Source organism: Puma concolor, chromosome D1 (assembly GCF_028749965.1).
Source record: "Puma concolor isolate L17-30 chromosome D1, mPumCon1.1.hap2, whole genome shotgun sequence".
Taxonomy (NCBI): domain Eukaryota; kingdom Metazoa; phylum Chordata; class Mammalia; order Carnivora; family Felidae; genus Puma; species Puma concolor.
Genome location: NC_141676.1, coordinates 102,959,602 through 103,025,804, shown reverse-complemented (window position 1 = coordinate 103,025,804; position 66,203 = coordinate 102,959,602). Strand labels below are relative to the sequence as shown.

Sequence of the window (66,203 nt, the reverse complement as noted above, 5' to 3'; positions counted from 1 at the left end):
ACCTTCTCCATTCCTTCTGCTTCCCCTTTCCTTTCCCGGTACCTTTTACATCAGTGCAAACCTCTACCTCCCTCACCTGGTTGGAACCTATATTGCAGCCCCATCAGCATGAGCCAGTCTGGGAAGGTTCCTTCTCTAAAGGAGCTTTGCAAGACTTTGAGTCGGTGCTATTTCTAGTTGCTAGGAGTCCCTTTCCTGGCAGTCTTCTTTGCAGGCTACAGATGCAGGTCTGAATAGGAAGACTGAGGTGCTTTTGTAAACTGGTGTGGGGGCAGTGAGTACAAGCATCTCCAAGGATTCTCTCTGTCGGTTGCCAAAGGACTTCGGTCTCCTGGGATGACGATCTGGCATCGCTCCTCTGGGTTTCAGAATGCAGTTGGTACCACCTCCCACCTGGCAGACGTTTACTCTTGCAGCATTTGGCCCCACGCTCCTGGGTGTCTTAGATTTCCTTGGGAAAGACAGGTAGGGCCTTTCCATTCCTCAGCGATGTCTCTTCAGCCTCACTAACGCCACCAGGATCACTCAGATGCCAAGTAAATAAATAAATAACCTGTGGTTGAGGAGTAATGTATCCCAAAGGGCCCAAATGACTGCGTTTTCCAGGATGGGCAAGTCCATTGAGATTTGAAGATCTAAGTTCAGATTGACCTTTGAATCTTTTAAACACGTATTTATTGCATCTACTAGGGCTCTGGAGCTGCGAGGTGTTGGAGTGGGGTGGGAGCACAGCAGAGATCAAAGAAGCACAAGAAAAGATGCCTGTTCACAGGAGTTAGTGTGTAAGACATAAAGATATATGTACGTGATCCATGAATGGTAGAGGTGAGAGATCAAACAAGGGGGAGAAAGAGAACTGATAAACAGAGGATCGGGGAAGAATTCATGGAGCGGGGAGGTCTTGGATTAAAGAGTCACTGGAAGGTGCTGGTGGGAAGGAGAAGGAAACGTTCGTGTGGAGGTTTAAGGTATCATGGAATTGATACAGGGCTAGGCTAATTGACCAACGGGTCAGAATAGAGGGCTAGCAACATCCCCACTAATATGTAGAAACTCGATAGCTGACAGTGCCCTTGCAGATCATGGGGAAGAGGAAAGGCAACCTAGCATTGGGCTGAGGCGATCACCTATGCTTATGGAAAACACTAGAAGCTGGATGCTAATGCATAAACTATAAAATTAATTTCCTCGTAAACTAAAGACTTAAATGTGAAAGGCCAAACTTTAAAGCTTTGAGAAGTAAATAAAAGAGGCTATATTTACGACTATGAGATGTGGAAGATTTCTTAAACAAAAAGCATTCATAATGAATTAAAGGACTGATAAATTCAACTATATTAAACTTAAGAATGCGTGTTGGCCAAAACAATGGCATAAAGGAAGTAGAAAGACAAACCACAGATGGAAAGAATATATTTGCAATAAATAAATTCAGTAAAGAATTAACACCCAACGTATAAAGAATTTAGAAAAATCATGAAGGAAAAGAACAGTCCAACAGTTCAAGGGGAGAGAAATACATGAAAAAGCATTCCATCGTAAAGAGAATAAAGATTGGCAAAGGGCCGAGAACTGAGTAGAAACTGGGCAGGTTGGGGGAAAGGGATAGGGCCCAAGTTGTAGACAGACCCTTGGCTGGAGATTCTGCATTTTGTTTCCCACTGCTCCCCCAGGGAGGCTCTACTTTTAAGAGAGAGTCTAGGCACAGAGATTAGCAACAACTTCCACTCTTTGAAACTCCCTCCAATAGTCTTGAACTAAATGCATGACTTTAGTCTGTCACGGAAAGGTCATCAAATAAGCATAAAATGAAGAGCTTACAGGTAATATACAAAATTATATGCCCTGGACACCCCCACCCAGCAATCCACATCTTGGGCCCCTTCTATAATAGATCTGCAGACTTGGGTCTCTGTGAAGCAGAAGGGGGCTGGGGTTGGCTGGATATAGTAGTCGCCTCTATTCACCTTCCACTTGATCCCATTGTGCCTGCTGGGGGCCCTACAGCGTGGGGTTCTCTGTTATTTTTCACTGCAAATAGCAGAATGGTGGCTGATAAAACCCTCTCTTTTGGCTCTGGCAGTCAGCGCCACTAGGCAGAGGCCGCTCTTCAAGAAAATCCTTCAAAGGCCCCATTGCCTTGAAATGTTGTGCACTATTTCTGTGGGCTCTTAAACAGAATAATTCATTAGTCAGTGAAGAACAATCAATATCACATTCCGACAATTACACACTGACTCTGTTTACCCAGTGGACCCTCTCTGATAATATTATTTATGATCCTAAATAACTCCATCGGTGTTCAATAGAGCTGGGGGTGCCTCTGGGACCAGGACACAATCAAATTATGAAGACATATGGTTTGCTCGGCCCTGGAAATGTTCACATGCATTTCATTGATGTTAGTCTTGAAGTTGTACTTTCCGCAGTCAGTTCTCCAGCTTCCCGAACGGTGCCTGCAGGGGGGCGTCCCCGTTGAGCAGGTTCTGCGCCATAGGAGGGAGATGTGGCCGCCAAGGGAATTTACTAAGGCTATTTTAGGATTGTCTAAAGTGAAGAGCATGAACAATTCAGTGGATTCTGGACCAGAGCAGCAACTGGGATGTCACTAGGCTTTGCCCATAGGAGATTATGGAACAAATGTGTCCATCTGGGAGAGGTTAGCGGGGCAGCAGAGACAGGTAGATGACACTGTGAGGTGTGTGTGCGCACGCACGTGTGCATGTAGATAGGAGCCCACAGTGGGGGAGGGGTTAGGTGAGAAGAAGAGGATTGTGAGGGCTGAGGGCCCCACACACTGGGGAGACTATTCGCTTAAGAACACATCTCTTTATTATTTGACTTGTTACAATGAGCATGTACATTTACGTAAATAAAAAATATATATAGATGGTAAATCTCCTTCTCCCTTCCTCCTCTTGCTGTCTTCCACTTTCTCCCCCCACCTGCATCCTTCTCTCTCGTTCTCTCTTACACACACGTATACACGGGCACATACACCGACGCACTAGATTCAAGACAAGGGTTGCCACTGGATGCCAATGGCAGGCTGGCGTAACATGAAAATGGGGTGCCTCTCAGTACATGTTCTGAGCCCATTTGATACAAAGTTGTGTGAAGGCAGAAGGTCAAGGAGGGCCAAGAGTGGAACTGTGAAGACGACGCATTGAAATCCTACTTCTCTGTTTCTACTCATTGGATTTTCCCTCCTGAGGAGAGTAGACTGGACGTGGGGAGGGCTGTGGTCATGAGGAGAGGGAGCACACGGTCCAGGATCTCCCAGGCTGTCTGCATTGTGCTCTGATCCCACCTGGTGGGGAAGTCTCCAGAACTGAGAGAAAGAGCCCAGCCTTCTGGGGCTGTGACAGCCTTTCAAAGGGCACTGAAACCTTGCACTGGTGCCAGCACCTGGCATTCACGTTTGAAAACTGCCCTTTCCAAATGCTCTCCGTAACAACCCTGAGAGCTGGATGGAGAAGGCATTGCTACCCCCCACGTACCAAATGAGGTGACTATGAGTTTCAGGCAGGTGTCCATGGGCCTGATGCCAGGAACTCCAGACTCCCCATCCAACAATCTCTACATCAGCCCAGTAGCTTTCCTAGTCATGTGACTTACATGGCTGATGGACAGAGGCAAGTAGCTGTGTGCAGGTCTGGACCAAAGGATTCAAAGACCAGAAAACCTTGCAGAATGTGGGTGAGATGCCCATCAATTCTAGCACCACAGTCCTCTGGTTCCTTTGAAGGCCAATGACCTTTGCTGCACAAAAGTCTCATGGATGCTCAGACCTTTTTTCCTTTCTCCTTCCCCTCTTTCTATATTTCTATCCCTTTCTTCCTTTTATCCTCAAATATTTACTGAGCACCTGCCATGCTCCAGACACTCTGATAGGGGTTTTAAGAGATAGAAAAAGAAGACACTTGTCTGCAAGAGGCTTACAGTCAACCGGCCCAAGAAGAGATGTGCCCATAGTAACCACACTGCAAGTTAGGGAAAATCTATAATGGACGTGCAGATCAAACACTATGGGGCCGTAACCTGTACTTTGAACAAGCTTAACATGTAGTATGAAATCACAAAGCAATTTTGTCTTGGTTCCCACTGCCCATTTACGTTTATTCAGGGGGGATGTCCTTCTATCCCTGGGTATGTACTTGGACAGACCATAACTTTCATAAACACTTTTCAGTGACAGAAAGCTCAATGACACTTTAAATAATGCTCAGACTCAGCTCATATTTAAATGTCCAACCCCAGGTAATTGGCAAAGCTTCCAAGTTCATTTAGGATTAAAGCCACATTCCCTCTGTCTAGCCCGCACCCGTAGCAGGTGTCACCAGCCTGTTGTCATCTGCGAAGGGGGAAAGTGGTGGGTTTCTCTCCTGCTCCCTTCTGACATCACTCCTAGTCCTGTTTATGACCCTGTGGAACTGGGTAGCAGCGGGACAGAAGAGAGGTGAGTGGGGCGGGAATGTCTTCCCTGCTGGGCCCGTCATGGCTCAAGACAGCATCCAGTACTCTACCATCTCAGGTTCTGGGCTCTGTCCTTGGCAGGACAGAGCAGAGAGAGGTTAATTTTGACCAAGGAGGTTTGGGGTTGTGCCCATGTGGAGATGTGCTGACATTCTAGGTGGAGGGACATTTCCGGAAGAGTGCCATAGCCTAGCCCCGTGCATCAGAGGGCTAAGGTCGTGGGCTCTCGGCTGCTGGCACGCACCCATGGGAATCTTGCTGCAGCTGGACAACATTCTCCAGCTATCTTTTTCTCCTCGGGTACCATGACGCCCTACTCTGGGCTTTGGCAGCACTGGCACTGGGGACAGCTGTTCTAAGAACTTCATGTTGTCTTGTTAGCACCTCTGCCTGAGATTGAGCTACGTGAGAAAACGGGAGGACCTCCCTCCATTTCCCTGCACTCGGATTTAACTCGGGTAGCTTGGACTTTCTTTGGACTTTAATTCAGAGAGGCGAAAAACTTTGATTTTGGACTTTAATCTCTGTGGGATTTTAATCTCTAATTTTCCCTAGGAATTTGATAACGGGAAGGGTTTATATCCAAATTTGGGGCATCTTATTTTGGCATTTATTATTGAAGAATCTTTATGCATTTTTCATTAGCTCTTTATGCATTTTATTATTGAAGTATCCTCACGCTGCTATTAAATCTCATTACAGAACCTCTGATGAGTTTATCGGGCCATGTGGCTAGACATAAATTTGGGTCGGAAAGAGAATAAGTTCTGAACTTTCAGCCTTGGGTACAGCAGAGCTTTGAGGTTAATTTAATTAATGTGCTGTTCGGACCCATTTCAGGGCCGCATGGGAAGAAAATCGACACTGTCTTATGGTCCCAGGAAGACCCGTGAAGGGAGCAGGAGTTGGTTAGTACTGGGTGAGCGGCCTCATGTAGCGGGGACAGCTCATTCCCCACTTAGAGCACCACAACCACACCCCTGGTTGACCAGAGGCTTAAAAGTTAAGCCCAGGTGAGGCTCGTGGGTGGCTCAGTCAGGTCATGATCTCATGGTTGGTGAGATCGAGCCCCACGTCGGACTCTGCACTAACAGCACAGAGCCTGCTTGGGATTCTCTCTCTCCCTGTCTCTCTGCCCCTTCCCCTGCTCTCACTCTCTCTCTCTCTCTCTCCAAAATAAGTAAGCATTTTTAAAAAAAGGAAGTGAAGCCTGGTTGGTTAGGAAAACAAAAAAATGAGAAGCGCTTTTCCCCTTGGTCTCCGGTTTCTGCGTGGAGGGGTTTCCCTGGCCCCTTGCTGCCTCTCTTCTTCACCCAGCAAGGAGGAGCGATTTGTCATTTATGAGCTTATGTGTGACCCCCTTTCCTCCTCCCCTATCCCTCTCTTTGGGGATGTGTGTGCTTTCAGAGGACATCAAGTATCCGCTGTCGGCCAGGAGATAAGACAGTGGGCAGACTGCCTCCACCAGGGAATCCTAACGTTTTGGGGAATCAGATCAGTTGAGGTGCATGGTAGCAGGTCACTTTGGTCAGACACAAGCCACCCCCTACATTTAACGTTACCCGTAATAAAGGTGCCGTTTGGACCTCCATTTCTCTGGCTCTCGGTCCACCTTCGATGTGGTTCTGGACACAGAAAGGGAGAAAGCAGCGTTCCATATTTGCCCCCCTCAAACCTGCAGAGTAACCCCTTTGGACCAATAGCCAAGTGATTTCTCAGCTGTGAACTAACAGTTTTCTTTTGGAATGACTCGTGTGCTTTCAATTTTCCACTTCAAAAACACACACTTCAGCAGAAGTCACTTTACAGCAAATGAAAGAAGGAATTTCCCGGGGGAAGAGAGGGGTTTGATACTTAGCCGAGGGCAGAGGGTATGACTTAGGGGCATCTATTTTTCCCAATTGTGAAGTCACCAGGAGGTCTTTCTGATATCATTGTCCTCACAGCCCATAAGGGAGTGGTTTGCAAAATGCCAACCAACCATCAAGCAGTGCTCTAGCTGAATAGCATCCTACCGTCCGTGCGTGCGCGTTAGTTCCGGGACAGACCCTGGCTTGGTCAGAGTGGCTGGCTCACAAGGGGGGCACGGGGCAGGGGGTGGGGGGTGGCGGGGGTCAGATCCCTCTTATTGTGACCTTCTGAGTGTCTGCTGCTTAGCGTTGCAGATAGAGCAGGGCTGTTAAAGCGGTGTGTGCTGTAGTGGGGCCCGCTGAGACCACTCCTCACTAAGCGCCTCACCTCAGTTACCACCCTCCTTCTCCTCCTCCTCCTCCTCCTCCTCCTCCTCCTCCTCCTCCTCTTCCTCACGACCACCATGTCTCTGGCCCCCACCCTCATTATTACTATTAGCGCATACTGAGCACTTTACTAAGTCCTGGGCACCGTGCTTCGTACTTTTCAAGCATTATCTTCTCACATGGGCCCCCTGAGCTAGATACCATTATCACCCCCATTTCTGATGGGTACACTGAGGCTGGAAGAAGGTAAGCCAAACAACGGTAGATTCAGAATCCCAATTCAGGCCGGCGTGGCTGAAGAATCGGGGCCCTTGGCAGGTACCCTATGCAAGGCAGACGCCGACCTCTTGGATGTTTCCCGTGACAGGAGGCTCACTAGCTCCTAGTCTTTGGCTTTCTGCCCGGAGCCATCCAGGAGGCCTCTGGGAACACGAGGTGGTACGTTGGATGGAGGCAGGGCCCCGTGAATGTTCCGCAGCCAGGCGGGGAGATTGGGCCGGTGCCATGTACAAGACTGACCTGTGGAGGTGTCGCCTCACCGAATTCGGTGAGGCTTGAAATGGGTGTGCTGTGAATGGCACGGCCTTGCCCTCCTGAGGGGGGCACCCCGAGGGACAGCTGGGCAGCCTGGCAGCGCGCCCCTCCCCTCTCTCAGCATGCCGTGGCCTTCCATGGGGGCTGCAAGCTACGTGCTGCGGGAGCCTCGTTGCTCCCACATGCTGTTTGCAGTGTTTTACATCTACCTCTGCAAACCTGCCAGGCGTTCTGGCTGGGTGATGCTGTTCACATTCTGAATGCTTGTGTTTACCCACCTCTCCGCTGAACAAATTTACAAGGTAAACATTTTGGGACATCTCAGAGATTAAAAAAAAAAAATCACAACACAAAACCAACACAACTGTGTTGTCCTCCCCAACCCCTTGTCCCTAACTAATAAATCATAAGGTGGAATTAACCGAGATTCAAGTTCTTGGCACTGGACCAGTTTTGAGATGCTGCCTCCACCCTGTTCTCATCCCCAGGCTTTCCCCCTAACTCTTACTAGAAGCCTCACCGTTCTGAGATGTGATGGTACACAGAACACGAGATGGCGGGTCGCCTAGACCTGGCTTCAAATCCCAACTCATCCCCTTGCTAGCTGTGTGATGATGGACAAGTTACTTACCCTCTCTGGGTAAGAGAGGGTTTCCCATGGGAAACGAATAGCTTCTTTGCATGGTTGTGGTGACTTTTAGACCAAATGCCTGGGACATGAGTAGTTTGGGCTGTGCTTGACCATTCCAGGATTTAATTTTTTCAACCTCGACCAGTTCGGTGGTCAGTGATTTTCTTGAGTTAAACCTGGATGATGGAGTGACAGATCAGGGGTGGGACTGGACAGCTGCACTCAAGCCAGACACGGAGCTACCTTGGGCACGTCCCTGCCGTTGTGTGTGTCCCACGTCCATCTGTCGAGCAGGGATCATTTTGCTGCCTTTTTGCAGAAGGATGTGAGGCCAAGATGGGAAGACGGGGAGGCGGGGGGGAAAGGTCTGTTGAAAGGTGAGTGGCCCCTTAGAACCCCCAGGTGCTGTGGCTCACTCTTGATGATACATGGCCCTGGAAGGAGACAGCACAGCAGAGCTGTGGGTCACCCCAAACCTATCAATAACTGCTGGTGTCTCCTGGAAAAAGGCCCTGTCTCCTGGGTATTGACCGTGTCTCCACACTCTGTCCCCAACAGACCTCTGAAGCTTCATCTCTGGGCTCTCTCTCTCTCTCTCTCTCTCTCTCATCCCAGGGCCCATGGGTGGACCATGTCTACATGCCCCTTGGAGCTTCTACCCTTCTTGGAATGTCCCCCATTGGACCTCCCTTATTCCAACACTGCTCTAGCCATATCAACTGCGGTCGCCCCCCAGCCTTCCTTTGAAGTATTCCCTGCTCCCCAGGACTCTTCTGTTTTTAAACTTTTTTTTAATGTTTATTTTTAGCTCTGAGAGAGAGAGAGACAGAGACAGAGCATGAGTGGGGGAGGGGCAGAGAGAGAGGGAGACACAGAATCCGAAGCAGGCTCCAAGCTCTGAGCTGTCAGCACACAGCCCAACCCAGGGCTGGATCTCACGAACCACGAGATCATGACCTGGGCCGAAGCTGGACGCTTCACCGACTGAGCCACACAAGCGCCACTCCTCGCTTCCTAACTCCTCTTCCTTCCTCCCCACCTTTTCCCCTCTCTGCTCCCAGGACAGCCAGCCAAGCCCCCATCATAGCACCTGGCATTGTGCTGGAACTGTCTATTTCCACGTCAGCCTCCCCTGACAGAGCTCAGGCAGGAGCCACGTTCACTCTTCCCCATCCCCAGTGCCCAGAACAGTGCCAGACAGATGACAGACAGTATTAATAAGCATTCATCGTCGAATTGCATTCACAGCTGTGTACCCGGCGCTCCCATCAGCACACTCCTCCCCACAGCACACTCCTGGCCTTTCCCCCCTGCCCTGCTCTCTCACTCTTCCTCCTCCCTCTCCCTGCTGTCCCGTCTCTGTCCCCGAAGTCCCCTAATTGAAACTTTCTGGGCAGTAACAAGGCCAGAGAGACCTCGCAAAGCGAGTGCCCCACCTGCCGACAATCAAGAGTTGCCACTATCCTTTTAGGCGAGCGCTATTTGGGGGTTACCATTTATCTGCCCCTTCTTCCCACACGTCCCGCCCCGGGGTGGGTCGGGAAGGGGACAAAGCCATCTCCTCTAATTTGGTGGCCTCCAGCACAGAGCCAAGCAGCCCGCACCCCCATCCCCCTCCTCCTACCTCTGCAGGCAGCTCTGCGCAAACAAGTCAGTCTTCATTAAGACAAGGTGCACCTGTTACCTGGGCGAACTCTGCCCCTGCCCCTGGCGGCAATTAGCCCGGCTCCGGCTGGTGGAGAGGCCTTCGCTTCCCCTGCTCTCTCCATGAGACTTTCTTGGCGTGCGGGCGATCAGAATCTCCTGCCCAGGGGTCCTGCTGTCGGTTATTATATCGCTGCCCCTGCCATCCCTGCCTCTAAAGCACCCCTTGGAGAGGAATTTTAATGTGGGCTGAAGACGGCAGCAGGAGTGGGTGGGGAGGGCACGGGGAGCCACGGCCTCGGGTTTCTGGGCAGGGGAAGGGGGCCTGCCCTGGATTGTTTTAAACTTCAAAGAGACAGCTTCAGGAACCCTGCATTTATTTATTCCACATTTCCCGGAACGGTGAGGACGGAATGACAATGCCAGCTCTCAAAGGGCCGGTCTGGTGTGGAATAGAGCTGCCTGTGTGGTGGGGGTCTGAGTGGGGGAGAAGGAGAGAGGAGGAAATGCGCTTAGTGAGGTCATTGTGTCCATCCCCCGGCCTCCATAGCCTTCTGATCCATGAAAGTCTTTCTTCCCTTTCTCTCAAGTCGAGACGGGCCTCAGCTCAGCCATTCGCACCCAGCCCCGGCTATGTCCGTGTCCAGGATGGCATTTTGGTCGCATAGCTTTCCGATCCCTCGCGAGCCAGTGACTCTGCCTGCAGCGTTCTGTTTCAGCGGGACGCGGAAGGCGAGTAGCTCCAGAGTGAGCCTGCCGTGGGACATCCCCATTTCTCTGCACACCTACCAGGTCCCGGCCACTGTGATTGATCGTTTACATCCACAATTCCATTAATCCTCATGATCAATCAGAGAAGTAGGTACGATTCCCCCACTTCCCGGGTGTGGTGACTAAGACCCAGAGACATGGAGGGATGTTTCACACATCTCGCGGCTGTGAGCAGTGGGGCCATTTACAGCAACATGGACGGACCTCCAGAGCATCACACTAAAGTGAAATAGGTCAAACCGAGAAAGCCCAACATTGTATTATCTCGCTCATATGTGGAATTTATTTTTTTTTAATTTTTTTAACGTTTATTTATTTTTGAGACAGAGAGAGACAGAGCATAGTTGGGGAGGGTCAGAGAGAGAGGGAAACACAGAATCCGAAGCAGGCTCCAGGCTCTGAGCTGTCAGCACAGAGCCTGACGCGGGGCTCGAACTCACGGACTGCGAGATCACGACCTGAGCCGAAGTCGGACGCTCAACCGACTGAGCCACCCAGGTGCCCCACTCATATGTGGAATTTAAAGCAACAGCATCAACAGCAGAACACCAAGCTCATAGACACAAAGAACAGATTGGTGGTCTCCAGAAGCAGAGGGTGGGATGGGCAAACGGGTGAAAGGGGTCACAAGGTGCAAATTGCCAGTCATAAAACAAATAAGTCCTGGGGATGTCATGAACAGCGTGGCCACCATGGTTATTAATGCCGTCATGCATATTTGGAAGCTGCAAGAAAGGAGATCTTGAAAGTTCTCGTCACAAGAAAAAGAAAAGTCTGTAACTATGTACGGTGAGGGATGCTGGCTGGACTTATCGTGGGGGTCATTTCACAATATATATAAATATCGAATCATTATGCTGTACGCCTGAAATGAATGTACTGTTATATGTCAGCTATGCTATCATTAAAAAAAATGATTTTTCGGGGCGCCTGGGTGGCGCAGTCGGTTAAGCGTCCGACTTCAGCCAGGTCACGATCTCGCGGTCCGTGAGTTCGAGCCCCGCGTCAGGCTCTGGGCTGATGGCTCGGAGCCTGGAGCCTGTTTCCGATTCTGTGTCTCCCTCTCTCTCTGCCCCTCCACCGTTCATGCTGTGTCTCTCTCTGTCGCAAAAAAAAAAAAAAAAAAAAAAAAAAAACGTTGAAAGAAAAAAAAAATTAAAAAAATAAAAAAAAATGATTTTTCAAAAAAAAACCCCACCAAACTTTATATCCGTTAAATAATTCCTATTTTCCCCTACCCCCAGCCCCTGGTAACTTCTATGCTATTTTTAGTTTCTATGAATTTGCTTATTCTAGACACCTTATGTAAGTGGCATCATACAATATTTGTCCCTTGGTGTCTGGCTTCTTTCTCTCAGCACAATGTCCTCGAGGATCACCCATGGTACAGTGTGTGTGAGAATTTCCTTCCTTTTTAAGCTAAATAATACTCCATTGTATGTAGTTGGCCAGGTGTTTTAAACTTTTCACATCAGCTTCTCCATCTGCAACATGGAGCAAATAGTGGTAGCAGCCCCACGGGGCTGTTGTTACAATTAAATTAGTTAATATATGCAACATCCTTAGAAGAATGCCTGGCACATCCTAACCGTTTCATAAGTGTTAGCTGTTATCACGGTTATTGTTGTTGTTAGGTCTTGCCAGCTCTCCCAAAACAGAGTTTTCTGGACCTGATAGTAACAGTTTCTATTTACTGAGCACCTTCTATGTTCCAGGCACGTGCCAGGTATTTTATATTAATGATCTTACGATGTAAGCTTATGATGGGGTGTCACTTTCCCCGCATTTCAGAGGACTTCACTGAAACTCAGAGAACTTAGCCTGAGAATATGGAGCTCTGTGGGTGGTAAGGTGACCGTTCAAAGCCAGGGTCATCGGATCCCCAAGCCCCTCAGCCTCTGCACCACACCACCTCCCAGAGGAACCAGCTCCCAGATGACCCAGCTTCGTTTTCTACAAAACAAAGCTGTGCAAGGCAGCAGCGTCCCCTGGTCTCCTTCCATGGCTGCTTACTCTCCCACGTTCCAGCCGTGAAAGGTAGAAAGGGGCAGGAGGGAAGCTGGTCCCTGTCCCCTCTCTCGTCCTTCTCTCCCCCGTCCCCTTCTCCTGTACCCCCGGTTCCTCTGCTTGCATGCATCCTGAACCCGCCCTGTGTTGGCAATGACTGACCCCCTGAAGGAGAGATGCCCCTGTGGGATTCTTAACAACTAAAGCAGACTGTGAGGCGCCTGGGTGGCTCAGGCGGTTAGCATCCGACCTCTGCTCACGTCATGATCTCATGGGTCGTGAGTTCAAGCCCTGCGTTGGGCTCTGTGCTGACAGGTCTGAGCCTGGAGCCTGCTTTCGATTCTGTATCTCCCTCTCTGTCTCCCGCTCATGCTCTGTCTCTGTCTCTCAAAAATAAATAAACATTGAAAAAGACCAAAAATGGATAAAGCAGACTAGCTGGGAAGGAATTGGGGGCAGGAGGTTTTGGGCTGCCCTCATACCACAGAGTCACAGTTCAGAGACGGTGGTGAGTGTCCATAACATAAGCCTACCCATTGGTCAGTGGTGTTAGAGAAAAACGGGGCAGAGATTGCCCCATTCCTGCAGGGTTTACGTGGGGTTTGAGCTAGATAACCTTTACCAGGGGTCTTATAAGACCTTCTGGGTCTATTACAGCCAGTCATTCTGAGGTTGGAAGAGTTTCTGTGGTTTAAACACAAGGGAGAGGAGCTGAGGGGAAACAGAGCCAACACCTGGGGAGACTCCTGTTACCACTGGACGCATCATTTACATACACCTCCAAAGCCCAGGCCAGCCATTCCAAGGAAGTCAAGCTGAAATGGCATTATCATTTTCCTGGATGTTGTCACTCTAAGCCCACACTCTCTGGGCTTTCTCACACATACACTTCATTGATCCAAATCCCCAAGAACAGAAAAATACAGCAGAGAGCCGAGAGCCTTTCCACTCAAGCAGGGCAAGTGTGTGTCTGTGTATGTATGTATGTGTGTGTGCATCTGTGTGTGTGTGTGTGTGTGTGTGTGTGTGCCATAGAGAGAGGATGGCTCTCAGCTACGTCTCCCAGCCCTTCAAGCCCCTTGCCCTGATTGACCTGGCTTTGTGGGAGCTGGCCCTGTCCTGCCTTTAGGCAAGACCCAGATTTTGCAATTTTAGGAATTTGTAGAGAAGTCTACTGGCTTTTAGCTGGGGAGTGACCAAAGCAGACCGGTGGCAGTGTAAGGAATGAGGTTCCTGCACTTTGGAACCATTGTTCAATGGCCAGCGTGGCCACATATGAGTCTTGGGAATCTGAGCAGACCCCTTCAACTCAACGAGCCTTCTTCTCCTGAGACACTGAAGTAGGAATAACTACAGCAATCAGGCAGTAATAACAGAACCAGTTCTGCAAAGATGTGGTAGGACCAAATGGATGTGAAAGCATTCTGTAGACCATGTATGCCATCCATGCGAGTGATGTTCTCACACTGGAGCCAGCAGCCAGGAGTCTCGGGGGGGCAGCATGGCGGAGGGGACTCAGGGACACTCATGTGTGGCTCCCTGCCTTGCCCGTTAGCTGTGGATCTGACCTGCAGACTCCCCAGGGGTTAGAAGGAGCTTGGGGATGAAGGGGAGAAGGTAGTACAGACAGTATTTGGTGACCAGTAGACGGTCATTCTCTCCCCATCTCAGATTGCTGGCACTTCACAGCGAATGCTCACAGAGCCTCGTAACCCCCCCCCCCCCCCCCCGCCGTGTCCCAGTTTCCTTATCTGAGACATGTGCTTGTGGTTTTGCCCCCATGTAGCTCGTAGGATCAAACCGACTCGAAAAGCCTGCAGTGTCACTGGGTGCTGAATGGGCTTTCAGACTTCCCCCGGGTGAGCCCCTCTGTGCCGGCCCGTATGGTGGCACCGTGGACCCCAGCCATCTCAGTGCTTCTGTCCAGTCCTGCCCCCACCTGTTCCCAGCATGTGCCGAGACCTGGGCTCAGTGGATCCTACAGGAAGCAGTTTCTTACTGAGGGAGAAACAAATCCGCTTCCTGGCGGGGGAGCAGCTGCAGGCTGTGTGCACCTCGGAGCCCAAGCCCTCTGTCCTCCTTTCCTAAGAACACGGGTGGGGAGCTGGGACCAGCCATCTCACCCACGTGTCCTATCCTTTAAACAGCTCTGCGTTGTGCTTTGTGGGGTTTCAGTTTATGTTCTCGGGATTCAGAACTGGGGCTCGGGAAGCTCCCTCAACTGGGGAGTTCGCCCACGCACCAGACTGCAGAGACCCGCTCCCCACCTGCCTTCCTTCCCTGCCCCTCCTATGGGAAGAGTGTGAGGCACCTGCCTCAAGGGTCTGCGGGAGGGGCTCACATGCCTTTCTAGAGGCTTCCACAGAGAGACAGTGGCAGAGGAGAAAAAGGAGGACTGAAGAAGCAGAAGAAGGAAGAAAAAAGAGGAAAGGCTGGGATCTCACAAGGGATCAGGAGGAGGCTGTTTAAGTACACAGTGATTTACATGGGAGCTGGGCTCCGGTGGCTGATAGGGGCTGCAGCTGGGAAAGGGTTGTGCATTTTAGAAGCCAAAGGAAAATGGTCATCTTCCAGCAGGGTCCTGAGGAACTTCAGGCAACACTCAGCTCCCCGAGGGCAGGGCTGGGCCATCGACGTGCCTTATCTCAGCCTGGGGGCCACAGACGGTCTGAAGCACTTCTCTGGGGCAGACCTCCGAGACGGGTAACGTAGGTGTGTGTGTATAAGTAAGGTACATTTATCAGTGCACGGACTGCATGCATTCACTCTGCGTGTGCCTGGCTGTGTGAGTGTATACACCTGCCCAAAAGGCATACAGGCAACCTGAAGCCACATCAGCTCCCAAGCCACGCGACATCGTCCAAAGCGACAGCCCTCTCTCTCTCCAAGTCAGGGCTGCCTACTTCCCAGCTTCACACACACAGGCTCTGAACTGGGCAGTAGTTCAAGGTGGCCGCCTCACTCTTGGCTGGGTTAAATTCATAACTGATATGTGGCCAGGACCTGGTGGTTTACCAAGAACTGTCACCCTCGGGCTCTCATGTGATCCTCATAGAAGTCGGGTGGGCAGAGCGAGCAGTCCCCATCACCAAGATGGGAACTAAGACTCAGAGTCTCAGAAATGTCTGCCTTTAAGTCAGATGCAGTATTATTCCCTCTGCCCCAGAATGTCACAGTGTGCTGTTTCCTTTACTTTTGGACTGTGTCCTCTTATATCTCTACCCTTTGGATCCCTGCAGGTCAGAAAGGTGCAGGGCAGGCCAACTTAGTGGCCTGGCTCCCCTCATCCAGGAACTTCCTGGCTGCATTTACAAGGTCAGGGTCAACGTGGCTCCCGAGTCCAGAGCTTAGCTGCTGGGTGAGACCCTCGGCCGAGGCCCAGGGGCCCACACATTCCGAATTTCCATACTTAGAGAGATTTTAAGGTTGGGACTAATGCTTGTGTAGAGGAGAGAGGTACTGCTATCAGGAGTTCAGGGGGGCTTTTTGACTTTGGAATCTGTTGGGACTGTGTTCAGATCCTAGTTACGTGACAGGCTGGTCTCCGTAGTCTCTGGACCTCCGTTTTCTCTGCTGTAAAATGGGCATAATAATAGTAATAACAGCTAATATTTATGGAATGCCAATAATACGACAAGCTTCATGTTAAGGACTTAATATATATTAATTTAATCCCCACAACAATCTTGTGAATCCGGAATTACTATCACCACTTAACAGATAAGGAAACTGAGACTCAGTAATTTGCCCAACATCACATCACCAATTGACAATGAATATGCAATGCGAGTCCAGACTGAACGATTGGTGACCAGTTTCGAAACATGTTTGCAAACTCCTTTACGCCCCTTGACCAAAAGGCAGAGAGTCTCGGCCTCCTCCCCTGGAATGTTCTAGGGGGCTCTGCAGCTGCCTTAAAGAATGGGAACGTGGCAAATAGGATGCTATGAGATCGCCAAGGCTGGATTAGAAAAGGCCTATTCAGCTGCTGCTGTCTCCCTTGGGACTCTTGCTCTGGGGGCCTTCAGCTGCCATCTAAGAGCCCTGACCCCCTGAAGCTGCCATGGAGAGAGACTGAAGACACAGGTCGAGATGCCTGAGAGCCCCAGGAGTTTGTGATCTCCCAGCCCAGCCTCCAGACACGTGGAGTGAAGACGGCTTCGAGAAGACCCTGGCCCCAGCTCCCTCCAGACTGCACCTGCAAGAGAGACCCCAGGGAAAATTGCCTAAGTGAGCCCAGGCGAATCCCAGATTTGTGAGCAAAAGACATGATCATTATTATTTAAGATACTGTTCTGAATGGTTTGTTATGGCACTGTAGGCGCTTCACAATAGTTACTGTGGAGAATAATTAAGAATGCCTATGTCAAGTCCCTGGCGGTGAATGCCACCTCCCTTGCCCTCATCCATCAGCCTTCTTTGGGACCCTTCACCAATACCTCTCAACTTGTCTTACAACAGAAGCCATGTACACCCCAGCTGAATGGCCACTTCGGTAAAGCCATGAAAACCAGGGCAGTGGATCCAAGCCTTCTCATGTGTAACCTGTGGGCTCCAGGCCCTTTCAGAAACAAAGATGCTCAGAAGATGCTGTGCCCTGGAGCCCGTCGGCACAGACAAGAATGACTGGCATCCTGTGTCACTCAAGAAAGCCCCATGTAGCTCATGTAGCCCATGCTCTGATGCTGACCTGGGTCCCTTCATTACAAACACCCGTTGGGCTCACACTATGCTGAGTTTTCCTTAGTCTGTAAGTTGTGTGGAGGTAAAGGCTTTAGCTTTATTTTATTGTTCTATTTATTCTGTGAGGTTCATCACTTTCCATAAGAGAAAAGAATGCATGTTAGAGTATAATGAGGACCTAGCCAAGGGAAGAAATGAAATGAAAGGGGGAAATGAAAGAAGGCAAGGCAAGGGAGATGAAGGAAGGAAGGAAGGAAGGAAGGAAGGAAGGAAGGAAGGAAGGAAAGAAGGAAGGAAGGAAAGAAGGAAGGAAGGAAGGAAGGAAACAAGGAAGGAAGGAAGTAGGGAGAGAGGGAGGGAGGAAGTGGTGAGGGAAGGAGGGATGAAGAAAAGCAGAAAGAGAAAACAAAGAAGGAAAACAGAAGGGGGAGAGAGGGAGAAAGGGGGGGGAGAGAAAGAAAGACAAAGAGGAAAGAAGAAATGAAAGAGAGGAGAGGAAGGGCTTTGGATGAAGGCAAAATGCAACATGTACATAGTAGCCAGTCTTGATGTGCTGCTTCTGCCCTTGGCCTTGTCCTGGAGCCAGGGCAGCTGGAGGCCCCAGTCCCTAGATCTGCTCACCTCACTTTGTGCCAGTGCTGGCCTTGCACACACAGCTTTTGCCTGTAGCTCAACACCTCAAGCTCCTTAAATAGCTCTGAACTGCACTGAGTGGTGGATAAACATTTGTTTCACAGCTCACAAAGCAGAGCTGCTGGCTACCGGCAGGTTTGATGTAATGAGTTCCATTCTGGACCCCAGGGAGCATTTAGAATGGGCTCTTCTTTGCCCAGGCTGCCAGTCAAGCTGGTACCAGGGGCGGGGAAGAAAAAACACAGCACTAATCTCTTCCCCACCATCCCTGTCTAGATCTGGAATCCCCAGAAGCCAAACTACTGCATTCTCCCAGGACAGGATCGGGGAGCAGGGTGCCAAGAAGAGTGACTGGGTCACCTCCTTTCTCTGCATGCTCGGGAAATGACCTGGCTTCGTGAGCAGTCCAGAATACAGCCCTTCTCAGGAGCTGGAAATTGCTGGAAGTTTACAGTCCTTTCAAAACCTGTCTGCTTGCCTTACTGAGCCTCCTGCAGCTGGAGAGCTTGCTCTGAAGGAAGGGGGACAGACTGCCATTGCCATCCTGAGTTGGTAGCCATCTTCCTTGACCGCGATTCTAGACCATCCAGAACGTGCCCAGCAACTTCTTGCTTATCTAAGAGCCAGTGTCGTACAGTCTGACCAACATCCCTATCACAGGGTGGTTGGGAGGTGGGTGGGGAAGAGGTGGCTGATTCTCCCCTTTCTTCTCCCCTTCCTCCCCAACTCCCCACCCCAGGACACTATGACACGCTGCCGGAAGGAGCTGAGGACCAGTTGATATGATGAATAAATGGTAATTATGTTGTTGGCCTTTCCACACTTCCTCTGTGGATATTAATAGCCATTAATGCCCTGCTGTTTTGCACCGCACCGAAGCCTGACAGCCGGAGTGCTGGGGCGGGTCACAGCCCCGGCCCCCTCGCTCACCCCCCACTGCCAATGCCTCCTCTGCTTCAGAATTTCAGGAAGGAAATGAACTAGCAAAGACAGTGGGTGGAAATTAGAAGTGGAGAAAACAAATCCAAGGGGAAGTGATTTGGTTTTTCAGTCAAATTGGTTGTTGAATTGGCTTCTTGGATTGTTCTGATTGGGATCTCCTAGGGGTCATCTTGTTCCTTTCCCCAGACTCCAGGCAAGAGTCACCATGGAAGTTTATATCCTTGTCCTTAAAGTTAGCAGGACTGAAGAAATTGGTAAATGAGCTCGGAGGCAGACTTGAATTTTCCCACTACCACACATTAGGTGACAAGAACTGGATGAATCAGGCTTAACTAGCAGAGGTGTAGACAAAAGTGGACTTTCCTGGATCCCACTGTTCTTTGTACCAGCAGCTTGGTTCGTGAGAGACCATGAGCCGTGGACTCAGAGATCACGGTTGACCAGATGGCTCTGTGCCATGGACGCTAGGGGATGAGGAAGAGGGTGTATCCTTTGGGTTAGAAGACTCACCTTCATAGTTGTGTGATCTTGAACAAGTTACATACCTTTTCTGAGCCTCGATTTCCTCAGGAAAAAAAAAATACTCCTAGAACAGGCCAGGATAGAATAATAGTAACTATTGGTCCTTGTCCAGTGATGTGTTGGGGCAGTTTGTACCAGCTCCTCAGCCAATGGTGTATGTCTCTTCCAGATTTGAGATAGGTGACATCACATTGGTAGCTTGAAACCGGCCATGGCAGGAGCATTTACACCACGGAAATTGGTGGATATGCTACAAATCAGGACTTGTATTTTTCCCTTAGGAGGAACAGACTGTCCAACATCTGCCAGCACGTCGCTGTTGTTGTCCCATTTCAGCCATCTGGAATCACAGGGTCTTGGAGCGTGTCCTCAGGTTCCCGGAAACCACACACCAGCCCTTCAGATGATCTATGTGCCTTCTTCCCTTGCTTCTAGCAGGGATTGTCAAAACCTCCTTGAGGCCCTATTAGAAAGCTGCACCTCCTTGATATATTCAGCACCAAGAGGCAATTGTCAAGGAAGTTGATTGTAGTCCAAATCCAGGTATCAATTCAAAATGTTTTTGCCTCAGACAACCGTGTACGATCAATCAGTAATGTAATCCTCTGTTGGTAGAACACAAAAACAAAGCCCCACCTTGCCTCTTAAACACAGCATCATTAGTCTTAGGATAAACTATAAATTGATGCATAGAGCAAACAGCCAGAGCTGCATCCTTAGGAACGGGGACAGATGAAATAGCAGTACTTTATGGTGAATGACAAATCGTCGCTCGTTCTGTTCCCTATCAAGTGGAACACCATCCATCACGTGGTGGTCGCGCTGGGTTCCAAGACAAATAGGACACCAGGAGCAGATGCTACAGCTGGGACCGCTGGCCTGGGCTGAGCTGCGCTTTCTGCTTTTCCTGGGAGACGGAGAGGAGCCCAAGTCACTTTCTGTATGGTCCTGTCCTTCATTCCAGTTTATAAGGGTGAGTGAGGCAAGGAGTACCATCAATTATAGTGTCCTTGAGGATGGGGAACTTCATCTTTTTCATGTTATACAAAGTCCTGTCTGAACGGCAAGAAAAGAGCCGAGCTTCCAACCAAGAGAGAAGGAGCAGAGGACTGGTCTCCTTTTTTTGATTTCAGGAAGTCACTGAAGTCTTGTGTGGCCCCATATGGCGACCCCTCCTCCCCGAGCCTGCCCTGGTACCTATACTCCCAGCCCTTTCAATCACTTTTTTTATATTAAGGTATTATGTCCAAGAGGATTGTACTACTGTGCACGTTCCCGTCCCAGTGTGATGGGTCACTATCTGAGCACAAAATGGGTGTTCAACATCTGTTTATTGGATGTATAAATTCAAGAGGAGATGCATGGTAACACAAGGTGGGTAAGCTTGGCTGGAAGGAGAGAAAGAGGGGGAAAGGGCTGAGGGCTGAGGCTGTGAAAGAAACGTTAGAGCAGGAGGGTCTGCTTTGGGAAATAGGAGACCGGAGTAAGAGATCCAAAATGAAGGGGAGTGGTATTAGAGGAAAGGGAGGAGGTCCTGAAGTCAATATCCACTTCCCTCCCCATTTTTCCCAGGACCAGCCCTGGCTCTGGTTGATTTTTAAACAAAGTACGTTGACAGCAATAAATATCAAAGGCTGTCTGTACCCTAATGAAAACAGGAGGCAAGGAGGAAAAGTTAGTTGGTTGTGATTCACCACAGCTCATAAATAATCCCACAGGCCCTACTTCTGGCCCTCTGCCATTCCTGGGGCCAGGGAACCGAGGAGCCACGGAATCTTTCTGACTGCTGATTTAATTAAGTGTGGCTTGTCTGTGACGGCACCCGGCTCGGCTCAAAGCCAAAGGAACAGGTGAATTGGCCGTGTCATTGATGGGCAGGTCAGGCCTCTTGTTCGACCAAATCAACCAGTCATTCGGGAGATCTGAAGACTTCTGGACAGCAGTTGACTCTGCTACAGTGTTGGAAAACATCGGTGATTTGGTTAAAACCTATCACGATAGTGACAAACATACTGGTCAAGCGGGTCCATGTGACAGTCTGTAGCTGCCACTTCAGTGATACCAAGTTTTGACATTATGTAGTCAAAGCCATTGTTTGATTGACTGATTTTTTTTTTTTTTTTTTCCTTTCACCTGGTCGTTGTGGACGTAAAGCTGACACAGCAGAGGGGGCAGTGTGGAGACAGTTGGCATGTTTCCTTCATGTAGTTTTCACCTTTACCATCTGGAACTCGGGAAAGATGTCTTTCCTTCCACCGGCACCACCCACGTTCTCCGCACGGAGGTCTACACCACGTTTACCCAGACATCAGGAGCAGCTGTCTCAGGCAGAAGGCGGTGGGCTCCAGGTGGGCGCTCAGCGCGAGGGCAGGTGAGATAATGAGCAACAGTAAAGGCCTTTTCAGGGAGGTGGGAGTCTATTGGAGGGGTGAGTCAGCTGGCATATGCCAGGCCTTACGTGGCTCGAAACATTTGTTCTTCTGTGTGGCCTGTTTCTCAGTGCGGGACCAGATCTGCTCTTCCTTCTCTCCCCTTTTCCTGACTTCTTTTCTGTGCATGACACTATGTTTGATGTCATAGGAGAGTCAGAGACGGTGCAGCTATAACCCCCCACCCTCAAGGACCTGGTCACCCTCTACTTGAGAAGGCAGGCAGGTTTGAAAGTAACCACACTGCAAATAATAATAATAATAATAATAATAATAATAATGATAATGACAACAATAATAATAAGGAGGAGGAGGAGGAGGAGACATAAGCCAGAAGAGATTAAGGGTTTGGGAATTCATGAGAAGGAGAGTGGATGTTCCCTTGGGCTTCATGGAGGAAGTAAGTAGCATACATGAGCCGGGAAAGACAGGTGAGATTCAGACTGGTACGATGCCCAGGGCAGTACGGGAATCTGGCAAATTACATGCAAGGAGAAAGAAAAGAACAAAGATGTAAATGAGGAAAACAGGGCTGCATGGTTGAAGTGGCCAAAGATCCTTCCAGAGAGAAGATTCAAACCAAAGAGTAAGTAGGAATAACATTTTGCCCTGATGAAATCGGGTCAGAGCACAAATGGCATTCATTGGATGCCAGCTTTCGGAGGCTGGACATATTTAGGACGTCTGCTGGGAGCCATTGAGGATTTATGAGCAGGTTAATGATATTGGAACTAATCTTTAGGAAAAACAATCTGGCATCAGTTGTGTGGTAGTATGGAAGAAGGAGAGACAAGCCCTAGAGATGGAAGTTCATCCAATGTGAGACAGTCCAAGAGACTGGAAACATGGCGAGGGTCAGCAGTCTGGGACTTTGATGTTTGGTTGAGCCGACAGGAGGATGGATGCCAATCCTGCCGACCTCCCCTTGATCTGCCTCCGCTTGTGGCACAGACGTGGTGGAGAGTCCCACCTGGCCTCAAACTCACTTTGCGCTCTGCCTGCACCTCACCTCAAAGCCTCCTCTTGCTTCATTCCATTTGCACCCCAACGCCTTCTCTGGAACCTAGAAGCTCCCCGCCCACTCCACGTCTCAAGCTCCGCTTTGGGGATACTCTGAGACAGACATAGCCCGTGTGAGGTGGGCAGTGGGCGTTCAGGTGGAGCTTTTCCTAAGACCAACGTAAATGTGACTCCAGAATTTTAGACTGATAGGGGAAAAGAAGGAACAGAGGTAATTTGATGGTCTGAGGCAAGAAGGGAGGGAGGAGATGTCTTAGTGTAGAAGAGATGTAGAGGGGATGCATCCCGGGTAGAGGGAATTGAGCCTCTGGAAAGGAACATATTAAAGATGCAAGAGAAAGGGAGTCATGTGTGAAGAAGGACTCAGAAGAGAAGGAGGGATCGAGACCACAAGTGGGGTCCAGGGAGTCTGGCTTTAATGAGGATTCATTCATCCAGCCATTCAACAGGCATGGATTCGGTCCTTCTGTGAGCCCAGGCTTCGCGCTAGGACCCTTGGCACAAAGAGGCGGGCGAGGCACAGCCACTCCCCTCTAGGAGGGAGGAGGGGGAAACAACCATCCCTGGAAACGGGCTAGCTTCCAGAATGGAAACGTTTGTGGCGGAAAAGGAAGAAATGCTCCTGCTTCAAATAGCGCCTCTGACGGCTTCCCCACAGGGGGGCCGAGAGGGGCTTACCTCTTGGAGGCTCACTCTCCTCCTCTTTCACCACTACCCCACTAAGCTGTGACAGCAAACCAAGCAGAGAGGTGCTGTGTGGCACCACCGATCCCAGCGACGAGACGAGCGCGTACCGTGCCTTGCAAGCTTAGCTTTCTTTCTTCCCGGGGCAAAGCACAACAGTACTATAGAGGATGACACTTTTAGCTCTGTCCCAAGCACCAAGTAAAGCTGTTGAGAGAGAAACTTAGAGCTGAGGTAGGGGAAAGGGAGAAGGTGGTGAAGATTCAGGAGTAACTGGAGTTAAGAACAGGGCAATGAGGAAGATAGATCTGATGGCTCTGGTCTTCTAATGAACAGAAAGCAAGGTTGTCTTTTGAGGCGGTATGGCCTGAACTGTGCCCGCCCCCCATTCATATGTTGACGTCCTAACCCCAGTATTCTGTAATGTGACTATTTGGTGATAAGGCCTTGAAAGAGGTGCCTAAGGTAGAACGAGATCATACGAGTGGACCTTAAGCTGACCATGTCCCTGTAAGGAGAAGAGGTTAGATCACAGACACCCTGGAATAAGACGGCCGTGTCCAAGCCAAGGGAAGTGGTCTTCGAAGAAACCAACCCTGCTGTCACCTTGATCTTAGGCTTCTAGTCTCCTGAACGAGGAGGAGTAATACATTTCTGTGGTCGAAGCCACCTCGCCTGTGGAATTTGTTACAACAGCTTTCACAGATTTACACATTAGGGGTAAGGGGACAGCAACGGATTGGAGAGAATGAGAATGTTTTGGAAGAACCATAATGGGAAAGTCTACTAAATCTGAGTAAATGGGCTCCTGAAGAGAATATGGTCCATCTAACTAGGGATGAATCCATGATTTTTTTTTTACCTCCAGCAATATTTGGGAAGACAGCACAGAAAACTGGGCTGTGTTTGGGCTTGGCAGCAAGAGACCTCTGAGGCGGGACAGTGGGGACTTCCGGAGTGACAGTGAGCAGGTGAAATGACTGCCCAGGTAGGCACATGAGGCTGGTGAGAACACACAAACTAAGAGGTTAAGGAAGATTCTAGAATGGGAGAAGACTTGGGTAATTACGGGGGAGGGAGTGGGAGGTAGAAGAGGGCAGAGTTGTCCTCGCAGAATGGCAGTCAGCTTGGGGGGGGTGCTCATGGTTTAAACACAGTGGACAGAGTTTTGTCATATCATGTGAGGTCTGAGTCGGACTGAACGGTGGTCAAGTACAACATGGAGAGTTAGGTTAAGGATGTTTTGCAGCTTCCAGTGGTCCATGTTTCAACAGCAAGGTTCTGAAAAGCGGAAGTCCCGGCTTGCGGACCCTTCTTGTCTGCTGTGGAGGGGCATATCCCCTTTATAAGGATGGATATGAGGCCTTGCATCCTTCCCTAAAATGATTATGCTCTGGTGGAGCTGGAACCTGGGCGTCCTAATTCCCAATTCAGGGCTTTCCACAACCTGCTCACGTTAGCAAGTGCGTGGTGGCGAGGGCACCGGCGTCCTCCTTCCACAGAGGACATGGGTTAAGAGTCATTTTCCCAACACCTCACCAGGATGTAGGCTTGCAGCCTGTGGATTAGCAGGACCCGGTGACCAGAAGGAGGCAGCTGAGGGTACAGGCCACATGATAGGGTTCCCTCTTAGACTCTCCCATTCTGGGGTCCTGGAACTAAGGCCACAAATCATCCCTACGTGCTTGGAGAAGAATGGGAAGTAACTGGAATGACATATGTCAGAATGCCGTTGGCCTTGCCAATTTTTTTTTTAAGTTTATTTACTTATTTTGAGACAGAGAGAGAGAGAGCAAGCGAGCCAGTGAGGGAGGGGCAGAGAGAGAGAGGGAGAGAGGGAGGGAGAATCCCAAGCAGTCTCCATCCACACTGTCAGCACAGAGCACCATGCAGGGCTCCTTCCCACCAACTATGAGATCACGACCTGAGTGGAAATCAAGAGTTGGGCACTTAACCAACAGAGTCACCCACGTGCCTCTGGCCTTGCCCATTTTCTGCCTGATCTCTGCCTGGGTGATTTACTTTCTTTTTCTTTTAAATGCTTATTTATTCTTGAGAGAGAGAGAGAGACAGAGACAGAGACAGAGACAGAGACAGAGACAGAGACAGAGTGCAAGCAGGGGAGGGGCAGAGAGAGAGGGAGACACAGGATCCTGGTAGGCCCCAGGCTCTGAGCTGTCAGCGCAGAACCTGACGTGGGGCTCAAACTCACGAACCATGAATCATGACCTGAGCCAAAGTCGGATGCTTAACCGACTGAGCCACCCACGCGTCCCTGCTTAGGTGATTTTCTAAACCATTCTTAAAGATATTCATAGATTCCAGTTACTCTTGGAACAAGCAGTCATGCCCCACACCTAACACAGAGCCCGGCACCAAGTAGGCACTCAGACGTTTGCCGAGTGCTCATAAATCGCCCTACCCAGAGGCTCTTATACTGTCGTGCCCTGCCACACGTGCGTTCCTTACAGTGTGCTTGGCTGTTGGTTTCTATGCCCTCGTCGCAGTGAGGTGCACTGCGAGTACTTTGTTACCAATCATACGGCATCAAGTCCGAGAAGCTTTTATTTGAGAAAGAGAGAAGACCTGAAAGAGAGCTTAGCTTCTCATAATGTCTCTTGCACCGCACCCGGCATTTCCGTTTGCTCTTAGCGGGAAAGCCATGGGCAGAGTCACGGCAGGATTGCAGGGCCTGGCGCACGACCTCTGTAGAGGCAGTGGGGGCTGTCTGGGGTATGTAGCTTTTGTCCAAGTGTCCTGACTTAGTCAGGGGGCGGGGTGGAAACAAGCATGAGCCTTGCCGCTGAAACATTCATTCCTCAACGTGGGGTGGATGGCCAGCTCTTCAGCTTTCCCCTTGCCAGGCCGGATATGCACAGATCTGCCCAGGGGACTGGATGTTTAGCACACTCCTGAAGAACATTTTAATTGTCTGAGTGGGTCTCTGAGGACCTGCCCCCATTAGCATGAGAGTGATTCCTGAAAGTTGCCCAAACATAGCTGTGTCCTAACAACAGGGCGCCGGTGACCTCTGAACCACGTCTCTCTCCATAGCCTTGGCTATTTCAAAGAGATCATTAACAAGGTGGAATTGGGTGCCCCCAGGGTCACTGCACAATATACATTGTTACTGTCTTTTAATGGACTTTCCCCAGACACGGTGATTCTTAAACTGCAGCGTCGGCAGCTGCTAACGCCAGGCTGAGCCACGCTGTCTGCAAGGAGAGAGCCGGCCTGCCAGTCCTGCCAGAGCAGATCTGAGCTTGGGCAGATGGATCGGGCTGAGAGAAAGGAGGAGGGGGCGTGGGCTTAAGGGGAGGGGGCACCAGCGGAGAAGCCTGGCAGCCCTCGGAGGTCTTTGTTATTGATTTAGCGTGAGGACTGAAAGTGGCAGGCAGGCAGGTGGCAGGGGCTGGCGGGCGGGGAAGACAGGTGTAGGCGGTCGTGGGCAGTGATTAGCCGGGGTGTTCCAGATGTGGCTGGGGGTGTCAGCTGGTGGTGACTAACGTGGGTGCTTCTGAGGGGCGTGGCGTCAGATGGTGGTTTCAGAATGCAGATGCGAGAGTGCGGGGCCCCCCCCTCGCTGCTTCCACACCGCTTCACACGAGTTCTACTCTCCCGAGCATGCGCGTTCAACTTCATCTTTACTTCCGCGTCGCGACTACCCCCTTCCCTACATTCCTCTCTAGGCCAAGGGCAGGAATATGCAGATTACACTCCCCCAGCCTTCAGCCTTCAGCCTTCACCCAATTTTGGGGATGATCACACGGACCGAGCACCCTCGATCATGTACGAGCAAGTACAATCAAGTACGATCATGCGCGTTCACGTGAGAAACATACCTGGTGGTAGAGGACGTTCATAGTCCACGGTCTTCTTTGCCTGCTTCCTTTTTGAAAACCTGCCTCCTATTTTTATAAAAAGATTTTTATCGAAGTAGAATATACACAAAAAGTAAACATAGTAGTACCAGTCCCACTGGATCAAGAAACAGATAATTCACAGCACTCCAAAAGCTTTTCTTAGTCTGTTCCAGTCACACTAACTCTGTTCCGGCCTTCTTCTCCAAAAGTGGCCACTTGCCTTCAATCACCACAGATTCGTTTTGGCTGTTTCGGAATTAAAAAAAATTTTGTTAATATTTATTTATTTTTGAGAAGAGAGAGACAGAGCATGAGCAGGGGAGGAGAGAGAAAGAGGGAGACACAGAATCTGAAACAGGCTCTGGGCTCTGAGCTGTCAGCACAGAGCCCGACGCGGGACTTGAACTCACGGACCGTGAGATCATGACCTGAGCCGAAGTCAGATGCTCAACTGACTGAGCCACCCAGGCGCCCCATGTTTCGGAATTTTATATGAATGGACCCAGACACAATGCATTATGGTCTAGCCAGCTCTTTTTGCTCAATGTTTGTATGCAATGTTTGTTCTTTTTCATTGCTGTATACTGTTCCACCATCTGAGTCATTCACAATTATCTGTTCCACTATTGAGAAACATTTGGATTATTTATGGATTTGGGTTATGATGAATAATGATGTCCTGATCATTTTAACAGGTATTTCATTCTATATATGCATCCATTTCTGTATATTTGGGAATGGAGTTGTTAGAATCATAGGGTATGGGTATGCTCAGCTGTAGTAAGAACTGTTTAGTAGAAAGGATTTTGCAAAACCATGTGCCATGCCTTGGCCTTGATGTTATGGCACCAGCCCCCCTCCACACCACAGGGGCCCAGGAACTACCACAAACCAGTCATCACCCACAGCCTCCTGTCTCAGGCATCTTGTTGGACCACTCAGCCTCTTACCCACTTCGACATGTGGCTCTCCCTATTCATCTACTCTTGCGTCCTGACCTTTATGAACTCTGGCTCCCTATGACCATTTCAGGCCTTCCTTGCTTCAATGACCCCTTTGTATCTGCTTCTGTGACTCACCGACCAATTAAACTCTTGACTACACTCCATCCCCAATCACAGAGTTCTGGTGTGGCCTCCACAGAGCTCATTCAGGCCAGCCCCAGCTCCTGGCCTGTGTGTTAAGAGTGGGTAAAGCGATTGGAAGTAGAGCTTTGCCATCCCAAGAAGACAAGCAAGTGAACTGTAAGACAGGCAGATCAATGAAATTGGCTTTTTTCATTATTAATGGGCCCAATTTGTCCTGGGTTAGTGGCTATTTACAAAATTTCAAGATGCCCAGCCCTTTGAACTTCCCTGTGTCCCGACCAGACTTCCTTGCTATGGTGAATGTGTGTGCGTGTGCACGCGTGCGTGTGTGCATGGGCACGTGTGTGATGTGTCTCTGTCTCCCAGCGTCTGTGACTTGCATGTCTGCAAGCAAATGCTTGCACCCAGAAGGAGGGTGTGATGAAATGCTGTCACGTGGCTAGCCGCGGGCAGTGAGTCAACGAGCTCCCCCACAGCCACCTCACTGGAGTGGAGGGAACAGGAACCACCACACTTGGCAACTTGGGCTGTGTCCACATGGTTGGAAACAATCTGTGAAGTGAGTCAGATCCATTGAGAAAACAATTAAGTCAGTGGGAAAAGAAAATCAGTAGGCCGGGTTATTTGGCATGGTGAAAGAAAGCAGCCCATTGTTTGTTCACATTTGTCCCTTTCCAGCTGGTCATTGTGACACTAGCTGATGCTGGGCTTGCCTACACAAGTGCTTTTAACAGTTTGACCCAGACTCTGTCTACACAGCTCTAAAACCACCCAGCGAGCTTGTCCAGAGTCAAAGAATCAACTATCTGCCTCACTAGTAATTCTGTCCTCAGGACTGTTTTATGGGGATCCCACTGAAAATGATGGCAGACATTTTGGGGCAAGATAGGACTTTGGGGCTGCTCCACCACTTCTGGTGAGTTCCATGTCTGAGGACTGAGTAGCTTCAGGCAGCTCTAGATAATATCTGGCCACTGGTATGGGAGGCAGGGATAGGGGTCAGATGAAGTTCAAAACTGTGAAATCCAGAGATAATCCCCCCAAATCATGCTGACCACCTGTTTTGTTCTCGCTTAGGATTGTTGGGTGAGTGACCCCAGAAGAGACAAACTTCTAATTCCGGCCTCTTGGAGATCATTATCCCAACTCCCAGATTTTTTTTAAGCTTTATTTTTTTTTAATGTTTATTTCTTTATTTTGAGAAAGAGAGGGTGCATGCAAGTGGGGGAGAGGGGCAGAGAGAGAGAGGGAGAGACAGAATCCCAAGCAGTCTCCATGCTCAGTGCATAGCCTGACACGGGGCTCGATCCCACGACCATGAGATCATGACCTGAACTGACATCACGAGTCAGACGCTTAACCGACTGAGCCACCCGGGTGCCCCCCAACTCCCAGAACTTAAAGGGGAGAAAAGGGAGGCCCAGGGAGATACAGAGACATACACAGGGCTACACAGGTAAAAAGTGAGTGTTCACTTGGCTAAATTTAACTGCACCTGGCTGTCTCCAGTTAAGGTGCTAATGAACCAGGAGACGCACATACAACATAGCAACTTGTAATGGACATGTTGAAAAGGAATGGGTTATGAAGTAGAATTCTCTCTTAAGAACTAAGGAGCTTCTCTGAGTCCTTTTTTGGGCACCTTTCCTGTATCCAGCTGCTAGTTACCTGCAAGAACTCTCATCAATCTCCAAAGAACAGCGGTGTCCAAAAGTTGGGGAATGTGTATGATGTGGCTTTGGCTGGAGCATATTTATGACCTGGAGTGTGCTCTAATTGTGCAGATATTCCCATAAATGTTATTTTATTAAGTTGAGCTACAGTAAATCTGTCATCTCCATAAGTAACACCACAGTGAATCTGTAGGTAAGCTCAGAATACTGCCGTGAGCCATGCTGGGCTATTAGCTTCAGTCCAATGTTGTTATCTGCGCAGTTATAGCATCTCAGGGGCAAAACTCAGGCACTGCGTTTACAAGATTTGGTTCCTCATGCATGCCCTTGGCTCCCAAAGACAACAGAAACGGCTACAAAAGACGGGGGCGAGAAAACCAGAGAATGCTGAATGTTTGCTTCCTCTAGCCCGTTTGGAAACAGCTCAGGCCAACATAGAGAGCTGGAACAGGGAATTCAGCGTCTTGGGTTCTATTGTTACTCTTATGAACTTCTCAACCTAAGGAAGATCCATTGGTATGACGGGTCTCACACCTGCCATCTTGGAAATGGCGGCACGGTAGGCATGCCTCTCCATGGTAAATACAGCAGTCCTGGAAGCCAAGTTGTTGAGATCTCAGGGTGAAAGCAATAATAATTAAGTGTATCTATTACCTGGTCTGATATCCTCTGACCACCACCTGGAGAGGGTCCATAATCCACTATCTCCTTCCCCTGGGGAAAGAAAGGAAAGGAGATTAATGATGTCTCTTCCTCCAGGGAAATTTATGACACGTTGATATCCAAGCACTTTGTTCATGAATCTGGGTGACTCATGTCTACTTGTGGTGTAGAAGCCAGACTATTGTAAACATAGCATTCCTGAGTATATTAGGAATTTTCCAGAGCTGACAACATTCAAGAACAATCAGGTTCAGCCCTAGTCCTTGCCCCTCAAAACCGATCGCGGGCTCCCAGTTGTGAGGCAGTACAGTGAGTTCAGAGGAAGCAGTCTTTGAAGGGACAAAATTGGGAGGCATTTGCTTTAGCGCTCTGGATTGAATTAGTTGTTATTCATTACAGGAAATCACATTTCATAGTTCCTAAGAAATAAGGCAAACGTTTTTAAGATTTGATTCCACATCCAATAGAATCTCTCTCCACAGCCTTTTCAGAGCATCACTGTAAAGTCCCCCCAGCCCCCGCCATTTTTTTTTTTATTAACCTGAGAAGAAAATGAACTGAGTTTGGAAAAGGATGTTAGGCGGACACAAGGGAGGGTTTACAGACCCAGGGAAAATGCACTTGAAGAAAAAAATGCCACAAACCGGGGTCAGCAGACATTAAATTATAGACATGCCCATGGTTTGTCCAGATTGGTTAGAACATGTTTCTTTTCAGCAATAAAAAACAAGAGCCATTAACAAGCAAAGATGTTAGATGGAATTAAGTGGCGTTCAAACGATGAAAGGGGAATTTAAGGAGCTAACCTTCCACTGCCCAGGCAGTTTACCCAGTCAATTAAAACACAAGACTGTCTTTCCCACCGTCCTGCCATCAACGGGAGAAAGTGACTCTGATAGGCCACAAGGCTTGGCTGCCATATACCCTCATGCAGCCATCCTTCCCAGAGCTTCCTGACAGCTTCAGGTGACTAAATGGCCAGCTAAGCACGATACATTTCGATTGAGAATCTTGTGTCTCATGGTGGTTGCCTGATGCCTCCCTGATGCAAGGCACTGTCATAGATCACCGCCATCCTACAGGCACGCCACCCAGATAGCAACCATAGGATTGTCAACAGAACGATTCACACACCGGCAGCAGCAGCTAAACGCAGCGCAGTTTGCGACCCCAAGCACGACACCAAGATTCTAAATGGGATGTTGCAGCAGCAAAGATTCTAAAACACAACTGTGTCACTGGGGCATTCAGAGGGTGTCACGACCTGTAACTGACAGGCACACCTGCCCTGGTTTCCCCCTGGGCACAGCATTCTTGCATTCCCCTGGGCCTCCTGTTGCATTGCGGCTGCTTATTTGCATCCGCAAGCAGGGAGCAGGTATCCTGCAGAAATAGTCCGGGAGTGGTGTCTGATTCCCATAGGCCTTTGCAGCCAGCTCTAACGGAATGATTTCCAATATTCAGTTTCTGAGAATTCTAACCATGATAGGCAGACCATGGCAGATCTTAATGACAATAATATCATCTCACATTTTCATGGCATTTAGCAGTTTACAAAGTGCTTTCACATACATTATCACATTTAATCCCGGTGAGGTCGATACTCTCTTCTTTTTTTCTATTGGCAGCTTGGTGTAGTGGAAAGAGCGCTGGACCCAGGCAGACGTAAGTTCAAATCCCGGCAATGACCACCCACCAGCTGTCCAACCACAGACGATGTGCTCCCATTCTTCCAGTGTCCTTTTTTGTACCTGGAAGATGGGGAATCATTTCTACTACCCGTAAGATAAGGTATGCGGTAAGAATTAAACAGCCTATATAAAAACACAGTGTAGGTCCTGATGCATAGAAGCACCGGATAATCATTACTTTCTATCCACTTACAGAAGAAAACGAAGCTGGAGAGGTTAAGGGAATTGCTCAAAGTAACAGCTAGTAAACGGCAGAACTGAGACTTCATTTATTTTACAAACATTATTGAACACCTACTATATGCCAGTGCCTCAGGCATAGGAAAGTGGATAAGTCCTAATTCTAGTTCTCAAAATGTTCACAGTAGAGTGCCAGAGCCTGAAACGCAAATAATCAATTACAGTCTAGTGTGATGTGAAAAGCAAGACGTATGTAGGGAATGTCCTAAAGCCAGGGGTGAGCCCAGGTATCGACACAGGAAGTGAGTCTTAAGAAGAGGACCCTTCAGAGGAAGCAGCCACGGAGTTCAAGCTGGAATATACATCAGCAGGCGGACGCTGCAGCCAAGAGGGGATTCGAGGGACAGGTGGGAGGGAGAGAGGAGGAAGCAAGGGTGGGCAGAGTCAAAGGGGCTCACAGGGGATGCTGCAAGGTGATCCCCTTCATCCAGTCCGCGCTGGAGCGAACCCATGGGATGACTTCACATAAGGACCCAAGGTGGTCAGATTTGCATTTTTGAGATCGGGGCAGCAATGTGGAAGATCGACTGCAGGAAGGAGATAATGGAAGCAGTAGTTCAATGAGAGATAATGAGGCTGTGAACTAAGAAAGTGGCAGAGCAGACAATTTTGAGAGGTGTAGCAGAGTCAGAATTGACAGGGAGAGGCCATTGATTTGATGTCGAGGCATGAGAGAAAGAGGAGTCAGGAAGAACTCCCAGGTTATTAGCTTGGATGGCCGGGTGAATAGGTGCTCCCCCCCCCCGCCGCCCCGACACAGCGGGGAGTGGGCTTGAAGGGTCAATAATGAGTTCATTTGGACTTGCTTGTTCTGGGAGACCTGGGGACATCTAGAAGCAGGTGTGCAGGAGAGGGCTGTGAGTCGAGCTTGGGAGAGAAGGGGGGTGCTGTGCTCTGATCTGGGGGTCCCTGGCTTTTAGATGGTGGTTGAAGTTGGACGTAGGCTAAGACCACAGAGCAGGAAGAAAAGAGGGTCATGGAGAGCTCTAGGGAACACCAACATTCAGGTGCTAGAATAAGGACTGTCAGAGATGCGGAAGTCCCAGGAGAAAGAGGGGCTTAAGACTAAGGGAGACAAGCATTTTGTGATGGCGCAAGCAGATGGAGGTGTCAAAATCCACCCGGGGTCAAAGAAGATGGAAACCAAAACATGCCTATCACATTCGGAAATTAGAAGGTTACTTTGGCAACTTATTTTAAGACGTAGTTAAGAGAAGAACTTTTCCACTTTGGTTGTTGCTGTTGTTACTATGATCCAGAGTAAGAAAAATATGTTATATTATGACCTGGGACAAAAGTTTCATGACCAATACTCGCTCTCTGATATTTCAGACTTATTCTATTCTATTCTATTCTATTCTATTCTATTCTATTCTATTCCATTCCATTCATTCCATTCCATTCCATCCTGTCCCATCCCATATGGATGCTCCTTAGTATGCACTAAATTTGCTTTATGGCCAAATAGTGGGCTGCAAGCTGCAGTTTTAAAAAGCATCGGTTTAGATAGATATAATTTTCCTAGAAGAAGAGAAATGTAGGATAAAGGCAAGAACACTGGATTTTGAGTGGACATACCTGATTCATGGCATGACTCAGCTACTTACTGCCTGTGTGACCTTAGATGTGCCCATTAACCTCTATGTGTCTCTTTCATTATCTGTAAAATTCAGATAATACATTAGTTGTAAAGGGATATTCTGGGGGATCAAAGAAGATAAAATATATGAATGCAAAGAGAGTATGTCTAGAATAGTCTTGGAAAAACTACGACTTTTTAGTCACATTCAAAGAAAGAGCAGAATAACGTCTTATGTGTCCCAGTTGGTTCTAGCTCTCTAACCTGAATCCTGGAGCCATACCACTGCAAAACATACCAAGAACCAAAAAAAAAATCAGGCAAAATTGGTGGTGTTGCTACATTTATAAAATACTCTTGTTCTAATACTATTGTAGCCATCTTAGTTTCCTGATTTATATCCAGAATCTAATAGAGGACTTCCCTTAATAAAAGAAGAGCCAATACAGGCAGTTTTTTTTTTAATGTTTATTTTTTAAAGAGAGAGAGAAAGACAGAGGGAGACAGAGAATCCAAAGCAGGCTCTGCACTGACAACAGACAGCCCAATGCGGTGCTCAGACTCATGGAACCATGAGATCATGACCTGAGCCGTGGTCAGATGCTTAACTGACTGAGTCACCCAGGTGCCTCTACAGGCAAGTTTCCTCACCACTGTGTGAAATGACAGCAGAAAATACTGCAGGCAAACACAGAAAGATGGGATTCCAGTGGCACCTGGGTCCCAGTTGGTTGAGCGTCCAACTCTTGGTTTCGGCTCAGGTCATAATCTCACAGTTCATGGGACCACACCCTGCACTGGGCTCCTTGCTGGCAGTGCAGAGCCTGCTTGGGATTCTCTCTCTGCCCCTACCCTGGCACACATTCTCTCTCTCTCCCTCTTTCTCTCTCTCTCAAAATGAAAAAATAAACTACAAAAAAAAAAAAAAAAGAAAGAAAGACAGATCCTTTAATATAGGCAATAATCTTTACGAATTCCAGTAGACCAGCTGGTGTCACTGTATTAAGGCATAATACAGTAATTGATTTTTATGATTCACTCAACAAACTGCTACATTTTAATACCTAACATATGCATTGACTTAGGTGTAAGGAAGACAAAGATGACCAAGGCATCATTTCTAACCTCTAAAAATGTGCAAACAGGTGGCTGAGCAGACACATAAATGGATAATTCCAATTAAATGGTACAACTAAAAGAGATACGCATTTGAATATAATAACATATGAACATACCATGAGAGAAAAAAAGAGCAGCCAGCCCAATCTGGAGTTCAGGGAATGCTTCCTGAAGGTCACCCTGCCCAAGACGAGTCTTGGTGTAAGCATTAACAAAGGAAGCTGGGAAAGACATTTCAGAAAGGCAGAATAGTCTAAGAATGCCACAAAAGTATGAGAACCTGTATAGTGTATACACTATCTGTCGAGCATAAAAAGGCAAGAACAAGCTAGACAACAGAGGTAGGCATGGTCGCCATCTTGGAGAGACTTCCCTACCAAGTTAAGGTGCTTAGAGTACATTGCATCGGACATGGAAGCCATTAATGGGGACCAATCACTCTGGAAGCCTTATGGAGAGGAAGTTAAGAGTAGGTCAGGGACATATTTGGCAATAATTGCAGTGATCCAGGAGAGACATGTTGAGGGCCTGAGAAGCAGTAATAGAGAAGGAAGAGAGGAATTAGATTTGAGAAATATTTTGGATGCTGATTTTAGATGTGGGGGGTTGAGATCATATGACACTCTACTTCAGAGACCAAAAATGAGTAATACTGACCTATACTGCCCAACAACATTGTCATCCTCAAGTTCGGGGTCCAGTGTGGAAAAATTAAGACAAGTCTGTTGTAAGCACTTGTAACACAAGGTTGAAGATGCTAAGTGTTGAAAGAGAGGCGTAGACACCTGGCTGTGGGAGTCAGAGGAAAGAGGCATAAATTCCAGTTGAGTTATCCAGACAAGGCTTCACGGAAGAAATGGCCTTCAAAGTGGGCTTTGAAAGATATAAAAGATTGCACCATGACTTCATAAGAGGAGAGGGCATTTCTGGTGGAGGAAGCATCCTGAGCAGTCATTGGGACAGGGAATGGTGTAGTCTAGGGACAATACCACAGGCTCTGGAGTTACACAAGCCTGGGCTCAAACAGCTCTGTCACATTCTAGGCAGAGAGTTAGGGGTAAGTTACTTTGCTCCTCTGAGCCTCTGTTCCTCATTTGTAAAATAGTTATAATTATCATTTCTCTTATGGTTGCTGTATTTAATGAAATAATGTATTTAACTGTGTTTGACTCAAAGCAAGCCATCAGCACAGTTAAGTGCTATCCTTTTATGATGGCAGAGCAACAGGGAGTGGGGGCTGAGGCAGGGTGTGTCATGTAAAGGAGAGTGCATATGGTGCAGAACCAAATGGAGAGTGAAAGTGGGTCAGAGAGCCTGCGAGAGACTGTGCAAGGCCTTGAGTGCTAGACTAAGGAATTTGGACTTTCCTGGGTTGGCAGTTGGGAGCCACTGAAGATTCACAACTAGGGCTGAAGAGTTGAGCTGTGTTGACTGAGATTAATAAGTACCCATACGGGGGCGCCTGGGTGGCGCAGTCGGTTAAGCGTCCGACTTCAGCCAGGTCACGATCTCGCGGTCCGTGAGTTCGAGCCCCGCGTCAGGCTCTGGGCTGATGGCTCGGAGCCTGGAGCCTGTTTCCGATTCTGTGTCTCCCTCTCTCTCTGCCCCTCCCCCGTTCATGCTCTGTCTCTCTCTGTCCCAAAAATAAATAAAAAAAAAATGTTGAAGAAAAAGAAAAAAAAAATTTTTTTTAAATAAGTACCCATACGAAAGATGGTTTGGAGGAGGAAGGGATGGAACACATGACAATCATTTATGAAATTACAAGAGCTCAAATGAGAGGTAATGAAGGTCTGAATTTGTGTAGTGTCAATAAGAATGGGGAAGAGGTATTAAACACGGGGGAATTTGTTGAGGTAAAATAAGAGATCAAATACCCAAATTTCCAATCAAGGTTACTGGAAGGAGCACCAACAAATATTGGGACAGGAGTTGTGAGAGTCAGGAAATAGACAAAATGGTGGCCTTTTTGAAAAACTGAAAAGTTTTGGGGGTTGCTAATGACCTCAATATTCCTTCTCTTCCATGCTGTATAGATGGCTACCCAGCTAAAGACTTCATTTCCCAGTCTCCCTTGCAACAGGTGTTGCCATGTGATTAGGTTCTGACCAATGGGATGTAAGCAGAATGATATGTGCCACTTCCAGATCATTCCCTTAAAAAGAGCCCCTTGTTTTCCATTCTTCTTTCCCTTTCCTAAAGGTCTATATAGGAATGGAGTAGTGAGCCATGCAGGCGAGGGCAACCTCCAAAGCATTAGGATTAGAACAACAAGGGGCCCCAGCAGAGCTGTGCCTCTTACCCAGACCTCTACCAGCTCAGATTTTCACATAAAAGGGAAACACAGCTTAAACAGTCCTCTAATAAAGAGACAATGAGTTTGGTGTATAGCAGAAGGCAGAGGTGGCCAGGAGAGGTCAAGCCTGAACAGTAGCCATAGAGAGGGACCCAGGGTGTAGACAGGGATTTAAGAGTCATGTGAGTCATGATGATGCTTGAAGCCATGTAGTGAGTGAGATTGCTCAGGGAAGCACTGGAGAGAGAGGAGAGGTGAGGACCACAGGGCACCCGGACAGCATGTTTGCTCAGGTGGGGGGGAAGGAAGAGGAGCAGGGGCTGAAACTGAAATGGAGGCAGGTGCACAGTGGCGATGAGCTGAGAAGGAGGAAGAAGAGACAGAAGAGAATAATGGCAGGGTCATCGGGAGAAATTGTTTTCCTTGATGAAGAGTGGCCAACAATGTCAAAATCTGCAGAGGACAAGGGAGGTAAGAACTGAGAAAAGGCCACAAAATTTACGGAGATTAGAGTATACTTAGGACAGGAAGCAATCAAGAAGAAGTCAAATTCTGTTCAAAATAATGTGCTTAAGAAGCCTGGGAATTTATTATTTTTTTATTATTTATTTTTTATTTATTATAATTTATTATTTATAGTAAAATGCAAAGAGTTCAATCAATCTAAAATTATTTTTTAAAAAGTGTAAGGCAAATAATATATGTAGAAACGTCTCCCTCTGGGAGGTAGAGCTTAATCCTCCCTGTCCCTCAGTATGGGCTGGACTTAGTGAGTTGGCTTCTACAGAATAGGATGCAGAGAGGGGAAAAAATAGTAACTTTAGAGTGGAGAAACCTGGCGAATACCTCCCACCTTACCCAAATGGTCAAGGTCAACTACATCAGTGATAAGTCACATGGATATAATGCGCCCTTGTGTGATGTGTTGAGAAGGGCAATTCATCTCTGTGGTGGTCTTTCCCAAAACCCATAACCTCAGCCTAGAATTGAGGAAAACATCAGACAAACTCAAATTGAGAGACGTTCTACAAAATACCTGACCAGTATCTTCAAAACTGTCTAGGCCATGAACAACAAGGAAAGACGGAAAAAGTGTCACAGACCAGCAGCTATGGAGACTTGATGATCAAAAGTTATGTGGATCGTGGACGGAATTCTGGAACAGAAAAAGAAAGGGTATTACTGAAATCTAAATAAAGTCTGGAGGTTAGTTAACAGTATCGTACCAACATTGCCTTCATAGTTTTGATAAATATACCACAGTCATATAAGATGTTAAAATAGGGGAAGCTGGGTGAAGGATATCCTCTCTATTCTTAACTATCTTTGTAACTTTTCTGTAAATCTAAAATTATTTCAGTATAAAAAGTTTGGGGGGGGGGAGTTGTTTTGTTTTGCTTTGTTTTTTGAAGGTGTAAGGCAAGGGCAGAGCTAGGTCCTTACTAGGACTAAGTAAGTTTGCAATAGGAAGTATCTGGTCTCCCACCGCCCCACGTCCACCCCCCACCCAAGAAAAACTTTCCGTTAGTCCATTATTACAGTACAATGGAATGTTCAATTTCACACTGTGTGTGACATTCCATGCCAGCTAGAATAGTTAATGCAACTTTACACTTATGACTCTGCTTGGGTGTGAATTATTGTGTTTATGAAAATCTCCATATTAATGTCTGATTGTAAATCATTCTGCCGGCTCCTTTATTAATAGCTCAATTCCCACTACTCACTGCTGCAAGCCATTCAAATTACGGCAACCGTACAGGAAACGGGCTGCTTCCCATTTGTTTCCCATCTAAATTTAACCATCTTGGGCTTTGCTTTAAAGCCACTGTTCCTCTGAATTGTTCAAGCCAGACATGTTTGACTGTGTTCATTGGTGAAGTTAAGGCAGCGTGTCTGAGGGGTAGTTTATTACTCTCTGTTTCTGGATTTCCTGCTCTTCAGAAGCGATCTGGGCGCAGATCCTGGTGGTGTTGGTTCAAACCCTGGCTGTGTTACTAACTGGCTGTGTGATCTCAGCAAGCTATTTAGTCTTTCTGGGTCCTGGTTTCCTCATCTAAAGTGGAAATCATAACACATCATTTTTATTTGTTTATTTTTTTTAATGTTTATTCATATTTTGAGGGGGGAGAGGGGCAGAGAGAGAGAGAGAGAGACCCAGAAACTGAAACAGGCTCCAGGCTCTGAGCCGTCGGCACAGAGCCTGATGCGGGGCTCAAACCCTTGAATCATGGGATCATGACCCAAGCCAGAGTCGGATGCTCAACCAACTGAGCCACCCAGGCACGCCAATCTGAACTATTGTTTTTAGAGTTGGTATGAAAATTGAGCATGATGTTGTTAGGAAAACTGCTGGTGTAGTTGTGGCAGGTAGGAAGCTCTTGGTGGTCTTTTTGTGATAGGAATTATACTAACAATGATGGTATTAATAGTGGGTATAGCTGAAAGAATTTAGGACTGGCATCCAGAAGGTCTGGGTATAGTTCCAGTTCGTCGATAAACTAGAGTTGTGATCTTGGAAAAGTCACTTTATATCTCTGGCTCTCTGTTTCCCCAGGTGCAAAATGAAGGAGCTGCCTTTCTTAAGCATCTCTTCCCCAGGCTAGTATTCCAGGTTCTACGTGTGCAACAGTCACCCCTAAAAGGTGTGCCCACCCTCATTCCTTTTTTCCATCCCTTCCCCAACCACCGCCAGCTCCTCGGGTCAGACAGCTCAACTAGAGGCTACAGAATATTCAGGAAGGGGCCAGCCTTGGCTTTGCATTTTCAGGCTTCCTCACACAACAGCTCAAATCAGACCCCCTACCCCAGCCCCCTTACCGGCAGGAGGGGAAATATGAAATCTCAGCAGGCAAGGAGGTTTTTTATGCTTCCGTAAATCATTAAAGTGGCCAATATTTCCCTTTGCTGCACTTCTCCCACCTCACAATATTTTTTTTTTCCTGCAGTGAAATCCATTCGCCCAGCCTGGAAATGTGGTCACTTTATAGAAAATCTTTAGCTTGTACCAGCACAAATGGATGGGTCTTATTTCCTGTCTACAGTTCATGGTGTTGCAAAGGCATTGCCAAAAACTATTGACTGAGACATAAAAGCAAGAAATGGATGGAAATGAACGTGGGCACGTTCGCGTGTACATTTACAAACACACAGAGCCGAACGTGATCAAGTCTACACTTAAAGGAAGAGATTCCCTGAAGGGACGTCCTAATTCATAACTCAGCCCCTTACCCTGCCCATGTTCAGAATCTATCTCACGCTCTGGAGGAGGGAGAAGAGGGTAGGACCAGGCAATGTGGTTTAGATACTGGGGAAGGAACTCGGTCCCCGGTAAGTCTCCCTGATCCCTGTGCCATGATGCTGGAAATAACACCCTTAATGATCCATCCATCTTGTAATTTCAGAAGTAGAGAAAAACATTCAGAATCCTCTGCGATTCTTTTTTTACTAAAATGATACTTCCTAAAAACGATTGCACCTTGCCTTTTAAGAATGAGCTTTGGGGTACGTGTAATGCCATATACGATTTTTACAGATTTCTGAGGGAACTGTATCCACCCCCATTTTAATGATGATGAAGCTGGGGTCCTCAAGGATGAGGTGAGGCATTCGATATCACCCAGCTAGGAAGTGGGGCAGAGGGGACCCCAGCACACTCTCTTGAATTCAGTCCCGATGTTCTTTCCACTCGGCCACGTTGCCGCCTGGCAGTACCCTGAAGCAGAGGGGCAATCACCCTCAGGAACGCAGCTTCCTTCTGATCACAAGGTTTGTAATCTGTGGGAGAAGAGACGGAGCCCGAGAGGCAGGGACCCGGAGGCACGGATGGAGCCAAGGGACTCACAACAGTGAGCAGCAGTGGGGGCGCGCCTGTCACTCACTCTCCTCACCGGATCTGGAGAGCCCAGTATGTGCTCAACAACAACCAATCTCCCTGGACCCTGACTTACTCCCCGTGTGATCGCTTTGTGTCCCATTTCCTCATCTTTCGAGAGGGAGTCACAATACTGATTTCACAGAGTGCTGCGAGGATTGCTGAGACATCTAATAGAGAAACGTGTTTCATTTCTTCCTTCTCCCTCCCTCCTCCCTCCCTCCACCCCTCCTTCTACCCCTCCCTCCACCCCTCCTTCCACCCCTTCCTCCCTCCTCCCTTCCCTCTTTCCCACTGTCCTCTCCCTCCCTTGTCCCCTCCTTCTTTCCTTCCCTCCTTCTCTTTCCTTCCTTCCCTCCCTCCTCCCCTTCCTCTTTCCCTCCCTCACTTCCTTCCTTCTTCCTTCCTTCCTTCCTTCCTTCTTTCCTTCTTCCCTCCCTCCCTTCCTTCCCCCCTTCTTCCTGCCTGTCATCCTCTCCCTCTGTCTCTGCACTGTTTGGTAGCTTTGGACCCAAATAACCTGAATTGAGTCACTTGAGGAGCTTCAATTGTCTGCTGGTCCCTCACCCCTGGCCCACCCCCACTTCCTCCACAGAACACTCAGCTCTTTCCCTCCAGGCGATGTCCTCAGGGAAATGCTGGCCTCCCTTGCAGCCAGAGGCCAACAGGCCAGCCCAGCACAGGCCACGTGTCATTACACTGAGGGGCCCCCTGCACAGTCTCGTCTCTGGCAGAACCAACATTCAGACCAGGTGGGCTGCCCGCTGTGCCCAGCCTGCCATCGGGGAGGCCTTCTGCCCAAGGTCAGGCTGCAAGTTCAGACTGACCCAAGCTGCTGCCCTGCTTCCTCCTGCCACACCTGCGACCTGCCCAGAGAAGTCACCTAGTGCATGGTGACAAAGGCCCCCAAAGAGAGGCAGGGCTCAGAGCCAGTGCTCTGAGGGGCAGTGAGATTCCCCTCGTAGAGGGGAAGGGGCCACTCGGCCCCCAGCACAGTGACACCCCCTTCTCAGGGCCGGATGCCACCTCGGCCCTCTGCCCCCAGGTGCATCTGAGTGTAAATAATCCCCACCTCCGCCTGGGCTCCCGCCCCATCACCCGCCCTTCCCTGGACTGTAAGAAATCCCTGGAGGTTAGGGGACAGTGGCTGTTTTCCTTTTGTTCCTCCTTAGATGTTCTGTTTGTCGAGCGAATTGTTTTCTTCCAGGCTCCGAGCTGGCGGCTGACACGGGCTCACCCGCGCTAATTAGCTAGGCCAGCTGGTGCGTTGGGAAGGTTTTTCTGTGCTCCTCGGTATGCGTTTCCTTTTTTAAACATGATCAATACCCTCTCCGGCTGGGCTCCCTCACACACTCCCCATTGTTCTCCCGTTTGCATTGTGCCCTGGTCCTGGTCAAGGACTCAGGGAGCCTCAGAAGACACGCTTTTCCCCCGAGGCTGGCGCACAGCCTGCAGCCGGGGAGAGACCGCACAGCAGATGTGGCTCGACCTTCCCCTGCTCCCGTGCCCGCAGCTTGGAGCAACTTTCAGTAGCTCTGGACGACGGCCCGGGGACGCCCAAGTGGATGCCGAACGGTTGGGTAAAGAGGAGAGATTGCTGTGTGGCTCCAAGCAGATCCCTTGCCCTCTCTGGGCCTCTCCTTCCTTGTTTGTGAAGGGAGGAGTCAGTTTCTAGTTCTCATGTGAGTAGCCTAGGCCTGTAATTCTCAGACGTCTGAAAGGGGCATCCTGAGATGCAGACCCTTCTAGAGGGAGGGATATGAGGACAACATGCTCACCACAGGACCTCAGCTTGCTCCCCACCTCGGTCCTGAAGGAGGACAATGCAACCTTTTCTAGGTGGACACTCAGAGAGGCCTCAGCCCGACAGGGGCAGCCTGAGGCCTGACCCTCCCCTATGGCTGGTCCTGCCGTCCTCACAGCCCACTGGGGTCCACTTGCTTATTTCACACAAGAGACTCTGAGAAGATTCTCTGACGTCCCCCCTTCTTCTAGTCATCCAGCTGTGGTGACTGGGTATGCCCTGGGTGCAGAAGCTGAAAAATGTCTTCAACGTGTTTTTGTTTTACACGTATTTTTTAATAAACAGATGCTAGTTCAAATACGGTTTTACTGACAACTCATTCTGGGGCTTAGCTTTTTTCTCCCGCCTCCTTCAGATTAATAGTGTCTTCTGAAAATCACTGACAGACCAAGTGCTGGAGAGATTTTTCCCCTTTCTACCCAAGGTCATAATTTTTTCCTGTTTTCAGAAAGCAATAGTAATGATTTCTCATTGTTATGGAGAACTTAGTATGTGTCAGGTATTGGCACAAGGCATGAGCTATTTTGTTAATCGATACGATGCACTTATGACAACCTCATTTTCTAAGATTCAGAGAGGTGAAGGAATTTGCCCAAGGTCACACAGGAAGTAAGCTGGAGAACCCAGAAGCAAGCCCTGGCCTTTCTGACCTCGAAGCCCCTTCTCTCTTGGATCTTCTCCTGGATGTCCTGTTTCAATGTCCCATCCCTGACTGCTAAGACGTTCATCACATCTGATGACAACATCAAAGAGGAGGGAAGACACTGGCCTCAATGTCAAGTCTAGGTTTCCAGCCCTGACTCTATGGTCTTGTACCAATTAAAAAACAAAACAAAACAAAACAAAAAAAACCCAAACACCCTCAAAACCCCAGTAAGCTCTCCAAGCTTCTGTTCCCTACTTCACAAAGATACCATGAAAATGAAATAAGATAATAATCATGAAAATGCTTTGAAAACTATAAAGCTCTCTCGGAATATCCAGTAAGGTATTTTGTTCTGACACCCGCCAAGACGGAGAACCACATTAATTCTCCAGGCATGGAAAAAGTCCTCCCCCGTCCCTTAGTAACGCCCGCCTCCAGGTCCCTGCCCTCAGCCCCGCTGCTTGTCCCACCCCCCACCCGAGGAAGTGTGAGAGGGAAGCCCCCCCCCACACCCCCCACTCGCCCCCGGCACTGGGCTCTGCAGCAATCTGCAGCTCCTTTACTCCCAAGGCTCCCTCTGGACTTACAGGAGCCTAGAGTGGCTGAGTCAGCTGCATTTTCTCCCGTCTCAGGGCTCCCTTAAACCTGTTACTGAAATTGGCTCCCTGGTACCCGCAGGTCCGCTTGCCATCCAGCAAGTCCCCCGGGGTGGCCCCATTAATCACATTTGCTCTCTCTCTCTCTCTCTCCTCTGGCTAGCCAGGAGGACAGCAGGTAGGTGAGCCGAGCGTCCGCAGGTGTGGGTTGCGTGAGCCTGTGTCTGTCCCCCGGGAGCGCGGGGACTAAGTTCTCCCGCAATAAAAGTGAGTTAGTTGCTGCCTTCCTGATAACCATAATCCATCGCACTTCTCCCAAGGAAGTGACAGGCCCCCCGGGTGATGCATCTCCAAGACTGGGAGAAATCAGCTATTTCAGTCCCTTTTCTCGCAGAGGCAGGCTCCCAGCGCTATCTCGCGGCGGCCTGCCGGGCCCCTCTCCCATGCCGTTCGCCAGTTCCCGGGCTCCCCAAGACCATCCACGTGAGCTTAGGAGCTGGAGAGACACCCCGTGCGGCTCTGCCGGGAAGCTGGCCCTCTCAGGGTTGGGGATATACCGGATGCTTTCAGGGGTTTCCAACCACTAAAGTTCATCCTGACAGAACAGCCTGAGAGAGTCCGTCTCCTGCCCTCGGGGAGGCCTGGGGGCACACCCTGGAGAGGCCCTGCCACACGCCTGCAACGCTTCTTTGAAGTCCTACGGGAAGTCCCTTGACTTTTGCATTCCATTCCATGATGTATACGTTTGTTTTAATATACAAATGCTGAAGCCCACATCTTCAAGTAACAGGGGTGGTAGACTTGTTTACCCATGTCATCTGCCACTGCGTACCCCGGGAACACGAGCACTGAGCAGAGAAGCGCGTGAAATAATGCAGCAGGACTCCTCCCCAGACTTCGGAAGAAGATCCCGCGTCTGTCTGCTCAGCTCTCCCGTCTTCTGTCCAGACGGCAGGATAACAGGGAGAACCGAAGAACTGGGGGAGCCACAGAGGCCACACCTGTCCACGGTGTCTGGCTGCTTCCAAATGTTTGTTGAATGAATACTTTTCCTTGTGGCCTTAGCTCCACCTGCCCATGGAGCGTCACATCCTAATCAGAGCCTTTTCCTCAGCTCGAACTCCGCTCCAGTAACAACACAGGCAGCTTTATTATCCACCCACATATCATTTGCGCCTGCCTCGGAGAGTGGAAAGGAGCTTCTTTATAAGCTATGAAGTTCCTAGAAGAAATGACCCTGAGGAGTTTGGGGGAGAAGAGGCGATAGTTTTTTCCAATTCAAATTGTCTGGAGGGAAGGCCAGTCATGAGGAAAACTGATGTTGGGATTGAGTGGATGAGAAAAAGAGAAGTCAAGGGACCTTAGAAAATGAGAGTGAGGAGAATTGATTTGACCTAGAGGAAGCCTTTTTGGATGATCAAGGGGATCCCACCCAGACTGGACAAATAGGGCTAGCGGGTCCCTGGAGGAAGTCCCCAGAAGTCAGGCAACTAACTCCACATAGAACAATTTCAAGGCCCGTCCGTCCTGGAGACAGGGGGGCTGGAGCAGGCGATGTGGGGCAGCGTCCGCCAGCCCCCTCCCTCCTCCTCCTCTATCCGCTACGGTCCCCAGAAGCTACCACTACAGGCGAGATAAATTATGGGACGCAAAGGCACGACCTGATATAATATTTGCAGTATTTCTTAGACAGACAAGGGAAACATCCAAGTCTGTGATTTCGCTTGAGACAACAAAGCCAAACCTTTATCACACAAGCATACGCGGAAGCCAGGAGTGAGAGAGCTGTAAACATCTCAGAGCAGCTCAGCAGACAGCCCCACATGGAGACACATTTCAATGGGGGTGGCCAGGGTGGGGAGGAAGGCTGGAGCTTGCCAAGTCACAGGGTTTTGATTTGCAGGGAGCGCAGGGTGGATATTTCAAATCATTTCTTTTTCATTAGTACCTAATCTCCCAGCTGTTCTCCGAGCCCTGGCTCAAATGCTGGGAAACAGTCAGCCTCAAATGTAAAAGCCACAGGGCTCCTTTAAATTATGTTGTCTTGCTACATTGGTGTGTCCTGTCAGCCCAAACTCCTGTACAGCTTCTGGGACAAGGGAATGTGTCTGATGGTGAATTTAAAGGAAAACGAGCCTTTTTTTTTTTTTTTTTTTTTTAATCAAGGCCACTTACAATTAAACATAGCTTGGGCTGTGGTCTTATTTGAAGGCTCAGGAATCCGTGAGGGAGGTTATTTTACAGCCGGATCAGAGTCCCCAGTCTCTTGCAACTGTCCAGGCTGTGAGGTCTGAAGTGACCATGAGCTTACGAGCATCAGGGGAAATGGAACCAATATCTGATGCCTGAATCCCAGATGAAACTTCATTCTATTCACATTAATCAAACGCTCTGTGATGCAATGGTACATTTGCCCGTTCATATAGATTAACTCATGTAGCCCCATGAAGCACCGAGTATTGGCCCCATGTTTCTCAGACGTGGAAACTGAGGCTTGGAGGGCTGAAGCAACCTTGCATAAGGATCCCACACTTAGAGATGGTGCATCAGGGTTTGAACAAAGGTTCCTAATGTCCAAACTTGAGCTTTTCTACTCTACCACTTTAAAAGGAGGCCTTAATCCTCTCTCCCAAAAATAAATAAACCTTTAAAAAAATGTAAAAAAAAAAAAAAAAAAAGCAGGAGTGGGGGCAGCGCTTGGATGGCTCAGTCGGTTAGGCATCTGACTTTGGCTCAGGTCATGATCTCGCAGTCTGTGAGTTCAAGTCCCGCGTCAGGCTCTGTGTTGACAGCTCAGAGCCTGGAGCCTGCTTCCGATTCTGTCTCCCTCTCTCTCTGCTCCTCCATTGCTCACTCTCTGTCTCTGTCTCTCTCAAAAATAAATAAAAATTTTAAAAAATGTAAAAGGAGGCCTTAATCTACATTCATGGGTTCACATATTCATTGATTTGTACACTCAATAAATATGCACCAGGCATCTGGGGACTCAAATAGGCCAGGCACTAGGGAGATACCAAGATGACATGGGCAAGTTCTCTGCACTAACAGATTACGGAATCTAGTGGAACTCACAACCTAGTCTTGAAATATTTATTCAACAAATATTAAACACTTAGTAAACAAACAGCTGGCCTGAGTGCACACAGTTCTCAAGCAACTGTTGTCACGTCCCATGGTTGCTACATTGCTATTGTTTTATGAGTGGGTTGCATCCTCTGCACTTGTCTTCAAGAAGCAAGGCAACCTCATGGTCCATACCCGGGAAGAGCCTTGTCCTGGATTCAGTCGGTCTGGAGCAAGGCCCAGATACTGTAGTTTTGCAGAAGCTCTACAGGTGAATTCATCCCACTGCCACCTGAGAGCCATTAAAACCCAAGGCTTGGGGGAAACACATTCCCTTGCGATCTAAATATAATTTTGCTTTTCTGGTTTTTAATCTATCATTTTGGGCCTTCATTAATTTTGGAAAATTAATTCTGGAAAAATTAATGAAGAGGGTTTTTTGCTTTTCACTTACGATGTCTTGTATTGTTACATTAAACAGAACCTCGGTCTTACCCCAGACCTTAGCTGGGTAATATTGTACATTGGTCAGGGGTTACGAGTCACTTGTTTGAAACTATGGTCATCGAATTGGCTTGACGTTGAGCTTAGCTCCTTCCCCACCCATAGCCTTCCCGAAGACGCTGTCTAGAAGAACTCACCCTTTGTCCCCCATTGCTTCTGGAAATCTCATTGATGCTGCCTCTGCAGACGCCCTGTCCGTTCAGAGGTGCCAAACCTATGCTCTGGTTCTGACACCTGCTCATCATCCCTTGCCTCCTTCTCTTTCATGCTCCTCACACCCAACTCCCACCTGCCGACCCCGCTCCAGTGACCTGTGACCATCAGGTCAGTTTGAGCCCTCTTCCCTTGGCCCTGCTTCCTTGAAAACCGAGACTCAGCTTAGCTCATGGGAGGTCAGGAATTTTCTAAGACCAGAATAATGATGAAGAGAAAAGGAAGAGAAAGGAGATAGTCATAACAGTCTACTCTTTTCTCATCCCCATACACGCATATTTTGGTGCTTAGGACTGATAATTTACCATAGACCTTTACCATCCTCCTCCTCTTCCTCCCCTTCATGCTTCTTCCCCTCCTTTTTTAAAAACATTTTTTAATGTTTATTTATTTTTGAGAGAGAGAGAGAGAGAGAGAGAGAGAGAGAGCAGGGGAGGGGCAGAGAGGGAGGGAGATAGAATCCAAAGAAGGCTCCAGGCTCTGAGCAGACAGCACAGAGCCCAATGAGGGGCTCGAATCCAGGAACCGTGAGATCATGACCTGAGCCGAAGTCGGACACTCAACCGACTGAGCCACCCAATTGCCCCTCCTTCCTTCTTTTTTGATTCTACCGATCATTTAACCCAAGACAGAGAATCATCCAGGAAAAAAAACCAAAAAAACAAAAAAACAGAAACAAAAACCAGAAACAGATAATCAGAGCCGAATTACTTTGTCCAATTCTTTCGTTTTGTAGACAACAAAAGTGAACCCAGAATGAGGAGTGCTTTTCCCAAAGGCACACGGCCTCACAGTGCCATTGGCTGGAGCCCAGAGTCATCTTTCTGAGGTACAAAGGAGAAGGCCGCGTGTTCGTGTCAAGGCCCGTGGTGAGCACACACCTCCAGATGGCCAGGGATGTGTCCACTCCCCGCTCCAGCCGCTCAGCCTTAATACCAGGACACCTTCTCCGGTAGAACCAAGTAGAAGACAAGGAATTCTGTGATGGGTCAGGCCTGCAGTGCCTCCAGGCAGCAGCCGGGTGTCAGCCGGGCGGCCGGGGGGTCATTAGCATTCAGGAAATATGACAAGCCTCTGCTCCCTGTCTGCTGCCGTGCATCATGTGTTGCTTTACACGACAGGAGTGGCCCCGACTGCAGACGGGAATCAAAGGCAGGGCCATTCCTGCAGCTGCAGGTTAATAGTGGACGAATTACACACTTGGAAAACAGTTTTCCCCTCGATGCATTATCTGGACCATTTCAAAGCCCTTTGTCTGGGCTAAGCTGGCTGCGGGCGATGTTTGCAGGCTAGGGACTTGCAGAAAAGATGTATTTTCTGACAGGGAGAAGGTCACCCGGGCAGAGGCCATTACAATGTGCTGCGGTCGGGTCGGAATTTCCCGGATCCCGATCGATGTGGTCTCTGGGCATTACTCAAGCATTGGGATTAGAGCGCTGGCCAAGAAAATGCTCTTCAAATTGGACGACAAGTCACACGCCATAGAAAGTCACTCTCTCGTTTACCCTCAATCCTTCTGTGCCGAAGCTGGGGCCTCAGGGGTCAGCAAGACTTCAGGAGGTCAGAAGAGGAAACTCAACAGATGCGGTGCTGGGAGGGCTGGTTTGGTCTGGGGAACCTGAGTCTAGGGAGCTCCTGGCTCAGTAGACTGAGCTGGTAGAGGGATGTCGGGTCCCGGCCCCAGTTTTGCTCTGGACTCACTCAGTTTACTCATCTATAAAGTGGGACTAATGATACTTGCTCACGGGCATCCTTGGTACTTCATGCATTAGACACAACAGATATAAAAACTCTGAAAACATTAAAGTGGTATTACCTTTTGGATGTAACTTTTGGAAACAAAAGTCTTCTTTGCCAAGCCCCTTAGAGGCGTGTAGATGGGAACAGAATGGGTTCTAATCAGTCCACCCAGCAACGCAGCCAAATTTAATATGAGCAAAAATAATGTGCACTAAGCTCAAAACTATGGGCATTGCTTCCAGTAGTTATTCCCAACGTGTTGGCCCAGTCTTGGGAATTGGCCCATCTTGTCCAGCCCATCTGCCTTGAGCTGCGTTTTCCAGAGGCAAGCTGACCCCCAAATCTAGCCCTGATTTCAGGTGGTAGTGAAGTTGGGCTAACTACCCGTAAGATTTCCTGATTTCAAAATGCTGCAAACCTGGGCTTTTGTGGTTTGAAATCACACTCTCGATCACACAGATGCAATGAGCTGCATGTGCTCCAGGAGATTCGGAACTGACGGGCTCGTTTAACACCTCACAAAACACACTTAGGCCCCAGAGAATGCTTTGCCCCGTCCAGGGCTTCTATCCACAGGGATGTGGGGACAGTGGGGCACAGGTGAGAAATGCTTCTGTTATCACGTCTTAATAGCCAGCTAGCTGATTGTCCATCAGGACCCCTTGTCCCCAGGCTGAGCATACTGGACTGCTGTCCATGAAGTGGGACAGGTGCCGTGGTTTGCACAGCCACAGTCCCACCCTTGCTTTCTCCTTCCTGGACAGTTGCCATTTGCATGCAGTTCTCTGGGTCCCATCCTGTTCTGTGTGATTCCAGTCTCCCATTCGTGGGCACCTCCTTTGCTTTTGACGGTCACATCTGGTCTACCCAAACTTCGGACCATCAGCTCTCCTTGAAGAGTTCTGTCTCAGGTCCGTCCTATCTGCTCTGTCTTCCCAGTCTATACCCTTGGTGGTGATCAGAGGGGTGCAGGCCACCCTCGCCCCACTATAGAGTGTTTACCGAGCACCTTCTGGTGCCATTCTGCCGTTCTGCCATTGCCTTCTGTGGTGCTGGGACCCTGAGACAGCTCCTTGGATTGTGGATGTCATGACACCATCACATCACAGAATGTTCTAGCAAGAAGAGCCTCTAGATCTCACCTCATTAGCAGTAGAACCCTTTCTTCTGGTGAACTACCACACAAAGCCATGATACACAAACTAGCTTTTTTAAAAGGTGGGGGTTCCTCTGGTCTAGGCAGACTCCTGAGCTCCACCCATTTCCCCAGCGACCTCTGGGTCCTTAGAGTTCTAGCTACTCCACTGAGCCCCACTTGAAAGCCACCGATGCAGCCCACTCTCTTGATTTGGCACATAAGGAGACAGAGGCACGGAGAGGTGAAGTGACTGTTGGCTGAGTCACACAGCTGTGGGCGGTAAAGCTGGGATTCGTGCCTGGAGCGCTCACACCTAAGTCCCAGCTATTGTCCTGCACTTCCTCATTCTCTTCATCTCCTTCATCCTCATCGTCATTCTCTTCTTTCTTTCTTTTTTTTTTTAATGTTTGATTCATTTTTGAGAGAAAGAGCATTGAGTGGAGGAGAGGCAGAGAGAGAGGGGGACAGAGGATGAAGCAGGCTCTGCACTGACAGCAGAGAATGTGATGTGGGGCTCGAACTCACGAACCGTGAGATCATGACCTGAGCTGAAGTCAGGCGCCCTTCGTCATCATTATTTTCATCAACCACAGTTAACATTGTGTGCTAAACCACTTCCTTTTGTGACTATGAGTAGCTCTGTGCGTTATCTGCCGGGCCCACCGCGGTGTCTGTTCCAGAGACGAGAATGTGGTACAGTTAAGGAAAAATGGTAGAGTTAGGGAGAGACCCAGACTGAGAGGCAGAGACCTTCCCTAGCTGCCCAGTCCGCCTACTTGCTAACTGCATAAGCTCTTCGGGCCTCACTTTCCTCATCTGTGAAGTGGGAGGAGCACCCTCTACTTTAGAGATTGGTTTTGAGAGCCCAGGGAGGAGGCATCTATGGAAGGGCTTGGCACGGTGTCCCATGTGCAGTGGGTGCCCCCACTAAGTGCATTCAGTTCTGACGGGAGGCCCGCAGGGAACCAGCGTGAGGAAGTTCTGCTTTGCCTGAACAGAGTGGGCATTTCCATCAAAATAAACTCGGTGTCTTTGCTCTGCACTAACGCTTTCTCTGGCTGCTCCCGTGGCCTCGGCTAAATAAATAAATAAATAAATAAACAAACAAACAAACAAACATGAGATGGGGTGAGAGGTGGGAGAAGGGATGTGGCAAAAGACAAAGAAAGAGAGAGGGAGATTGATTTCTGGGCAGAATTTATACCTTTTTGGCTTTTTCAAAGGTAAATGAATAGATTGTTGTTGTTTTTCTGCCTGCCGCTGAGAGTATGCGTGCGCCTCTGTTATGTATAGACCCTTTTAAAGGCTTCTGGAAGCAATCCCTAACATTTTCTATAGGTGCAGACAGATAATTGAATGCTTTCAAAGACCACTGTGAGGCAGGGAAAGTTCAATTTTGCTGTGTGCCATTGCCTGCATTGACTGAGCGCGCCATGTGTGTGTTTTCCTGGGGAAGCTGAATTTCTCTTTTGCTTTTCTTCCCACCACTGCCCCTTCACCCCTGTCCCCCCATCTCTGATGAAGCACTTAGACAGAGGACAAGAAACAATCTATATTCGCCCCGAAGTCACACCAAATAAACACAGCCAAACCTCCCAGCCACATCTCTGGCTGCCAATGAGAAGTGCTGTCTCTGTGCTCCCGGGCCTGACGGACAGGGGGGCCTTTCTGCTCGGCTACTATTAGAGCTGCCGCGGCAGAAGCCCAGGCAGCTCTGGGCAATGGGGGGTTCTTGTTTTAATTTGTTGCCTGTGCAGCCAGAACAAAGCGACATAGGGAGAAAGGATGGGGGGATTCCCTCCTGCTGCTGTTTCTCTCCACGACAGCCATCACGTGTGTGTGTGTGTGTGTGTGTGTGTGTGTGTGTGTGTGTGGTGCAGGGGCTGAGGCCTGAGTGTGCCTGCTGTGTAGAACAAGAATATGCTGTATCCGCAGTAAAATGTTCCCTTCAGGGCATGAAGACGAGACGGACAAGGGTTTGAGGCAAGGAGGTAAAGAAAGCCCACCCCTCCAGATTCATGGCAAATGCGATTAACATTGACCATCACCTTTACGGGAGATCCTCACCTTAGCTGTCACAGCTACCCCTTCTCTTTGTAGATAAAAACCTGAGGCTCAGAGAGGTTGACTGAATTACCTAAGGTCTAGCCCAACTGGCTCTAATTTCAGCACGATTTCTAATAATATATTTGGCATGCCCACTGCGTTTGTGGGGTACAGCAGAAAGAGAATCTCTTAGGGTTTCCGATCCAGGCACTGGGGACGATTCAGCAAGGTGCTTCCTCCTGGCAGATGGGTACAGGGCAGTGTGCCCTTTCTGGAGGTTTAAGGGAGAAACGTCCCCTATGTTCCCATGGCGTCACTGTATGACTCTACTCCTATCTACCACTCAGGGAGCACCCACTCTGTGCCAGGCCCTGGACCAAGAGCCTATGCACATATTTCTTCTATCCTCAGGCTCTACATCAGAGAATGTAGCACCTGCTACCAACCAATAAGGGATCAGGCAGGGATTCTCACCCAGGTCCATCCCTGAAGCCAAGTGGCTTTATCTTCTCCGGACATGTGAACAGGAAAATTCCCTCCCTGAGTTCAAGCCCACCATGTGATGTCTTAGTTCCAGCCTGGTCCCACCGCTGCTCCTCCCAACTGGACTGAAATGGCACTTGTCCCGAGCTACATTTCTGTGTCCTGAGCAGCACATTGGAATATTCGGAAAATGCTGTTTCCTGGCTTTCTGTGGTCGATCTTGCTTCCCCATTTGGAATGCAAATGCCCCAAAACAAAGCCCCCAGGGCCAAGAAGTTTGAATTTACTTTTTACTCTTCACCAAGAGTCTCTAGCAACTCCATATGGAGCACTCACTATATTATGCTGAGTCTCCAGGTGTTATTTATACAACCCTCATGTTAGACACAGGAGGGAGGGATTGCAATAGCCATTGTACAGACGGGAACTCAAGGCTCAGCCATGTTGCATAATTTACCCAAGATCAAACACATAGAAGTCTTTAAACCACATTAGAACCCAGTGCCCACGCTCTACTTACGGTTTAATGCCTCGTTGTGTGTGCGGTGCAAATGCCTTTCCCCGTTCATGTCATGCTGCATCCCATTATGCCCCGCCCTAGTGATCAGAGGCGTTTAGTGCACCAGGATAGTGCCCCCCTAGTGATCAGAAGCATTTAGTGCACCAGGATAGTGCCCTTTCCTGGTTCCCACAGGCAGGATCTGTCAAATCTGCAATGAGGATGTGCTGTTCAATCTTGGGGGTTGGGAGCTGACATACCCACTGTTTGGAGAGTTCTGAAGTGAGCTTTCCTTTGTCCACTTCTTGTCATCCTCGAAGACAGCAGGGGTGCAGAGTTTAAGCTCTGGAGACAGAAGGTCTGGGTCGGAATACTAGGTCTGCCACCTAAGTGTGTGACCTTGGGCAAGGTAATTGACTCTTTAAGATTTGGTTTCCTCATCTGCATTGTAGGAATAATAATAGTATGTACCTCATACAGTTATTATGTGAATAAAGTGAGCTATACATTTAGAATACTTAGAACAGTACAAACCCTGAATAAATAGCAGCTAATATTACTGTCAACATTCTATAGAATCATAGATTTTATATCTAGAAGGAACCTTCAAAGCTAACTTGTTGGCCTAACACCTTATCTTTTGGCAAAGAGAGGATTTGTAATCAGAAGACATGAATTTAAATCCCAGATCTACCACTTATTACTGGTATCTATCACTTTGGACAACTTGTTCAATTTCTTTGAGCCTCAGTTTCTTCAAATGTTAGCAAAGTGCTATAATAATATGCTTATTTTATAGGATTGATCCTCCCATAGGGGATCTAGGGCAGGGATGTATAAAAGGGCAGATGTAATTTTATATTAATATTATTTGATTATACATAAAGACAAGTAAGACTCAGAGAAGTTAAGTGGTTTACCCAAGAAGAAACAGCTCACTTATCAAGATGGCATCAGCAACTAACCAACATGCGAAGAAGTTTCTACCATCATGGCATTGGGTTTGAACTGGAAGGCCCAACAACTAAGGGCCGTCCTCAGGTAAATGAAGACTAGGGCCAGGCAGAAACTGCCAAAGCAAAACAAAACAAAACAAAACAAAAATGGTGCCAAATGACAGACAGACCGAAGAACCAGGGGACCACACAAGATCAGACCCTCACTAGAACAGGAACAAGCATATAGGCTATATCAACAAGGAGTAGGTACAGTCTGGTCACAGTGTTAGGAGAAAACAGTGTTTATCTCATTCTGACTCCAAATGAAGAATCGGGGGAAAGCCACCTACTTTCCAAGCTCCTTATAGAGGATATTTGTGGTATTGTCTGCCCAGCCCTGCCTTTCAGGGCACTGCCCATTCCCTAGGATCTAGCATCTCCCACGCCCATATCTAACACAAGAGCAACAGTTTAATATACATGATCAGGCTCTTCAGCCTCAGCTGTTAGGTCTGGGGATAAGCAAATGACTCAGGCTAATCAGAGTTCTTTGCTGAGATGTTTAGATTTCACATCCAGGCTGAAGCTTTAAGGCCAAAGGTGTTTTTAGCTATTTCCTACCATGTGGAAAAAGCTTGTCTGCAGTGAGAATGAAGAATAGTGCTGAGACTCACTGTGATGTGTACAGAAAAAAAGGATGAGGAGTGAGGACTGATGGCCTTCAAGGCCATCCTTCCAGGTGTTCTTGAGATGCAAACACAGTCCTGATGATGCGTCCCTTTTCTCATAATGAATTACCATTTTGCTCAAGCTAGTTCCAGTTATGGTTTGTATTTTGTTCTTCGATCAAAACTGACCTGATGCTTCTAACAACTAGTTAAAAGCGTCCTCAGTCGTCTTCTTCTTAGGACTCTAGCATAAGATCTTGGTGAGAAGGGCTGAATCAGTGGGCGATTTAAAATTACCCACGTGGATTGACTCTCATTTCTGAGGCCAGCCTCTGCCTTTGGACTCCACTTTGACACCTTGCCTCCTCCTTCTCCCCAAATATTCAAACTGACTCCAGTGGTTCAGATGGCCAGTCCCTGTATATATCCAAGCACATCCAAATTTACGGGGCACACATGGCTTAGTTTTCAGAAAATTAAGCTGAAAGATAGGGTTGGTCTACACCCTTTGGTCCTCTTGGGAAAGCCCTTGAATTCATACCTCTTAATGATGTGGAGTTTCTTGGACACAAGCCCCTATTGCTTCTGCTCTATGACAGCCCATCCCCCTAAGGAGCTACTAATCTTTCTCTCTACCTGTCATCTCACTTGAATGAGATATGGTCTTGGGAGACAATAAATCTTTTTGGTGCTATGCGGTAATATGTATTTATTTTTTTAAATTTTTTTCATGTTTCTTTATTTTGAGAGAGAGAGAGAGAGAGAGAAAGAAAGAGAGAGAGAGGGAGAGAGAGAGAGAGAATGCACACAAGCAGGGGAGAAACAGAGACAGATAGAGAATCCCAAGCAGGCTTCATGCTGTCAGTGAACTCACGAACCGTGAGACCATGACCTGAGCTGAAATCAAGAGTCGACACTTAACCAACTGAGCCACCCAGGTGCCCCAAAGTAAATATATTCTAATGTGGTGATTTTTCACTCAGGGTATGGGGGAGGGGGAAACAAGATGTTTAATATTTGGGGGGGGGCATGATTTCTTGTGTACTTAGAAAACGTATATACAATATGCCAGTTGTTTTCATAATATAAAACATAGAAAAAGCCCAATGTAATAATATCGCACGGATTGGGATTATGTAGAAGATAGAACGAGAATACATCGAGGTACAGATTTTAATGCAAAAAAGATTAGGAACCACTCCACATTTTCTTTACCATTTTTAATAAGGTTTAATTTACATGCAGTAAAGGTTACAGGTAATAAGAGTACAGCCCAGCAAAATTTTACATGTATATCCACTGTGTAACTACCACCCAGATCAAGATTTAGAATACTTCCAATATCCCAGAAGCCCTCCTGTATCTCCTCCCAGTCAGTAGACCACGACCAGCCACCCTCAAGGATAACCATTACTCCAACCTCCAAACATCGTAGTCAGGGTTTGCATGCCTTGGAGCTTCATACCAATGTAAGCACACAATATGTACTCCTGGCTTCCGTGGTTTCACATTCCGCCTGCGAGACTGACCCATGTCGTGTGAACAGTACCTCACCCTTTATCCTTGCTGCTCGACACCAAAGCGATGCGATCATTGTGTAGATATGCTACAATGTGTTTGGCCATTCTACTGTTGATGGACATTGGATTGCTTTTGTTTGCGCCTATTGGAAATAAGGTTGCCACAAACATTCTTGTACATGTCTGAGTAGACATGAGCCCTTGTTTCATTTGGATACATACCCAGGCAAGTCAGAGCACAGATACGTTCAGCTTTCAGTGGATTCTGTCAAATAGTTTTCCAAAGAGGTTGCATCCAACTGCACAATGTAAGGATTCAGTTCATCAAACAGTCTTTGTGCACCGATGATGAGGCAGGCACTCCACTGGGCACTGGGCACATGAGAAAATGAGGATCATCCATGGCCCAGAGTAGCTACTAGCCTGGTCACCAAACCAACGGATGATTTTACATCACACAGTAAATGATAGGGCAGAGGTGGCCTTTGGGGGCTCTGGGGTTGGCTTCCCAACTTCAGATGATCAAAAAGAGGGCTTTTCCAGGTGAGGAAGGGCTGGTGTTTGAGGGAGAGTCTGCAGAGGAGGAGCCTTTGGTCCCTCCAGAGGCAGACCCTGCAGGTCCTTCCCAGCTGGGAGTCCCACTGACGGAGCAGCCAGGCCCAGCGAACGAACGGCTGCCAACATGAGCAATGATTTAAAGGAGAAGGTTGAGACGTCGGGGAGATGAATACCACTGACTCCGCTGCCATCCTGGAAGCGATCCATCAGGGCGGCTTGGCAAAGAGGGGCATAAATCCCCAGCCAGCGAGGCCAAGCAGGGCTCCAGGAGGAGGAACAGGACGTGATGGCAAGTTCCAGAGCTGCCTCTGGCTGGGCGGGAGCCAGCAGGTTGAGAAGTGTCAGTCTGGAAGCATCCCCAGAGGAGGGTTTTGTAGTGAGGGTCCCTCTCCTCCTGAGATGCGCATCCCCAAGGAAGGCACCCTCCTGGTCATTTGCCATATTTGTGCCACATTCCATGCCCCCTCGTGGGAAGCTTTTCTTCAAAGGAGGTTCCGCCTTTCTGTCTCCTCTCCAGCCTGAATCTTGCCGCTCCTGGGGTTTGGCTCGAATGATGCATTTTTCAACCAAAAGGGGAAGATTTGGGTTTGAAATGGATCCACACCTCCATCCTCTGAGCCTCCCATTGATCACCCTCCAGCAGCAGCCTGAGGCCCAGAGGGATATGGACCTGGGACGTGAGCGGGAACAGAACACTGAGTGGGAACAGCAAAGTGTGTGAGTGAATGGGAGATTTTTATGAGTGAAATTTGCTCACGAGCTTCTTTAATAATGTTATTCATCTTTCTGTCAAAGCCGTCACATTAATGTAGCAGGGAGAGATTTAGAGGAGATGAATTAAGACTTAAATACACAAAATGACTTGGGGAATATTTAAATACAATACATTTTATTTTGGTGCTGCATCCTTCCACGGCGTCGCTCGTGACTCTTGCCAGGCGAGCACAGCCTGGGAATCGACAAGCCCCTCCCTCCCGGCACTTCATTCACTGAGCATTTGCTGTGCACCTAGTGTGGTGAGTTAATACAGTCTAAACAGAGCACTTTCACAATAGCCCGGGAGTCAGGAGACCTGGGTGCCGGTTCTGGCTTAGATGAGCCACTTTTCCTTGGGGGCCTGCTTCTTCATGGTGAAAATGAGAGGCGTTTCAGTCTGAATTTCAGAGGATGCAAACAATCCTTAGGGACCGTTGCAGAAGAACGGGGGGGGGTGGGAATTACTTGGGATGCGGAGTTCTGAACCCCCTCCCATCTCTCCATAACAGTTCGTTGCTCTGTTTTTGCGTATTGGCAGCTAGCAAGCATTTCATTTGAAATAAGATTTTGACTTTGGAAAAAGAAGAGTGTATGAATTTGTTCATTCATTCATTCAGTGACTACTGATGGAGCCCCTTCCCTGGGCCAGGAGCTGTGTTAAGCACTCGGGATATGTCAATGAACAAAGCAGACATGGCTCCTGCCGTCCTGGTGCTCAGTTATCCAGTCCAACTCTTACATTCCCTGGTGGCAGTGCTGAAAACGAAGACTGTGTGCCTCTGGGATTAAGCAGAGAAGCCTTCCAGAAGGAGGAAGGCTTTGAAGGCCACCCGCCTTTCTATCTGCATGCACACTGGACTTCTGGGCACACAGAGCTAGTTTCTCCCCCATGAGTTAGGGAGGCTCAGCCTTGGCTTTGGCTGCAGAGAGGGTGAAGTGAGGACACCAGACAAGAAGCCAAAATCAGAGTCAAGGAGGACAGCCCAGATGAGGGCCCCCCATTCTATTTATTGCCCCACTGCCTGGGCCTGGGCCTGGGCCTGGGCCGGGACCGGAGACCTGGGGAGCTTGGGATCCCATCCCCTTATTCCACCCATCTCCCCACCCCAGGCCCCACCATTACCACCACCATCTTGCCCTCCTATCTCTCCCTTTCCTCTACTCAGGGTGTTTGGAGAACAGGAGAAGGATGCTTTCTCAGAGGGGAGACTTTCCGACCCTGCCAGCCTCCGCTCACCCCTCTCTGAGCCACTCTCCCAGACCATATGCAAAACATCTTCACCTATAGCCCTCCAAATCCCCCGAGAGTGTTGCCCCCAGTGGCAGGCCCAGAGATACACCTCAGCCTGACCCAGCTGAGCGTGTCATATGGGAAATGAAGAGGAAATGATGGGCTGGAGGCCAAGGAACCTCTGGTCAATGCTTTGCCTACCTTTTAAAGCAGGTTGTTTTGAGTATGTACTCTGTGCAAGTTACATTCTTTTGGGTTCTAGAAAAAGAAAACATGCTCAGGCCACTGCGACTGTTGCAAGAACACAGGAACTCAGCCTTATGAGAAGACAGGCCTGGGAGTCCCCTGTGCCTCAGCCGCTGGGTCCCACCTGTGGGAGCAGGCACTGTGCCAGCCTAGGGTCACCGAACTACTCTGGGTGCTGCCCCTACCACCTCCAATTCACTAACCAGCCCACTCTTTTACCTCTCTCATTCAAGCTTCTGAGGGACAATCTGACTCGTCTGGTTAGTCACCATCCAGGACTGGTCAGCTTGGAAGCTTTAGAAGCCTGACAACCACACAGGCCACTGGTAGGCTAGAGGCAGCTACGTTTGGGTCTGAGGCCCCTTCTGGTCCATTAGCTGTGGTTATAGGGATGAATTGGGTAGTCTGAGACACAGAGACCATGCGTAAGAAAGAAGGCCTCCAAAGAGGGCTCTGGAAATGGGTAGGCAGGGCCGAGGGCCCCCCGAAGAGGTCACTCTAATAGGCAGCCACCTGTCTTTCTCCCCAGGACAGGAGGGAAACAAGAAGGTGGGCCAGAGGAGGGACCTCAGAATATACGGAATTTGGAATTTGAGGCATTCAGAAACAAGGTCTGTGTGTAATTCCTTGCTTGGCCTCAAAGCAGCTTATACAGAGAAGGAACCAAAACTCCTCAAAGAGAGTGCCTTTTTTCTGTCAAACACGGCAGCCAGTGGAGACAATCCAGAATGCAAGTGTCAGGGTGACAAACTTAGGGGGTGAGCACACTCACAATCTCCCTCTTCCCCAGGCATGCAGGAGAAAGGCTGGACTCCTAGTCCAGATTTGAGGACAGGACTAGAAGCTTCAAGGCTAGCCAGCAGACCTATGATTTCTTGAGTCCCTTAGCACCACACTAAGGAAGCATTCCAGGCACACGGGGGGCGGGGGAGTCAGAAAGCTCCCGGGGAATGCCAGATGGCCCTCCCATCTCCCTCTCCTTTGCATAGAGTGGGTATATCTGGCCATTGTCAAGTCCATCCCCAAACCCTTCCCCCCCATAGGACCTGAGGCCAGACTGCGGGGGAATGTGTTGACCCTGGCAGGGAGAGTTGCTTCCATCCCATGGCTGTGTGTTGGGTCATTTTTCTCAGTGGTAGGAACGGATGCATGCTGAGCCATCCATACTCTCTTACTGGGACTCCTTTGCCTTTAAGGAGAGTGTTTGTAATTCAGCTGGCTGGGGAGCAAGTAGAGGGTCCCCCAGGAGCTGCCTCCTAGGGCTGAAATTGTATGAGTGCTAAATATGAGTAAACCGGAAACTACCATCCTTTCTCCCCATCTTCCCCAAAGAATCCAAGGGCATTGGGCAGATCTATAGTCCAGCCAACTGAAGGTACAAGGAACAGGAAGGGGTCTCTTCAAAAACAGCCAGGCCGCCCAGGCCATCCAGGGGCTGTTCTTCCTGCAGGCAGAAAAGGCACAAGGTGACTCACGAAACCCTGCAGGCCCAGATCCAGCAGACTCCCCCAAAACTGGTTTCTATTTGAGACGGTTGGAGATGGTCTTGGGCCAGGATGTGGTGTCTCCATCTTCATGCAGTAGAATCAGGACATTACCAGCACGTTGAGGGGATGTGTCCAATTCCCAGGCCTTAATGGGATTTGTACTGGTAGCTTCTTTTATCCAACCCTCTGCTTCCAGGCTCATAGAAAGACTCTCTCAAGCTTTCAAAACAAGAATGGGAAAGCAGAAACAGGCACATCTACCCTGGAAACGGCTCACCTCATTATGGCCTGCCTCCTTGCCTCTGCCTGTCTGTGCTGCAGCGGCACGACTGAATCCAACATCGTGATTCCTGGAATTATTGAGCCCCAGGCAGATGGCAGCCAGCAGTGATTACAGGGTAAATTCAAGTGGCTCTTGGAGGCCTTCTCAGGCAGCAGACAGACAATTCATATGAAAGCATTTTGGAAAATACTTATTGACACTGAAGCTATTATTTAATTATTAATATTATTATTGTCGTGATTGTTAGCAAGATGGCACTATTGCCCCTCGCAGAGAATTGACAGTAGGAATGTGCTTCAAAGAGTACAGCCCCCTCGGAGACCAGCTTTTTCGCAGAGGCATCTATTCGTAATTCCATTAATGCTTCCCTCCTAAGAGCACACAGAGGTCCCTCACCGAAAGGTAGATTCCCTTCCTAGAGTACAGAGGCTCCTGGTGTGATGGTCTTTTCATTGTAGGGATATAATACCAGTGAATTTGCATCTGAGGATAAAATGCAAATTGTATATGAATGTATAAAGTATAAAGGATCTTATCTTCTGACCCACCTTCCATGACTACACATGAACCCATGTTCCTGGTCTTCTGGAAAATTAGGTCCAAATGGTGGCCTGACATGGAGCACTTTCTGTCCACGGAGCTTGGGGATGTGAAGAGAACCCTGGGCCAAGAGTGAGGAGACCAGGTTGAATCCTGATGGGCTCCTTACCAGCTCTGTGTCCTTGGCAAACCCTTCGTACTCTTGATTTCCTCAAAAGATACGTAACAATTGTGTTGATCCTTTAGGCTGCTGTAACAGAATACCATGGGATGGATAGCTTATAAACGGCAGGATTTTATTTTTCACCGGAAGCTGGGAAGTCCAAGGTCAAGGTGTTAGCAGGTTTGGTGTCTGGCGAGAGCCCACATTCTGGCTCAGTAGATGGCCATCTTCTCACTATGTCATCCCATGGTAGGAGGGGTGAGGGAGTTCTCCAGTATCTCTTCTAGAAGGGCACTAATCCCATTCATGAAGGCTCCACCCTTCTGACCTAATCACCTCTCAAAGAGGTGGGAATCCTCACACTGGGGATGAGGTTTTCAACCGCTAAATTTGGGGGGATACATTTACTGTGCAGCAAAAGAGTTGCCTAATGTCAAAGTATTGTTGAGAGGAACAAATGAAGTAATGGATATACCCTCCCAGGGCCCTGAGCCCTGTTAATAGTTAATATTAATTGAATCAGAGTTAAAGGGAGCTATGCACACATAGTAGGTAGAATTATGGGGGGAGGTTGGTCGTAACGCACTCTCAACAGGTTCAAGACAGAGAATGGACAATTACACACTGTGTTTAGACCCTTGTCAACCTCAAGTAAAGGGAAATCCAGCTAGAACCCTGGCCATAGGACTTGTCAAATCCTAATATGCGAATTCTGAGCAAATCAACAGCATTCTTCCATGGATTCATTAAAACAAACAACCCCTCTTATTTATCAATGCTATTCACCCCAAGTGAAGATGACAACAATCAATTAAATAAACAAATCAAGTTTAAAAAAGCTTAACTCAAGGCAGACGTGATTAATTTCCTCATCATTGATTGACATTAACTATATTAGCCAGCTTTGCTATGGTAACAAACAACCCCTAAAATCTTAATGGCTTATAACCACAAGCATTTATTTCTTGTTCACGGAACATGGTGGCAGCTGTGGATACATTCCACTTGTCTCCTCATTCGGGGACTTAGGCTGAAATGGCAGCCCCTAATTTTGGACTGGCTCTTCTGACAGTAGAAGGAAGCAAGCCAGAGAACTGGCTGACCATGCCCTACTTCTGATAGCCTCTGAACTAACATTCCATGGGGCCAAGTCAGTCAAATGGTCAAGGCTGACAATGGCAGGATAGCACACAGGGCTGAGGGAGTGGCTAAAATGCATCCCATTTTTTTTTTAATTTTTTTTTTTACATTTATTTATTTTTGAGAGACAGAGAGAGACAAAGTGAGAGTGGGGGAGGGACAGAGAGAGAGGGAGACACAGAATCCAAAGCAGGCTCCGGGCTCTGAGCTGTCAGCACAGAGCCCAACGCGGGGCTTGAACCCACAAACCGTGAGATCGTGACCTGAGCCGGAGTCAGACGCTCAACCGACTGAGCCACCCAGGCGCCCCAAATGCATTCCATTTTCTAAAGGCCACAGTGAGTCAGAGGTTCACGGGCAAGGGAGCATAATGGTCTTATGGGAAGAGAATAAGTACCTGGTAGAGCAATTCGATCCACTACAGTGGGCACTGACCCTCTCCTTCCCCTCAGCTGCCCCGATGGATACAGTATTCCGCTTGGAAGATATCCTGTGCTCCGTTAATTTCATGTACCTGGTGACTTGAAGAGTGGGCCACACCTCTGGGGGGCCTCTGTGCAGCTGGGAGTCCCTCCACTCACCCCTTTCATCCTTCCTGCCTGCTTCCTTCATGTCTGCCTTACCCTTCTGGACTTTCCTCCCTCTCACACTGGGCTCACTGAGGTGACTCTTCCTGTGATGGGGCAGCAGACACAAACTCCTTTGATGACCTCGTTGGATCCGGTGCCAAAGCCAGACCATCCCTCAGCCCCTCAGCCCCCACAGGCTACTGGGCAGGCCCCCCGGCCACCCTTCCAGATTGGCACCTGAAAAACAGAATTTCTGCTTCAGGGAACGCAGCTGCTCCTGTCTGAATAATGCATGCCGTGCACCGCACCGGACCAAGGACAAGTGGCTGAGAAATTGGGGAGCTTTCATTTGATTTCATTATTTTGCTTTTAGACCCGAGCATTTGCTGCTGTCAGGCATTTCAAAGAGGACAAGACAACAAGGTGTTCTGAGACAAGCAGAAAAGGTCAATCATCCGCGGGGGCTGAAGGGATTGCAGTGGGGGACGGCAGGGCAGGGACATCCCCCCGCAGACACAAGGTCCTAACAGGGGGCAATGTGGCTGACAGTGCCCGTGGGGTCTGGGGAGCCCGGAAAGCCTGCGTCGACCGACTTTCCATCAGGTACTTCCAGGAGGCTGGGGACCGACACCTCCACACAAGTCAGTGGCAGAGGAGAGCAGGACACACAGGGAGCTCTGACATGGAAATCAGGGATCAAAATCAGAGTCCAGAGCAAAGAATGGTCATCAGTGTAGTAAATGGGCCTTGATGAAATGTGGCTCCAACAAACAAAGAAGGTTCAAGGCAATGAATCAGCCCAACTAGAGTCAGACAGCTGAACCCCCCTCCCTGTCCACCAGGCCTTCTCCTTCCTGGTTTGGTCTTCTCATCCGACCTGCTCAAGGAGGGCGGCCTTAACCAGCCCATACCCCCCACCCTGCACACGTGCTCTGCTCTACTCTCTCTTGTGCCTACAGAGCACAGGTGATCACCTACCTCCCTGCCTTTGCTCACCTCCAGGCCGCCGTCCTCTCCCTGCTCCCCTCTGCCCGGTCAGACACTCGCTTTCCTTAAAGGATCGGTGCATGTCCCGCTGCTGTTTAACACTTAAGCTCACATTGATCTCTCAATTCCGACAATTATCTCCATTAATGGCCAGTCTGTATGATTAATAAAAATAGTAACACACAATTTCAGAGCATTTTCTCACTGGTCTTCGAGTTACAATTCTCAGAGTCATCGTGTATTCACGGGTGCCGCAGAGGTCAGCCTGGGGCCGAGGAGAGGCTGGGTAGGTGGGTGAGCCCTACGCCCCCGCCCCTCCAAAAACAGCAGCTCAGCCACTCTCTGTGTTGTATCTTAGACTTGCACATACAATGTTCCTTTCTAAAAAGGATCCTGCTATTGATTTGGAAACCACGGCATTTTTTTTCTTCCATCCTCACAAGAAGCTTGTGCGGGCACATAAGACTAAGTGTTATCATGCACATATTACAGTAGAAGAGCCTGACGCTCAGGGAGGCCCAGGGAAGAGGGAGGATCCCAGCTTCCGTCTCCTGACTCTGTATTTACAACCCACGCTTGGGAGTGGCTTATCTGTGATTCACTTGTTAACTTCTTTCACGAGCAAAAAATGTATTTTCACATCTGTCCTGTTTACCCGGCTTACTTCCCATTGGAGCACGGTTGTGGGCACACAGTAGGCATTCGCTGCCTTCCTCGCTGTGATTGTGGGTCTGCCCTGGGCTTTGCCGAAGATGCCAGGCCTCTGGCGGCACGTGGCGCAAGCTGAGCGATTTACAAGGCTGTACCAGAAACCTGGGCGCTTTATGTAATCAAAGGGATACTTCCTCGCTCCCTTTCTCTTGCTGTTGACATGGTTACAAAATCTTATTATTAGCCCAGAGGATGGGGTAATAGGACACGACATTCATATTGTCACTGTTTTAAAGAGCTGCAGTCACCTTCTGGAGAACAATGTGTGTGTTGTAGTGATAACACCGTTGCTTGTCAAATGCAGCGTCTGTTCTCTGCCTTCCTCTGGTCTGGGAATGGGGTGTTCCCACCAGGAGGGAAGATGGGGTGTCCTGC

At 48.7% G+C, this 66,203-nt stretch overlaps 2 long non-coding RNA genes across 5 annotated transcripts; one reads left to right on the top strand and one right to left on the bottom strand.

Moving 5' to 3' along the window:
- Positions 1-25,760: 25,760 nt before the first annotated feature.
- On the bottom strand, positions 25,761-32,300 carry LOC147576953 (uncharacterized). The gene is made up of 3 exons (XR_015241337.1): positions 32,073-32,300; positions 30,492-30,551; positions 25,761-27,322 (listed from the first exon to the last, which is right to left on the bottom strand). It is a non-coding gene; the product is annotated as an uncharacterized LOC147576953 (long non-coding RNA).
- LOC147576952 (uncharacterized) lies at positions 28,885-41,370 on the top strand. Of its 4 annotated transcripts, none has more exons than XR_015241334.1 (5): positions 28,885-29,080; positions 32,129-32,291; positions 32,387-32,778; positions 38,489-38,631; positions 39,983-40,331. It is a non-coding gene; the product is annotated as an uncharacterized LOC147576952 (long non-coding RNA). The 4 variants fall into 4 exon arrangements; XR_015241335.1 differs by having other exon boundaries at positions 28,888-29,080; positions 32,659-32,778; XR_015241336.1 differs by lacking the exon at positions 32,387-32,778 and adding an exon at positions 40,374-41,370 and having other exon boundaries at positions 28,889-29,080; positions 39,983-40,070.
- Positions 41,371-66,203: the final 24,833 nt, after the last annotated feature.